Source organism: Lichenostomus cassidix, chromosome 1 (genome assembly GCF_008360975.1).
Source record: "Lichenostomus cassidix isolate B80296 chromosome 1, HeHo_3.0, whole genome shotgun sequence".
NCBI lineage: Eukaryota > Metazoa > Chordata > Aves > Passeriformes > Meliphagidae > Lichenostomus > Lichenostomus cassidix.
In genome coordinates, this window is record NC_139479.1 from 4167335 (window position 1) to 4238175 (window position 70841).

At 42.8% G+C, this 70841-nt stretch overlaps 2 protein-coding genes and 1 long non-coding RNA gene across 5 annotated transcripts in view; 2 read left to right on the forward strand and 1 right to left on the reverse strand.

The window, feature by feature from the left end:
- Nucleotides 1-297: 297 nt before the first annotated feature.
- Nucleotides 298-12768, reverse strand: LOC146444094 (uncharacterized). Its single transcript, XR_014846801.1, has 3 exons — nt 12628-12768; nt 5259-5446; nt 298-1028 (listed from the first exon to the last, which is right to left on the reverse strand). It is a non-coding gene; the product is annotated as an uncharacterized LOC146444094 (long non-coding RNA).
- A 107-nt stretch (nt 12769-12875) lies between these two features.
- Nucleotides 12876-50954, forward strand: UMODL1 (uromodulin like 1). Of its 2 annotated transcripts, XM_085041994.1 has the most exons (20): nt 12876-12944; nt 14615-14776; nt 15161-15267; nt 16494-16686; nt 17533-17673; nt 18445-18564; nt 19835-20089; nt 21549-21661; nt 24199-24418; nt 27755-27892; nt 28407-29057; nt 31557-31669; nt 36046-36259; nt 38610-39067; nt 39902-40044; nt 41157-41393; nt 42257-42416; nt 44756-44843; nt 47337-47544; nt 49023-50954. In XM_085041994.1, the coding sequence occupies exons 2-19, from the start codon at nt 14662-14664 to the stop codon at nt 47522-47524; spliced, it is 3654 nt and encodes a 1217-aa protein (XP_084898120.1). In that variant the 5' UTR covers nt 12876-12944; nt 14615-14661; the 3' UTR covers nt 47525-47544; nt 49023-50954. The 2 variants fall into 2 exon arrangements, with proteins under 2 accessions (XP_084898120.1, XP_084898208.1); XM_085042082.1 differs by lacking the exons at nt 12876-12944; nt 14615-14776; nt 15161-15267; nt 16494-16686; nt 17533-17673 and adding an exon at nt 17886-18047 and having other exon boundaries at nt 27755-27907.
- Nucleotides 50955-69085: 18131 nt separating this feature from the next.
- Nucleotides 69086-70841, forward strand: part of LOC146444096 (uncharacterized) — a 16600-nt gene continuing 14844 nt past the window's right edge. For both annotated transcript variants that reach the window (XM_085042556.1, XM_085042630.1), the window contains exon 1: nt 69086-69312. In XM_085042556.1, coding sequence (XP_084898682.1) covers nt 69264-69312 — 49 coding nt within the window. In that variant the 5' untranslated portion in view covers nt 69086-69263. The remainder of the gene's footprint in view (nt 69313-70841) is intronic.

The window sequence follows — 70841 nt, forward strand, 5'->3', positions numbered from 1 at the left end:
TGGCTTCCTTGCAGTGGCAAATTTGACCTGTATGACTCACTGGTGGCTGCACAAGAGCTCGGTGGCAGTGGCAGGGAATTCAAGTCTCTGGAATCACAGACAAGCACTTTAATTCTGAGCTGAACAGTTAGAGTTCCTGAAAAATTCTTTTCTCTGTAGGGAGTAGACATTAAGGTATCCATTATATGTATTCATTTTCAGAAGCAGGAATAAGTTTGTATCCTGATGGCAAGAATGATTTATTTTATTTTTTTATTTGGCTGCAAAAAAGTTATTTCTGGCTAAGTCAGCCTGTTCCTCTCTTCTAAGACCTATTGGTCTTGCTGATTGATTTAAGGCAGTTCTGACAGATCAGCTGCAGGCTCAAAGACAATTAAGTTCTGCAGTTTTTGTGAAGTTTAGGAATGTAGAAGAGGGAAGAAACCTTAGCACTGCTCCACTAAGGGAAAGACTGGCTTGAGCTCAACCCTTGCTAAATATCTGAAGTACCACAGCAGGAGCAGTTTTTAAGACTGCCCTGATGGTGAGATAAAATTCACTGGGAGTCACAGGCACCAGAAAATGCAGTCATGGGGCAAAAAGCAGATGGAAATCAGGTCTCATCTGAATTTCTTGTCACCTTCATTGGCTCCATGGTTTTGCCTTTGCCTTCTTGTCCTGGATCTGTTTATTTCCACAGTGAGATTTTCAGGACTGGTGGCACCTCCATCCATTCCCACAGTGTGCCGTGGCCAAAACCTGGACTTCCTCAGACTGACAGGCTGTAATCAGGCTGAAGCTGTAGGAGCCTGGGTGAAGTCTCGGAGTATTTACTGACAGCTGATTTTCAGAGGTTTTTGAGTGGCCAGAAGCTCAAGGGAGGTGCTTCTGCCTCTCTTCCCTGCTCTCATGAGACTCCACCTGGAATGCTGCATCCAGCTTTGGGATGTGAACCTTTCAGGATGCATCCCGAGGAGGCCATGAAGATGATCAGAAGGCTGGAACATCTCTGCTATGGAGACAGTCTGAGAGAGCTGGGGTTGTTCATCCTGGAGAAAACAAGGCTTCAGGGACACCTTAAAGCAGCCTTCCAGCAACTAAAGGGGGCTTATGAAACAGAGGGAGAGAGACTTTTTATATGGCTTAATAGTGAGAGGAAAAGGGGCAGTGTTTTTAAACTGAACTAGGGCAGGTTTAAATTGGATTTATGGAATAAATTCTTCCCTGTGAGGGTGGTGAGGCTCTGGCCCAGGGTGCCCAGAGAAGCTGTGGCTGCCCCTGGATCCCTGGCAGTGTCCAAGGCCAGGTTGGACATTGGGGCTTGGAGCAGCCTGGGACAGTGGAAGGTGTCCCTGCCATGGCAGGGGGTTGAAACTCAATGATCTTTAAGGTTCCTTCCAGCCCAAACCATTCTGTGATTCCATAATTCTAGGTTAAATGATTTAATAGTTCTCAAGCTTTAGATCCTGTCCATCTGCAGGAAGATGTGCTGGCTTCTGAAGCACAGAGCAGTTTTCATTATATTCCCAGTGATATATTCCTCAAATATATATTCCCAACGAACCCACAGTCCTGTTCCCCTCAGATCAGTCTGCCTTGAAATGTCATGACTATTTTCTGCATCTGAAATAATGATTGCTTTACAGACAAAATAATACAAAGCAAGAAAGAAATGTTCCAGCATGACCTTTCTGTGTCAAACCCCTTGCCTGAAGAAGATCAGGATCTTCTAAGTGATTAATTAAATCAGAAGTGAATCTGTCTAAAGCAATAAATGCCTAAAAAGTATGATGAGGAAGCCTGCTGTCAGCCACAATATTTCAATTACTGATAGTACAGTCTGGGAGAGTCAAATCCCATCTCTAAAAATCTGCTTCTTGATCCTGTAACATTATCCACAAATGGATTTTGATGTGGCTTTTATTGGCACATCCTTCTTTGTATAAATTGCAAACTTTAGATATACTTTTGTGTGGGATGGATCAAGTAATTTCTAAGTCCTAAAGATCTAGTTTTTGTCAGTGCCAGCCAAAAAATTCAACAAAGACATTTTTCCAGATAATTAAGATTGTTCAAAAATAAAAAGATAAATATTTCTATTTGAACATTGAATTTCACTGACTTAAGTTCCCTTTTTTATTATTATTTATTTATTAGTGGGGTTTTAAAGTCAAATGGCATCCTCTGTAGAGCCTACAGCTCCCTGTTGCCTCCCTGTGCTGGCAGGAGATGTAAGTGGTGCATCTGTGGATACAGCCTGGTGAGACATCCTTGTGCTAAGGTGCACATTCTTCTTAGAGCAGAAATGTTTCCAAATAATTTTTATTTGCCTTTTTTTTTTAAGCCTTCTCCCATACGCATTTTCCTATTTTTTTTCTGGGCAAGCATTAATTTTCCTTTGTTTTTCTTACTTTTAATTTTTATAATTAATCCCCTGATGAGCTTGATATTTGATTTTCCACGCCACAAGAACAGCTCACGAGGCTCCTACCTGAACAAACACAAATGAGAGGGGTCTGTGGTTCCAGATCCCTTTCATCCATATGAAATTGTCTACAACACTGTGATATGTGTTTAAGTGCTTCTCTGAACATATTGCCTCAGCTCCTGGAGCTGTACCTGTGATTTTCCACCCTTTAGTGTCAGCTCCTCATAAAATACCATCCCATGTTCACTCCTTGTCTTTGCATGAGCCAAGTGACATTGCACTGAAGTTATTGTCGTGTGTTGGAAAGCTGGAGGCACATCTATCTTGGGAATGTGCCTTTAGTATTTAGACAATGAAAAGAAAAGGATTTTGGTTTCTCAGACCTGCCTAAAAAGGTTCTTGATTGCCTGGGAATTGTTCTGCCTTAGGAGATGCTGGAGTTGCAGTGAAATGAGGAACACAATGAGAGCAACTGGTGAAAGAGTTTAAACTCAGGAATAAACATTGACACAGATATTTGCTTTTACTCTTAGTTTGCTTTGAAGGTGCAGAGTTAAAGACCTTCAAAGTACTGCCACCTGATGTGTGGATAGGAACTGAATTCAAGATGTTTATACCTGATATCTGAGGTGTGCAAATCTGACTCCAAAACGTTGAGTGTTGAAGGTGTGAGAGGGAATAAGTGCTCTGAAGGATAAACAGGGACTAAACCAACAGTTTTGGAGTGCATTTTTCTCAAAGTCAGGCTGAGGAGCCAAGCTGAACAGGCAGAAGAAGCAGATTCCCTGGAGAGAACATGAGAGAGAACCAGAAAAATTCCCAGTGGAGCCTCTTTGTTTCCCTTGCCAGCAGTTATCACCTCCTTGCAACAGGTAAAAAAACCCAGAGCACCTTTTTCCCTATTCCAAAAACCTCCATGCAAGGACAACCAAGCTCTACCACCCTGGAAACAAAGGGATAAGAAAGGTTTATCCAGGATGGGCCCTACAATGGCCAGGATCACTCTTTTTTCTGTTTCCATCCTCTGGGCAGCCACACGGCAGGGAAGGGGAGATGAAATTACAGGTGAGTGAAGCAAACCTGGCCAGAGGACAGCTTAATTTGGATGTGGGGTAGCTCTTTTTCTAAAAATAAAGCAGCCAAGGTGGCCACTCTGCAGAAAACTGGCAATGTCTCAATGACCATTTAAGAATCCTCTGTCGATAATTAAACAGAGAAAATCTAACTGAGCAAAAAATCCAACCTTTGTCCCCAACCTTTCATCCCCAGGCAAAATCCTTGTCATTTCCTTTGTGCCAGAAATGAACAAGTAGAATTTCTGCTCTGTCTTCAGCAATGTGCAAATTTTTATGAAACTTGTCTTTAAAATAAGCTTTAGGAGGAAATGATGTAGTAAGATGCCTGAGAAATTCCTAGATATGCATAAAATGAGGCTGTAGAAGACATGCTTAGCTTTCATCTGTGGTATGGGCTGTAATTTTGAAAACCCTAACACAGCTGTAACTGCTAAATGAACTCCTAATTTACTCTTCATTTCTGGTTTGATTTATTTGGATGAGAAAATGTCGTGATTGTTGGCTGCTCTTCGTTACGCCTTTTTTTTTTTTTTACTTAAGTGGTTTTGTGAGTCTCAGTTAAATAGAAATCATATTTCCTAGAACCTTGTAGACTTTTTTGTTATTCTATTAATTCACAGCTGAAAAGGGGTTCCTACAGATAGAGGCTACCAGAACCCCCATTTTAGTGCCTTTAAAATTAACTTTAAAATTTGGAATATGTAGAAAAATTGAGCGCATGATCGAATTTTTTTTAATGTTTTGATGCATTTGCATTTCAAAACCCAGCTTGAATTTGTCCTCCATGAACTGTTCCAGCAGATTATTTTTAAGGTTATGTCAAGACGAGAAAGGGGCTTTTTTTTTCGGTCTTGCTGCTCTCCAGTGCAAAAAGGTTTTGCAGATCTCAGCTCCCAGTAGCTCCTGTGCCGCTTGAGGGGTGAAGTTTCCAGAATTGCAGCTCTATCTGTGGCATTAAATTTTTTTGGTCATGCTCTTAGTTCTGACCAGGGTTTAACCTTGAGTCCTAAGGAGCTTCCTCCTATGCAGCATTTGCTCCCAGGCTTTCCTCTCCTTATTTTTTTCCATTAATAAAAGGTTTGCTTTAATTATTTCTGCTCTTGATTAACATTATTAAAAAAAAAACCAAAACAACAACAAAACAACAACAAAACGAACAAACCAAAAAAACAAAAAAAAACCCCAAAACCAAAAAACTTTTCCTGCTGAAAGCTGGTTGTTTCTGAGATAAAATCCTAAAATCCAGAAATGATAGGTGTAACATATCCACACTAATGCCTGCTGCTGTGCCATTGACTTCAGCTTTGACTCGCTGAAAACAACAGCCAGTGCATTTTAATTCCATCTGATTGTGCCATAATCCCATAGATGGGAGTAATGAGAACAGAAAGCCAATTTGCTAAAGAGCCCAAATTGATCCAAGCCACATTGCTCAGCAGCAAACTGCTGTCAGCAGAATAATTGAACTCTGTGAGTGTCAAAGCTTGTTTTGAGCGGTGTGGAAGTGATGGATGGTGCAAAGGTTGGTGGTGCTGCACCTTTCCCTGCCACCTTCAGTCTGCCTCTTCAGTGAGGGAATTTCTGTATACCACCATAGCCTTCTCTGCTTCTCTGCAGGCTTTGGCAGCCTCATGCTATACCTAGTATATGTATATATATATATATCTAGTATCAATGTTTAAGTATGAAATATGACTTCATATCTGCTCTGACAGCTGTAGCTTCCAATTATAAACTGTGTCTAATTCTACACCATCTTATTCTCAGTTTCATACCTGTATTTATGTTGCACATTGCTGTAGAGACTAAGCCAGCTCAGCTGACACTGGAATTTTTAGCTTTCCAGTGCTGTGTCCTCTCTGCAGCCTCAGCTCTGCATGGACAACACGAATCCTCAGGGCTCTCCTTACTCAGTTTTTCCCTTCCAGCCCCTGCTTTGCTCTTGCCGGGCTGTACATGAGCTCTGGAGAAATGGAGAGATCATAGGGATGAGGAACAAGGCTAAGCTCTTCCTTCTTACCTGCTCTACCCTCCTCTAATGTGATTTTATACTGTAACAGGCTGGTTCCTTAATACACAAGTTTCTGTTTCTCATTTTCATAGAATAAAATTTGTCTTGCTCCTCCCTCCTTGCCTGGTGCACAAAGATGTTTATGCACTTTCTCCAGGGAAAGGCTATAACAAAAATTATTTGGGTATTACTTCTGTTCCACTTTGGTTATTTGGTCATTCACATTACAAACTAATGAAAAAAAAAGAAGAAAAAAAGCTGAAACAAGATTTTTCCCCCCCACACACACCTACATGCCTAGAAGCATTTGCAGAGAAAGGCATTCTTGGAGCAGTCTTAACACATGGCAAGGGAATGCTTTCCAAAATGCAATGACAGCTGCCTGTTTATTGTCAGGCACTTGTGCCTCATGTGAGGTGTAAATTGATCAAATGCATTGAATAAAAAGCAGCCCTTGATCTCTGATTTCTTCTCCAGAACCCACATTTGTTTTCCTTTCCCCTTCTCCCGGAGGGTTATCCTAAAGTTAGCCAGAGGGAGAGGTCACCTTGATTCTCTGGCTCCCTTCACCTTCCATCCCCTCCTACACAGCCACAGCTGGTCCTGGTGAGGACTCCATCCCAGCCTTTGGAATCCTCTCCTGGCTCAGGCAGGGTGTGGGCTTGGGACAGGCTTTGGGACAGGCTTTGGGACAGGCTGGGTGTCCTCCTGTCCCTCCTGTCCCTCCTGACCACCTCCTTCAACTCCCACTTGAGGACAAAGAGCAGCCCTGGTGCCTTTCAGGGATGTGAAATCACCACCACTGTTCCAACCACTGTCCCCAGAGCTCAGGGATCAGACACAGAGTTGTCCTGCTGGCGGCTGGGTAGGAGGAAGAAGCAGGGAGTGGGGTTTCCAGCTATGCCCTCAGTCTCAATATTTTCCTGCTGACCTGCTCCTAGCAGCAGCACAGATTCCCTGGAGCCTGCTGGGAGTCTCTGCCTCTCACACACGCTCCCTGGAGCACAACTCAGCACCAAACTGCCTTTTGCTGCAGGAGGAAAGATGCAGGGAGATGAAGGAGGAAAGAGGAAGGCACAAATGAGTTAGGCAGAGCAGGGCTGGACTCCCAGAGGCTATATCTACCTACCACATCTATTCCATGTTTTCTTCTGGACACTCCCTGAACTCCAAATGGATTGTCCTGCTCAAATTGCATAAATGTCTTTTGTTTAGCTGGAAAGTTAACATGATAAAAGCACAGGATTCCTAAAAGCCTGACAATTCTTTTTTCCCCCCCTTTAATTGTTTTTATATGTTTCATCTTTTCAGTCAGGAGATAAGTTGTACAAATAAGATAAGCTGTAAATATTTTAATTGTATGCCTGTTGTGTATACTGGGTCAGCTTCAGTCTGTCTGTTGGCTGACCCTGGTGCCCTTAGAGCTCTCAGAAAAGAAAACAACCAGTCCTGCTATATTTGAATCTCTGCAGCTAATTCATATTTATCCTTATTAAAGTTTCTTCTGCTTTGGCTAGAGGATGATACAGGCATTTTAATTCTATCCGATCTGTTTCCCAAATGGGACACAGGGTGACTCAGCCCCTCTGGCTTCTATAACATCTCATTAGGAGCCAGCCTGATGTCTGTGACATGACTGTAGGTTGCTTACTGCTAATTCTTAAACTCCATCTGGTTTTGTTGCTGTTGTTGGTGCTTCTTTGTGTTGTTTTTGCTTTGGGTTTTTTTTTCCAGTTCCTGCTGAAGTGTTTCAGTTTTAAGTGAAGCACATATCAAGTTCGCTCCTCATCAGGCATGGTTTCAGAACTCTGCAAGCTGAGTCCCATCCCCAGACCTGTGTGAAATGATGTAGTTAATGACCTTATCACTGACTTTGTACTCAAGCCAATGAACCACTGCAGGTTTCAAAGGCCTGATCAAGGTCTGCTGCAAATGCAGAGAGGCAGCATAGGAGCTCCAGGAATACCTTTTGTGTCAGATACCTGGAAGTCCTTCCCAGTGATGTCTGAGCACCCAGTTTTAGCCTAGGGTGATGTCTGAAGGATGTCTTATTCCAGACATCCACTGTGACTCATCTGCCCATGAGTTCTTTGCCCTTTGTTCCCCTTATAGTCAGTGGAGAGTGATGAACTCTTTGGCAGCATGAGGCTGCAGTGAGCATTTAAAGGACTTGGATGATTCTGCCCTGGAAGTGCCTATTGTGCTCTACTGTTAATTTTATATTAACATATGTAAATTTCCTGAATATTTACTTGAGTTAAATTGCCCTTGTTCTGCCTCACACCTGAAGGCACCAAGAGCCCTTTGAATTTTCTGCCAATCTGCATCCTTTCATGACCAAAGTGATGCCTATGACAAGCAGTCACTACCAATTCTTTCTTGTGTCTGTTTTTGGAAGTAGAGTTCTTCCTAACACCAGCCTTCCTGGAAATCATTCATCCATGTTGGTTCTGTCACTGCTTTCTCATAACACTGTTTTTTACTGGATACTGCAGGGAACTTCTGCTCTGGGGTGACAAGTGAGTGCTGATCCCTTTCTTTCCTGTTTCTCTTCCACAGAAAAAGGCCTCTCTTTGCTGGGGTACCACCTGTGCAACTACACCCTGACCAAAAATGTGTTCAGAATGGTTGCCTACCAAAAGTCCTATGAGAAGAACACATCCTGTGGAGGATGGATCCCGTGGATGGTGTGTCCCCAGACACTCTACAGAACAGAGTATCACAGGGTTGAGGTCCCTGAAACCATCACTGTCACAGATTGCTGTGAAGGATATGAGCAAGTTGGACTCTACTGCTCTCTGGGTGAGTTTTAGTCAGATTGAGAGTGGAAATAAATGCTTCTTGGGGAAAAAGACTCACTTCAGCTGAGATGTGTAAAGGCTTAATTCAGTTCTGGGCCATAGGTTCCTATTCACTGAAATAAGTGAGTCTGCAAACATGTCCAGAGCTCTTTGTCCAACAGGGTAAGGAGCAGAAAAGCAGACTAAAGTTGCTGATTCTTGCTCTTTGCCATGCCTAGCCACAAATTCACTGAGCTTCCAGTGAAGCCTGAGGAAGGCACCTGTTTGTTATCCCTCCAAGGGCACACAACCTGTCCAGGTTCAGGCCAACATCCCTGTCCAGGAGCAATAATTCACATCCCTGTGCCTGCTGCAGTGTCTGCTCTGAGCCTGCCTGCACTTACACCAGGAGCTTTCTCCTCAAAAGTAATTCAGGATACACTTAGGATAACATCTCCTTTGATGTGGAGCTGGGTTTGTTCCCAGAATACAACCCCAATTTTGGTTCAAATTTAAAACAACCTGTGACCTCAGGACAACTTGGTACAAGATGCTTTCCAACCAAAATTACATTAAGACACATTTTCTTTGTGCTTCCTTGGTTACCTATGGTTACTATGTGGGAGGTCTGAAAAACTGGTGAACTCTATGGTGGATCTGATCTAACTTCTGAGTGTTAATAAGACTCTGCTCAGGAAGATTTAATCATCTTTGTCTCAAGATGGAAGCTTTTACCCCTTCCCACATCAGGGCTACTAGCTGTCAACAAGAAATTCCCAGTTTTATCAGAACTTGAGACAGAGATGGAGGGGATTCACTGGGGAAAAGGAACTGGTTTTGATAAAGTTACGTGTTTTTTGGATAAAGTTACATGTTTTTAAGGTGAACAGGCATCCTGAATTATCCAAACCAGAACTGAACTGTTCTGTCATCCAGAAAAGTTCTGCAGAACATAATTTTGTCTCCTATTTTCAGTATGACATTGCATTTTCTCTACTTCCACTTTTCAGTATGGACCTGGGCATTTACAGAATCACACACAGGAACAGCAGATTGAAAAGAAAGGTCCTTTTGCAGCTCTGGCTCTTGTTTTGGGTCATAAGACTTGAGTGACTCAGATCTGTGGGAATGTCCCCAAACCTGCTCCTGCACAGCTCATATAACATGGCATGAGGGGGGATGAGCCATATGTCCTGTCATGGGATCTGTCAAGAACAATGTGTTCATCCCACATTTAAGTTGCTTCAGAGCATTGGAGAAAGAACTTCCAAACTTTTTTTTCCCCTAGACGTTTTCTCCATAGTCACAGGTAGAATATTGTGTTTAGCAGGATTTTAACAGAAGGATGGGAACACAGAAATGGTTGATGTGTTTTGCTTGTTCTTAAAATGATTTGCTAGAGAAGAGAAATGAAAGCATAATTCTTAATTTACTGTATCCTGCCATTGTTTGGCTCCATGACTATTGTGGTGAATCAGCAAAGACACAATTTGAGCTGCAGGTTACTGTGTGCCCAAGCAGATTTGTCAGACTGGCAAAGAACCTGCTGCTGATCATCTGTATTTTCCAAGCATTGGTTCCATGCTGGGGAATATTTCCAGTACACCTAATTATTGTTGAAAAGTTACTTCAGTAAAGTCTTTTGGGTGTACAGACATGTGCAAACATGTGTGCCTGTATCAGATGGCAAGACTGAGAGGCAATCAGAGAAATTGGCTTTTTAATTCTGTTATGCAAGGAAAGAGCTGTGCCAGCTAGATGTGAAAGAGTCACCGTTGTTGTCACTGTTTGCACAAGAAATTCAAGTGTTTTTGAACCTCTGAAAATCAAGACTAACTCCTTGTGTGGAAAAAAATCATCCTGGTAATGCTTTAAATAATTTTTCCCCATATAATTCTACATCTTTTAAAAGCATCTCCTGGGATATTTTAGGCTGGAGAGCTGCTGATGATTCTGTTTCATCTAACATGAACAAATCTGTAAATCTCTTGCAGAATTTCCACCCTGCCCTTGCAATGTTGTTGATGGGCACTCAGGGCAAGTTTGTCCATGAAATACTGTGGTCACCCTGACACTTTTTCCTGTCAAAGTTAATTGGGGAATATTTTAAACCATTTAAGGATTTGTATGGCTTCTAGGTGATTTCCGTGTTTACATTATTCTGGTATCTTTGCTTTTCAGGGCATTAGTCATAAATTCTGTGAATGATAATGCACTGTCTAGACACAGTCTTAAATAAATGATGAGAAGAGAAACTGGAATTGCTGAAATTACTGCACAGCACACCGTTGAACTACTGTTATTTTTTTGTTGATGTTATCCATGCTGGCATGCTCTCCATCCTGCCAGGAGTGGAAAGGTCTCCATGACCTTTCACAGCAACCTGCTCTTGGCCTTCTCTTCCTAGAAGGAAACATTTACCCCTGCCTGGGATATGGCAGGCCCTGATTTTCTTATTTCTTTGTTGTTGGGAAAAAAATATCTAGGTCTTTGGTCAATTTACTCTGGTAGTTCTCACTAGTTGTGTGTCTGTCCATTGGGATGATGTTACAGATGCACAAAGAAATGAAACAAATGACTCTGACATTTTTAAATAACAGCTGGAAAGTTAAGTACCTAACAGTTAGGAAGTGCTGGAATTAATTCTGAAGGAAGAATTAAATAAAACCACGTTTGTTTTCTCTCTTTGTGCCTATGCATGCAGATTAGCGAACTCTTTTATTTACCTGATCCAGCTCAGCAGTGCCCCAAGGACCACATTTCCCTGTGCCCAGGGATGATGGAGACCCTGTAAGGAGCTCCCCAGAGTGTGCCATCCTGACCTCCACATTCAGTGCTCTGCTCAGCCTCTCACTGAATACAGAATTATTTATCACCTCTTAAGGTGAATCCTGGGGGATTCACAGGCAGCAATTTTTCTTCATGAAGCCTGTGGGAAGCAAGGGAGCTTCTTTGTCTTTCACAGATGGGTAACTGAGCTGCAGAGGAACTGAGATCAAACCATTCTGTGTTGCTTTCAGACACTGGGTTCAGTTTTAATTTTTTTTCTTAAATTTATTCTGATTTTCAGGGTACTTAGTGCTGCTTTTAACAACTTGTGTGGTTGGGGCAAAGCACTGCAGGTCAGGCTCGTGGACCTGTGAAACCCACAGCTCTGAAAGGTTGTTTCACCATACAAAAATTTCTCAGCATCTTGGTTCTTAGGTAGAGCTAAGATCCAACTCTCCAGGCTTGTTTCCAGCTGCTTGAATGGATGGTATGGTTACTTCTCCTGGTGCCTGGCTTGCTGCCCACTTTCCAGATGAAACCAGAGAGCTCCTTATCTGCCATCTAAGCCTGCCTGATCCCCAGCTAGGGAGGGAAAGAGTGCATCAGCACACAATGGAGGCTCATTGTTAATCACACATATACAAAAAGACCTTGAAATAAGAAGGCCCAGACAACATTAATTGTGAAGTTTCCTGAGAGCATTTGATTTGCAATGTTTAAGGTCATGCTTTAATCAGAGTGTGCTTTGTGTGCACAAGTTCCTCAGGTTTTCAGGAAAACAACTGCAAAGTAAAAATGCTCATTTTAGGTGCCCAAGCAGGGCTGGGACCTTGCAGAGCTGGCATGCAGATGTTCCCATGCTGAGTGTAACCAGAGCAGCAGGAACTGGGCCACAGCTGTCTCTGAAACCTGGGGGACAGTGGTGTCACATGTGGGCAGCATTGCAGCATCAGCCTGGGGTGGAAAGGTGCCAGAATGTCCTTTGGGACTTCACCCAGAAGCAGGTGGCACTGGCTGCCCTGCAGTTTGGGTCCCCTGTGTGTCCCCAGCAGCTGCAGAAATGGGATTGTCATCATCCCTGCCTGTTCCTGTGGTGTCTGCTGATGGGCATCTTGTCTGGGAATTGCCTTGTCCCTTTCTGAGCCCACTGAAGCTGTTTGCTTCCACACCCCCTGACCTAACAATTTACAGAAGTTCCCTCCTGTTTGAGTAAAGAAGTGAATTCTTTCCCCCATTTTATTATTGTGGGCTCTGGTGAAACCCAGCTCTGCTTTCACCTTGCCCTTTGCCTTTGGGATTTTGTAAACCTTGATCACATCCCCCTCAGCCTTCGCCTCTCCAAGGCAAAAGTCCCACTCAGGAAGGGTGTTAAATATTTGTCAGGTGCTGGACCAGCACAAATCCCAATTAACCCCTGGAGAGGCACTCAGGATAGAAAATGTCCCTCTGAGCAGGTAAAGCCTACCAATGCTCAAAGACCCCAAACCCAGGGTTGTATGATGAAAACTGCCAGCCTGCCTTTGGAACAGACTTTGCCAGGAGCTTTTTGTATAATTCCATAGATTTGTCTCCACCTTCTGATACCTGAGGCAAATGCAGGGTGCTGATCCCTGGCTCCACCACACCCTCTGGATGAAACCAGGCTGTCCAGATGGAAGGAGAGAGAGGAAGGGGGTTATGGCTGAGCTAATGGTGTCCCTCAGCATCAGTCTCCTGGGAGATCCCCCATCCTGCAGTCACAGCAGCCCCAGCAGCTCTCCAGTGGGCAGGCTGGCAAGTGACCTTTGGTTGCTAAGCTGCAGTTCTGCTTCCATACGTTTATGTAAATAACGGAGGAGAAGAGCCTGTGCTTCATCCAAATGACTGAGGAGCTGGCTGGCTTGCTCCCCAGTGCTTGCTTGGTAGGTGACTGTCCCCAGCATGATTGAAGTGGGGAGCATAAATTAAATTTCCAAAGTGCATCTGGTACAATTAGGCAGAAATGTGAAGTGAATCCATCTCCGTTTCCGCTGATCCGAAAGCGATGACCTTTTGATTTCAGATAAATGCCTGCTGTGGCACCTGGCCAGGATTCAATAGTGTTTTCTGAGATGCCATGTGACTTATTAAACTATTTATACTGCAGTAAAACACACCAAAAAAAAAAAAAAAAAAGGTAGGAAAAAAAGCTTCTTTGAACCTCAAACCTGCTTGAACTGCACCTGGATGTCAGAGCTGAAGGAATTTACACGCCTGGGTCTAGCTTGCCAAGATCCACTTGGTTTGAACAGTGAGGAGCACTGGTGAACAGGGAATTTTCTAACCCAGGGAAATCCCTTGGTGCTCCTGTTTGTGCAGGATCCACAGTGAGAGGCTGCTCAGCTCCCTGCACAGGAGGCTGGGAAGGAGCAATTCCATGGGAATGTGTGAGACTCAGCTAAGGGCAGCCAAACTGGATCACACCTTAATGTGGCTTTAGAGATCAGGAGGAATATTTCCAGGAGAAGGACCTGTTTGAGGGAATGACCTGTAGTGCCAGCCCCAGAGAGGAATATGCAAGTGGCAGCAAGTTACATAGATTTAGTTTAAATCTTGATTAATCAAGATAATTTCCCTCATCAAGAAGGTTACTTTGCTGAGGCTGTTCAATATTCCCTTCTGCTTTTCAGAAACCTCATGTTTAATCTCATCCAGAGCTGTGGGATAACAGAAATTGTAAACCCACAGAACTGGCTGCTCATGATAGATTTATAGTTTGCTGTGAACCTTTCACTTGCTATGGGCTTTATTACGTCAAACGTAGTTTTCCTGCACCACAAGTGTTTCTGTTGCAACAGTCAGGTTCATTTTTCTCCTGGCTGACTTGAATTGCTCAGTAAAGGATCAAAAACCTGTAGGTGCAAAACAAATGGAAAAGAGAACTCTTTCAGGCTGATTAGAAAGACCAGAGCTGAGCATTACTTGGAGCTGTGTTTCAGAGTGTGGGTGAAAGTAGTGTTTGTAGGGCTTGGAAATATTTTCTCTTTTCCTCTGTAGAGGAGATTTTGTGCTGGCACTGACCCAGGACAGTCTGCCCTAAGCCTCCTGCCTTAGCTGCCCTCTCTGCTGGGCTACCAACCTCCTGGAGTGGCCAGCTGGAACAGAATTACTGCAACTAAGGTTACATTTGTGCCACAACATGTCAAATGGAAAGCTCTCAATTTCTGTCTTAGACAGAACCTGTTTCCTTTGATCGTTATAAATTATTTGGATTAGTCACAGCTGACATCAGGTATAGTTGCTGTTTTGCAGTGCTTCAGTGTCTCCACATCTAAAAACTTATCTATCCACCCATCCATCCATAATTATTAATGGAAAGTTATAAATTCGAAATTTCTGTAACAGAAACATCATGGACAAGAGAAAAATCTGAGAATATTTACACCCTTGAGATGAAATAATGATATTTTAGGCTGCTGTTTTCTTCCCATTAAAACTTCAGAACAGACACGCTTCGAAAAGGAGGAGGAGGTGTTTGGTATAAATTAAATATCACCATTTTATGGAAGCAACTTTCAGTATTTTTGTTCTCAGAAATGTTTTTGTTACTTAGCACTCAATAGATCCAGTGTATTTGCTTCAAGACCTGGTACTTGTCCAATGAAGGATATGGAAACATCTGATTATCCTTGCACGTTCGATGCTGAATGTCCAGGGCTGAAAAAATGCTGCAGCTCATCCAAAGGAGCAGGCTGTGTGGATCCCATGCCAGAGGGTATGTTACTGATAAATCCAACACTGCTTCTAATAGAAATATGCCTCATTTTCCCTTCTGAGGGTGGGAGTGGGCAGGAAAACTGTTACCATAGCTCTTCCTAAAACAAACACGGGGATCTGCCTTGGGTGAATTCCAGGATATTCAGCTTCAGTGCTCACTCTGAGTGCTGTGTGGGTGCTGTGGGTCCAGCAAACCTTCCTTGGCTCCTTCTCCTTGGCTGGCTCCTCTGCCTGTGCCATATGGCAAACGAGGCCAGAGCTGGTGGCTGCTCACGGGTCCTTCACGTTTGCCAAGCTCAATCCTGCTTTGTTTCCTCCCTAAAGCTCTGTCCCCTTCTGTAGCACCAGACCTCAGATGACTTGGCTGTTTTATTTCGTGCAGGGAGGATGTTCTGGTACAACGTGACAGTGCTTGTGAAAATGGATTTTAATGAATTAATCCGGGTGGATTCCCACCTGCTGAATCATTCCCGCCTTTTGCACTCCATGGTATGTAAAACCACAAATTCCTGCCTGATTGTGCCCGTGGTTCTGTTGCTCAGGGGCCACACCTTGCTCCCCCTTTGTCCTGCCAGATTGATTTTTTTTTGGCCCTAATGTATTTCTAATTACTAAATGTCAGCTGCATCCTTAAGCAATTCAAGTAACATTGATTTAGCAGCTTCTTTAGCAAATTTTTCAGGTCTCTTCCAAGGGCAATTTAAAGACATGCTGAAATAAAGGGGATTTTCCTGCCTAAGTGGTGCTTGCTCCAGCTCTGCCTCAGCTCAGTTTTGGGCCTGTGACAGACTAGGACCAGACTTTAAGACCTTCAAAGCATGGTCTTTTCTGATTAGGAATTTTAAGTTAAACCTTTCCAGAGACAAACCTATCTGCCATAATCTGCTGGCACTGATGGGCAGGAGAATAGAAATGATAGCAGCAGCAAGGGTGTAATTCTTCCTCCTATCTGATTTCCCCTTCTCATACCCTAAAAAAGCAAGAAACCCTGGCGTTGTCACTGTGTGGTAGGGAGTAGAGGGCAAAGATCCACCAAGGCTTTTATATCTTGGTCTAAAACAAGCTGTGTGAATGTCAAACACTCAAGAAATGGGGAGTTGAGGTGAAGCTGTGCAATAATCTGCTACTCAGTGGAGTGTCTTGCTGTCTGTTCCCCTGACTCAATGCTCAGCCCACCAGCAGGTCCCTTTGCTCATTTCTAACTCTCAGTTGGGATGGCTTGGTTTGTCTGGAGTCTCTCTGTGTCTCTTAATCTCATCCCATCCCATCCCATCCCATCCCATCCCATCCCATCCCATCCCATCCCATCCCATCAGTCTTTTCCCTTTTTTTTTAGATTCCCTTTGCCAGCAGCCCATTTAGCTGTTCATAGTAAGTGTTGGACAGCTTTATTGCAGGTTAATTGTAGTGTAATGTGTTGTAGTCCATTGAGATTTTGCAAAGCAGGATTTTTCCCACCTCTTCATGGGTTACATCCTTCTGCCAAAGCATTTTGAGATCAGCTCCACACCCCTGTTCAGCTTGGCATTACTGGAACATAAATCTGTTGTGAAATGTGGAAATAAGAACTCACCTTGCATAAATACAGGCCAAAATATTGCCTTGCTGTGGTTTCTGAATTCCTTCCTGTGGTCAGATTATGATAATAATCATTGCATAATTCACATGCTGGGAAAGGACCAAGGTGCTCCAGTGTTTGCTGCCCTGTTTTCCAGATTTCTGGTGCACTGCAGCCCCTGAATGCCTCTGTGCATCACATCCAGAGTAACCGTGGGGAAATCTACAGTGGGACAGTGTCCTCCCAGGTTCTCCTTGGAATGCACCATCCAGCTCCTCTGGCAGAGGTTTCCTCTTCCCTGAAGGCCATGGTGAAGCGCCTGTGTGAAGTGATTGATGCTGAAGTGCAAGGTCATTGATTATAATCCTGTCACATTTTAGGGGCTTTCATCCCTCTCCACTTGGGATCTCGTTTATATGACCATTAATTTGCTTTCAAAGATAGCACAGAGGATCTTACAAACTTTGCAAACACGGCCCTGACCTTTTTGTTATAGGATGGAGAGTTAATGGTTATTTTGGAGTGAATAGTTTGGAAGGGAGTGCTCCTGAATTCTCAATTAAACTTACTTTCTCCCAGTCACATAGTTTTCAGATGAAAAAGCAAATGTGTCCATATTTGTAACACAATCATTGGCTGTATTAAACAGGCTCTTAAGAAAAGTGTTTTCTTGGGAAGCAGATACACTCTGTTGCCATGTTACTTCCAGTAGTTTGCACGAAACACATCAGATTTATAGGCTGTTAATTACTATAGCAGATTACTACACATTTTTAAAAGGTTACATAAAGATTTCAATATGTTAATTTTAAATGATGTCAATTTACTCATTGCTCTGTAGTCATCTGAGCATTTTCACTCCTGAAGTGCATCCATAAACACCATTTTCAATGCTCCTTATTCTGTGTTTACTCAGTCCAGCTTTCAGTGAAGTCACTGGGCAGTTCTCCTTCCTCCTGTGATGATATCTCAGGTTTGGATGACATCCCAGGGGTGTGAGGAGGAGCTGACCCTAACTGTCCTCTAATTCCAAAGAATTGGGGTAAAAACTGATATAGTGATAACATCCAGAATTGCTTTGACATTGTTACTGCAGATTTACACTGAATTTATCACAGCCAGAGCCTGGTCTACACACATTGCAGACAAATCTTGCTGCTGTTATCAATATGTGTGCAAGGTGTTGTTCTTCCTAGATGTCAATGAGTGCTCCTATGCTGGATTCAATGCTTGCCCTGAGAAAAGCAGCTGTGTAAACCTGGAGGGTTATTACAGCTGCCACCCTCAGCATGAGCACAGCAGGGTCATCCCTCACCAGCTGAGCCCAGGAAAGGAAGGTAAGAAATGTGGGTCTCACCTTGGGAAATAGTGAGGATGTTCCTGCAAGATGCTCTTTACGGGAGTCACCTGCTGGGATTTCTGGAGCACAAGTGCCTCTTTTCCTCCTGCTGGGAGACAATGCCACAAAAACCAGCTGTTACCTATTTCTGATTGACATGCAGAGTATTTATTTCACAGTCCCTTGCTGTTTCCTCTGTTTCACCCTCAGCTGTCCTCACTCACCTGCCAAAACCTCTAACTTCAGACCCTGACTGCTTCTCAGAGCAATTCACTTGTTGTCAATGCACCTCCCCAGCCTCCTGAGAAACTATGAATGGCATTATTTCTACAATTTTCTTTTTCCTATTTTGACTGAAGCCCAGACTCAGAGGTTGTATGATCCCACCCTGAGCTGCTGCACTGTCACTGAGCCCTCGACTGCAAGCAGCTGGAGTTTGGCACTGGGTGAAATAATTCCTTGTGGTACCAGTTCAGCAAAATATACTTACAGCCCACAGACATCAATGGGCCTGCTAATAGGCTTTAAGCTAATGAGATGAATAACTGCTTGCAGATCCAATGCATTAGTCAGAAAACAATTTTACAATCCCTTAATCTCAAAAATTAAGATAACGTATTACTTTATGGTTTTGTGATACGGTAATACTTTTATTTTCTATTTATATCATTTCTATTGCTGCTCTTCATGTGGAAAACGTGGATGGTATTATTTTGGATTTGCTTTGTTAGAAATACTCTAACTCTTTGATAATATGATTTTTCCCTAGGCATTGCAGCATCTGCTCCAAGTTCAGCAGTAAATGCTGTTAACACTGGCAGTAGCTCTCCATCTATAAAGAACTCAGGTCTCTTGTCCATAACTCACCAATCTACAGATGCTGGGTGCTGTAAGTAACCTTGGATTTTAATGGATATTGTCTTTATTTGTGATGGGAACAAACCTCAGTGGATTTGTGTGTATATGGGTGATCCAGCCCTTTCAGGCATGTGTTATCACAATCGTTTTAACAACACCCTGTTCTTCTTGTGGGAGGAAATAACTTTAAGTGTTTCTTTGAGAGTTCAGAGAGACAGGCTGGATATTTGATCTTCATCCACAACTTCTGCTCCAAGCTGAAGCCAGAGGAATTAAACTGAGGCCTCTCTAGTGCAGCAGGGTGTGGCTTTGGGGGTGTTTGGCAGCCACCTGGCTCAGAGTCCTGGAAACAACTGTATTGTATTGAAGTAGTTTATGAAAACAACCTTTTTTTCCTAGTCTAACCATTAGCATGAAAGAATCGAAGCTGTGGCAGCAGCACTCCATGGTCTCTGGGTTAGCATGGTGTCATGCTCATCTCACCTGACCCCAGCTCTCTCCAGCAGAGGTGTCTAGTCTGGACTCTCTCTCTCAAGCCAGACAGACTGGCTCTGCTGCAGGGCAACTCATCCTAGCCAATTCAGACACCTCCTCCTACCAGGAGAGGAATCATCTCTGAAGGGCTCTGTCTTTTCCCATTGATGTGATGATGATTGCACTGGATTAGAGTGGAATAACAGGTGAAATGCTGCACACCACTCAGCCCCCAGCCTCTGTTAGCTGGGGTTTGTGGGGGTTTTCCAGGATAAATCCAGGCAAGCTTTGCCTAAACAAGTGCATTTTGATGATTAAAGTGACAGGAGGCAAAGCAGGTGTCAACATGTGTAGAGTACACAGAGTCACTGCTCCAAACTTATTCCTGTTGCTTGCACCTGTAGCTGCTTATTTGTGTCACTGGAAATTTGGAGGAGATTAGGTTGTCCAGAAGAACTGTGGCTGCCTCATCCCTGGAAGTGTTTAAGGTCAGGCTGGATGAGGGTCTGAGCAGCCTGGTCTAGTGGAAGGTATCCCTGCCCATGGCAGAGGGTGGAACTGGATGATCTTTAAGTTCCTTTCCAATCCAAACCATTCCAGGATTCTATGATTCAATGGAAATGCATTTACTAGAAGGAAATAAAAAAATTAAGCACTGAGTCAGTCATGAGGACACCTGGTAAGAGGGGAAGATTCTGTCCTGACATAAAGAAGACCTTACTTTACTGATTGTCAAAATGCTTATTTATAGTGGATTTAGAATAGCCCAATGCTTTAAAAGTGAAATGTTGCTTTTTCTGTGCTGACTCTTCCTGGGACTGCAACAGATCCCTCTGCAGTTACAAACCATCGAATCCTCAGTGTTACCAGCAACAGCTTTGAAATGTCCTGGCTTGTCACTTCCCCTCTGAACCACACTTTCCAAGTCCGGGTGTTCAAGGGCAATGAGATTGTGCAAAACCTGAAGACTGAGGAAATGGAAATGGATGTGTCTCACCTGGAAGCAGGTGTGATGTATTCAGTAGAGCTCAGCTATGAAACTTGTGGAAAAACCATTATCTCCCGTCAAAATGTTAAAACAGGTAAAGAGACACTTAAAAAAAAAAAATATATAATATAATCTCTCCCTCTCTCTCTCCTCCTTTTTACCCCCTTCATCCCCACTCACTTGAAGCTGAGCAATCATCCTTTGCTCCTCACTGAACATCATTTCCCACCTATTTCAGCACTTTTTATCTCATCCACTCCAGCATTTATCCAACCCAGAATATCAGGCAGCAGAACTTTGGCTTTAGTTGATAAAGCAGTGCTGGAACTGATTAGGCTATAAAAGGTATCAGGCTAAGCTATAATTAATTTTTTAAAATTTATTTCTTTGGTGTCCAGCACTGTTTTCTGCTGCCACCCATCTCCCAGCAAGCCTGATTTTTCCCTGGTTGATGGCTGTGGTCAATGGGAAATCCAGGCAACTGGTTTGTCAAGGGTTCAGCTGAGCTAACAAGAGTGCCCAGAGGAAGGGCAGATTCTGCTGAATAGAGGATTAAAGGGAATGACAAGGGCTGAGTAAGACAGCTGCAGACTACCAGCCCAGTTCTGTTCAATTAACTAGTGATGGTAGCTTCCTGAGGCCCTAGTGTGTTGATCAAAATAATTTTGCTTTCCTTGAGTCTTAAATTATTTCCTAAGCCTCCATGCAAATAAAGAAATAAATCTCTCCCCATTTTTTTTTTTAAGGGCAGGCAGTGAACCATTTATTACTGACCACAGTGAGAATGCTGCTGTTCATGTTTATCCCTGAGAGCCTTCCCTTTGATCAGATGAGGGATGACTCCACTTTGGGTCAGAAGGAAATTACTCCCTTTGTGGAGGGAAAGTAGGAGGTCTAGCAGTTATGAAAACAGAGGGCTGAACTTCAGAGTGGGAAGTTGGAGCCCTTGAGAAAAAGAAAAGTTTTCCAAGGATCAGTCCAAGGAGTAACAGCCTCAGAGTGTTTATACAGGACAGAGCAGTTAGGGATTCCTTGGCTCTTGGTTTTGGCTCCTGTGCTTTGTACAGAATCTTTGTCCAGAATCTGTCAGGGCTCACCACACAGACAAGGGCCATGCACTGCTTTTTGTTGTATTTTCAGTTCCAGGATGTATTTACTGTCCACGCTACCAAGATCAGGAAAATAAATAAAAACATTTTAACTGGTGGGCCAAAGATGAGCCCAGTGGCAATTCAACCCTGGGTGTATCTTCAGGGAGTTATGGCCCAGGTATTGTATACCTACAGATAAAGGTATGTGCACATCTAGTTCTCATGCAGTTGCAATTAGGCACCTAAATATCTCCTTAGACCTGGTATAAGTGCATCTTCTCAATGTATCAGAAGCCTGTAGCAGCCTATTTGCTTAATCATCTTGATTTAATACCAAACTCCCTCAATCTTGTCTTCCCTTCTCCTTCCATCATCTGAGATTTTGGTCCAGGTAAATCAGTTTTGACTGAATCCTTTCCTCTCCTGCTTTGTCAGAGTGTGTTTCTATGTTGTGTCCTACAGAGGCCAAGATATTTGATGTTACAATGAGGATTCTCAACTACAACTTCACTGATGATTTCCACAATTCCAGCAGCTCAGCATATGAGGAATTTTCAAAGCTGTTGCTTACAGAGGTAAAATGAAAATATCTCTGGTTATACATATATATTTACATTTAAAATTTATTTAATCTAACAGAAGATTTTATGCCTGGCTGAAATATCCCTCGAAAAATCATCACACTGTTTCCTGTGACCTTTCTTTATAATGAAAACAAAATTCAACTGACTAGACAGATCCAGCCCTTGGCCTTGTTAGCAATGGAGTCAGTGAGAATTTTCCCCTACAGAAGAGTGAAGGAATTATGAATGCAGGCATGCAACAGGGGCTCCTTTGCTTGGATCTTTAATTTGGCAATAAACTCACAGTAAATTAACTTGAGGCTTTTTAATGGATTATTGAAATGGCAATCCTGGCATTCATTTCAGCACACTCTTCTCAATAAATGTCTGACTGCTGTCAAAGCTCTTTCTTCTTTTAGGAAAAGTGGCTTGATTAGGCTTTTGTCTCCAGCCCCATTCATTTCCTGCACACATGTAGCCACTGCCCACAGTCAGGTGTAATCAGCCAGAGAAAAACCTTGAGTCATGAAGTCTGCTGCCAGCTCTCAGCTTCCCAAAAAAGGGGGAAATTTCAGATGAAGCAATCTCCTATGGTCTTGCTGCACAGAACAGGGCCCATACAGAGGAATTGGGATCTCCATCCAAAATGAGACTTTCCCAAAATAAAGGGTGACTTTTATAAACGTGTGAATTTAAATGCAGGAGAAAACCCCAAAACAATAACAGAGCTTTATGTTCAAGGGAAGCAGAGAAGAGGCATTTGCTCCTGAGAAATTGCAAGCTGAACCTCCTGCCGTGGTTTTATTTCCCACAGTTGCAAATTGCTCCCTTTTGTTGTGTAGGAGGATTTTGGTGAGTGAATCCTCTCTGAGGTTAATTCAGACCTGATTGGCTTCATTGGGTTGGGAAGGAGAAGGAGCATTGCCCATCTGTGTTTCTGCTGCCTCCTTGGGTGTTTGGGAGCACAACATCCCCTCTCACATCCTCTCTCCTCATTTCCTTGCCTCCCTACCCTGGTGCCATTTTGGACCAGTGAAACAGCTTGCTTGTAGGAATTTTTTTGAGCAAGCTCTGACTGAATGGGAACAAAGCTGTGCTGATTTATGGCTCTGCAATCCGTGCTCAAAGGCATGCCTTGAGGTGTGTGCAGGAACAAAAGGCTCAGGCAAGGAGCTGCATTCTGGAGATGTAAGGCAAAACTGGCAGCTCCTGCACAGCTCAGATATTGACAGCAGTGCACCAGTTTTAATGTTCAGAGTGATGCCATTTGTTCAGCTGAAGTGGCTGCTCACTGGTTTGGTAATTAACCATGATGTAATTGTGATACTGCCTTGAAGCTGGGCTGTCTCAAACACTTTTTTGGAAGTTATCCACCCTCATTTTTCTTTCTCTTGTATTGAGATTTTTTTGTTAATGGAATCGGCTGCAGGTTGAACAGGTGAGTTTGAAATGCTCCCTGGGAACTAAATCCATGCCCACACTTGCAAATGAAACAAAATGCATGTGTGACATACAGAGATAAAATCAAGGCTCTGCTGCATGCACTTACCATGCCAGTTCAGCTCTGCTACAGGCAAACAGGGCCTGGGAGAATTTGGCTCCCTTGAGCCAGAATGGAATTTGGTTTGTAAGACCAGTGGTCAGCTGGACATAGTTTTCAAGGGTATCAGAGAAACACCTAATCACAGAATGGTTTGGGTTGGAAGCGCCCTTGAAGATCATCTTGATCCAAACCCCAGCCATGGCAGGGACACCTTCCACTGTCCCAGGCTGCTCCAAGCCCCAATGTCCAACCTGGCCTTGGACACTTCCAGGGATCCAGGGGCAGCCACAGCTTCTCTGGGCACCCTGTGCCAGGGCCTTACCACCCTCATAATAAAGAAGTTTTTCCTAATATCTCGTCTAAACCTACCCTCTGTCAGTTTGAAGCCATTCCCCTTGTCCTGTCACTCTAGACCCTTGTGAATAGTCTTGCCCCATCTTTCTTGTCAGTTCCCTTCAGGCCCTGCAAGGCCACAATGAGGTCACCCCAAAGCTTCTCCTCTCCAGGCTGAACAATCCCAGCTCTGCCAGCCTTTCCTCCCAGCAGAGCTGCTCCATCCCTCTGCTCATCCTGCTGCCTCCTCTGCACTCTCTCCAGCAGCTCCAGCTCCATGCTGTGCTGAGCCCCAGGGCTGGAGCAGCTCTGCAGGTGAGCTCTCACCTGAGTGGGGCACAAGGGCAGAATCCCCCCATTCCTGCTGCCCAACTGCTCTGGATGCAGCCCAGCACACAGAAGAGTTTCTGGATCCCAGCACACATGGCTGGGGCATGTCCAGCCTCTCATCCACCAGCACCCCCAAGTCCTTCTTGGCAGGAGAGTTACATTGCTTTGTGCCTCAAAATTCTCTGAAAAGTAAGATTTCTGAAACACTTTGGAACTTTTCTTTTCACAGCATTTTCTATGTTGTGATTATGAAAACCTTAAAAAAATACTGTCATAGTTCAGTTTTAAGAGGAGGTTTTCCTGTTGGCTTCCAAATTGTTGATGCTTCTCTCCCTTTGCTCAGCTTGAAAATTCATTTCCACCCAACATTTCTGCCCTATACAAATCTGGGAAACTGAAAGTGCAGATTGAATCCCTGGCAGCAGGCAGCATCATTGTGAGGCTCAGAATCACCGTGCAGAATCCTGAGTTTCCAGTGGATGCCTCCACCTTTGCCCCAGTGCTTTCTTCCCTTCACAATGGCTCTGTGCTTGTGGTGGATCAGCAAAACACTGCAGTAAGAGGTAATTTCTGTTACTATTTTTGAAAAGAAGAAAGCAGGATTTGTGTTTTGGTCACATGCAGTATGACCAATATTCTTCACAAAATAGAGAAATGAAGGGTGTGGTTTGTTGAAAAGAAAACCATGGTGTGAGAATTTTTCCAGGGGTTTTATCCATAAGCCCAGAAGGGTCAGACAGAGGAGCACTGGCTGTCCCCAGGTATCTGCAAGCACTTCTTCCCTCCCCTGTGTTTAACCTGAGTGGAATCTTGGTTTCCCTATCCATTTTCCTCCCTCCTCTCTGTCCCCAGTTGGAAGTTTGCCATATCTTTCTCATGCTGAATGGCAGATAGGATTACTGTGGAATATTTGTAGCCTTTAGATACACATGCCCTCTAGACAGTTTTGTGCTTCAAGACTGGGGGGCTGTATTGGGGCCAGGGTTCAGAAAAGAAATCTAACATCTTCACTCTAGAAACTCAGCCAGAGAAATTCCCAAATGTCCTTACTGTGAATAGGACTGAAGAAACACACATGGAATTTATGTTAAACCAGGCCTTTGTTTGATCTTCAGTAATCTTCAGTAATCACCATTTTTATCTTCAAAGGACTGAGTTTTGTCCTTGGGTCTCCCAGCTGGCAGAGACAGCAGAGTTCAGAAAGTTGCCAAAGCCAACAGAATGGGTTATTCTTCTCTCTCACTGTACTGAGCCCTTAAAAGCTTATTTACAGTGAGCAGGAAAAACTCCCTTTGGAGTTGTAGAGCATATGGAGGTTAAGGAGAACAGGACAGAAAAAAATTAGAAGACATAAATTGCACTCAAAGCCTACAAATATCACAGTGGCAGCAGACACTGAATTGCCAGATGCTGATGTATGCCAAAATACTCTATAAATGATATTGATCCTGGGACTGAAAGGCTGAGGAGGAAGAAGGCAATAGCTCTGGGCTGTCACTTCAGCTGCAGAAAACCAGGTGGCTTCCAGTAGCACCACTCTCATCCAGAAGCACAGCCAACACCTACACTCCTCCTTAGGGGCTGAGAAAAGGGGTTTATTTCTCAGCTCTACTCAAAGAAGAGTTTCTTCAACATGAGTTTCCTAAGTAGAAAATAAGGAGTGAAACACATGAAGGAAGGATTTATATAATGGGGTGTTTTGCTTCCTGACCCCAGAATGCCCCAAGACATGACTTTTGGCAATAAGCCCACACAGATCCTGTCCCCTGGATCCTCCCTGGAGCCTGGCTGCCACCAGGCTTTGTGCTTGGTTTAGTGACAGTCAATTCAACTGTGAAAAGCAGGGATGAGGAGTCAGAAGGGACAGCACAGCTGAAAGGAGTGGAGCAGATCTCTTTGAAGATTCATAAATTGTGAAGTTTATTGCCATGATGAATAGAGACAATAAAATCTGCTTTGTGGGGCATGGTAAGAAAAGAGAAAGGGATGTGTGCTGAGTCAGGCCCAAGATCCTTCTAGCACAATGTCACGTCCTCAGTACCAGCCAGGAGCCAATTCCTGGAGAAGGCATTGCCTCCCACTAACAATCCCTCAGCCAACAACTGTTTTCAGGTCCAGCACCCCCTGAATCCAGAGTGATTCCTCTGGGTTTCTCCTCCATGAAATCTCCATAAAATCAGACAAATCTTTAGCATCTGCAACATCATTTGGCAAGGAATTTTACAGGTTTTTTACCATTTGCATGTACCCCTTACAGGCATAATAGGTAATCAGAGTGAACACAAAGGTGGCTTTTAATAATTTTTGGGCTAGGGCTGTTGGCTGAGGGGTGTTTGAAGGGAAGTGCCAAATGTGAAGGTGTCAAGAATGCAGAAAGGGAGCCCAGAGCACACCTCAGCTGAGCTGTGGTGGTTAGAGAGGATAGAAGTGATTGTGTGTGTGGATGTGATGCACCAGTCAGTACTGGTGTTTTGACCCAAATCATGATTGAATGTGGCTGTCAGAGGTGAAGGAGTTTGCTTAAAAAGCCGTGCTAAGTGAGGAGAAAGGAAACCTCAGTGACAATGGAGCCAGTGCATGTAAGTGATTTGGCAATTAGCATCTCTCAGATGGTGTTTGAAGCCATTAAGAGTCACAATTACTTCATATCACAGTAAGGAATAACCGGATTTTTCTCTGGCGTTCAGTCAGTCCTGCACACTTCTGCATTCCCTCTAAGTGGCTTAGGCTGGAATGTAATAGGCAGCTGCTGGCCATAGGCACATGAAATTGTCTGATGGAGAATCTTATGGGCACACCAATTACCTAATGAGAAAAGAGTAAAAAGAATTGAAATATTCGCTGTAAGGAAGGAAAAGCAAGCAGAAAGATGAGTGCATGTGTGTGGATGCACAGGGAATGGGGCATTCCTTTGTTCCAGAGAAATAACCACAGTCATTCATCTCTGCACATTTGCAGAGATTTTCTAGCCCCTGATCAGAATAATTTGTCCCAAGACACAGTTTTTAGCCTAGTTTGCTGCTCTCCCTCTCTCAGGGCCCTAAGGTGCTGAAGGTGAGTGCATGATGGAGTCTCACAGGCAGGGCTCACCTGGGATTCACTGGCATTATTCCTGGCCAAAGCACTAGCTCAGCCTTTGCAGATTTGCTGGAAGAGGGAATCAATAGCAATACAAGACTCCAGGTATAAATGCCTCAAAAGAGAAGAGACTCAGCAATAAAACAGGTCTATAACTGCGTGAAAGAAGCATCTCTAACTGATTCAGAGCAGCTGAAATCAGACATAAGGAACACCCTGAGAGCATCTTCATGCATTGATGAATCAGGATGTCTTTTCTGACACTACCAGAAAGAGGGTCACAGTTTTACAGCATTACTTTTGAGAAGAAAAATTGTATAAAAAGAGATTTAGCCCTTAGCTCTTCCCCTGTTAAGAACAGAAGAGTGCTTCCCTTGGGAGTTACTAGCATTTGCTTTTTATTTGAAGTAGAAGATTATTTGGATTAAGTCTCTATTTAATGTTCTATCTACTGGTAGCTAGTGGTAACAGATCTATTAATTACCTGATATATCTGGAGGTGCTGCACACAGAACTTGGTATAGTGAGTGCTTTTGATATAATTGTAGTACCAACCTACAGCATTTTTTCACTTCAAATGTGTTTACTTCTAAAAATAGTTATTTTAAAAGTCTTCACTCAGAGAAAATACATTTCAGAGTACAAGAACAAGAGAATAACAAAACAGTTAGTGTTCTGCATCACCCAGAGCTTAGCTGACAGGTAAATGATGAAAAAGGAAGATCACTGTAATAAATTAAAAAATTACTTAATGATTATTTCTAGCTTAATGCAGCCAGAAGGGAGACTCTCTGATCCCTGTTCTTGTTTTGGTCCCACAGACTGGGATGAATGTGCTTCCCAAGCTGAGAATGACTGCTCTGTGTTTGCAGAGTGCATCAATTTGATGGGCTCCTACACGTGCAGATGCAAGACAGCCATGGATACCAATCCATCCCGACCTGGAAGAAACTGTGAGGGTGAGAAAAAGGCTGGTGTGTAGCTTTTCTTTGCCATGAAACACTGGAATAAGTTGTGGGTTTTTACCTCTGCTTTTATGGCATCTGTTCATATAATTGCACCTTTGCAGTCTGTGGCTGAAGGAGTATGTATGATCTGTCTCTAAACCTTTTATATATATATATATATATGTATATATTCAGATGAAATCTCTCTGAGATTCTCCTTGATAAGCCTGATAAGTACAAGGAGTATTTTTTTTCCTCTTTTGCTGTGTCTGTGGCTGATTTCCTCCCACAGAGTTGATCCCTGGCCTTGCCAACCAGAACAGGAGACCCAGGAATCAAATCTGCTTCTTTGTGTAGGCACAAACCAGACTCAATCCCATAAAAATCCCACATTCTGTCCATGAACATCCAAGGCCTGTTTCTGGGAGGCTGTTGTGGGTTTTTGGGTGGTCTTGGCACCATTTTCAGGCCAGGTCTCCCCATCCAGTTTGAGGTCCCATTTCAAGGTGTGTTTACTGTGTTGCAGGTGAAACTGTGGACTCTCTCACTGAAACCATGGCTCCTGAAAAAAGAAACAGCACAGGCTTTGCTCTTGAAGAAGGAAAGCCTGCAGGACCTGCTTCCCCTGGCACCACTGAGACAGTGGTGGCTGCAGGCTCTGGGCTGAGCACTGCCACACTCCTCCCTGCTGCGCTGCTCCTGAGGGACAAAGCAGCATCCCACAGTCCCACCAGTGCTCCTCCAGACCCTTGGGAAGAAGATCTGGCACCACAGATGGGTTTCAGCAGGGGAAACAGTCCTACAGCCCCAGGGATCACACCCAGCAGGGCACTGGCTGTGGGCACAGAAGCCACAAGTCCATCACAGCAAACCTCTGTGGCCAAGGCTTCTCTCCCAAACATGCCTATGGGCACAGCCAGGCAAGAGCAAGTGGGTTCCATTTGGCTGTTCCCAAATCAAACAGCCTCTGCCACCACCAGCACTCTGACAGCTGCTGCTGTGCCCCAAGCCAGCCCTGGCACAGCTCTGCTGGCCACAGGGGAGGCTGACATTCCCACCCTCAGCACCACTGATGGAGAGATGGGGAGAGAGAACAGCTCCTGGTCTGAGGAACACTCTGGAGCCTTGGGGTCACCAGTTCTGCCAGGCAGCTCTGCAGCCCCCAGCCCTGACCTCAGTGAGTACACATCCTGTGGGATCTGCAAAGACTCGTACAGAGTTGGGAAAACGGCATCTAAAACTATTCTTTCAATGTCAAAATTGTTTTCTTGGTGTCTGCAGTTTTTTCTGTATCACTAATATTTTCTGCAGGAATTGGCACTTTCTCTTTTCTAAATCAGCCTGTGAAAATGATTCCTCTTCCTGGCAATTTAGCAGTTGCTTTTATTGATGTTACATTTCTTCATCTCAAAGAGGAGGAAGCACATAAAAGAGTGCACTGAGAGTGGCTCATGGCAAAGTTTGCTGCTCGTCCTTCTGCCACACATCTTGGTTTCTCCTGCAGCCTCTGGCACCAGGACACTGCAGCAGCAGCTGCCTGTAGAGTTAACTTAGGGAGCCAGGGAGGAAAAGGATCTGCCTTCCCATTCCTCCCAGCAGAGGATGATTAGTCAGAGTCCTCCACAAATCCCCTGAGAGGCAGGAGCTGCCTGGAAACCTGGGAGATGCTGTTTCAAGAGCTGTAATTGAGAGCAACGAGGCTGGCAAAGGTTTAATCTGTTTGGGTTTGGGCAGATGTGTTGCAGCTAATTAGGGGATTTTTCTGTTGATTGGGGCTGAATCATATTTCAAAGTTACAGTCAGATTTGGTTTTAAAATAACAGTTTTGTTTGGGATAGGAATGCTGCTGTCTCTGCCCATCACTAAATGTATTTTTTTTCTGTAGTGTGTTACTGTTCTGTTTGGCTAGTTCAGTTTTGCTTCTGCTTGTCTTTGTTCTGCTTCTCATGCCCTCCATATCTCTCTGATCCCAAGCCACACTTCCCTCTGCTCATTTCTCTCCCCTTCCCCTCTGGTCTCCTGTTCCTGGTGGTCTCCACTCATCCAGCCCCACTTTTGGTTCTCCCTCATTCTTTTCTCCCTGGAAAATGCCTTTTTTCAGCCATGTAAGGCCAGTTCTGCTGCTTCTCCAGCTTCTCTTGTACCCCCAGCCCTGCTCACCTGGTGTCCCCTCCTGCCACCCAGCCCTGCCTTGGGCAGCTGTGCCAATTCCCTGTTCTCCTCCTCCTAAAAAATGTGTTTGGTTTTTTAAAATGAAAACAAAGAGGTACTTACTTGGATTTTCTTTTTTTTTCCCCTTCTTCTTCTTTTTTAAAGTATAAAATTAGCAAATTTTAACTGACAAAAACCACCATAAATGTTGTTCTCTTCCAGCTGGAAAACAAACTGAAGAATTCTACACAAAAGAAAAGTTCAGTTCATAAAAAACTTGTTTTATATTCCTGATAAAACAAATATTTAGCTAAGTGCTTTTGTTGGGAAAGAAACTTGTGAAGGGATTATGCCTAAGGAATAAGAGCAAGAGCTATCAGAGTGGCTTCTCAGTAGCCTGGGGCAGCAAATTCAGAGGGCAAGAGCTCATGTTTGGTGAAGTTTCATATGTAGCTCCTCCTTGTGGCGTCATCTCTGACCTGGAGCCTCAGCCAGCTCTTCATAGTGTGGTCTTTTAAGTATCAGGGGTTTTTTTATTATTGTTTGAGAATTGTTCAGAACATTTTCCCTTCTCAGCTGAGTAAGCTGAGTGTGTTTTATCCCCCAAAATACCTGTGTTTACATGACAGGACAAGCCATGGCAAAAAGCAAGCCCAAATCCTTTGATCTGACTGGTGATTGTGAGGATTCCTTCAGGATCAGAATTATGCTGAGATAAATGAACCCTCCTCCATTGTCTTCCTTCAAACAGGCATTTCTCCCCTCCCCTGCAAAGCTTTACCTGATTACTATTTCTTTTTCTCAGTTTCTGCCCCAGTTTAAACGATTATTTTCCCAATGTGAAGGCAATTTGGTGGCAATGGGCACAGCATTGGGTGATTGCAGTCATCACTAAATGGATGCCAGAGGCTCAAAACCATGGCTTGGGAAGTCCTTTCTCTGATCTCTGATCACTTCAGTGTCTGTAGCAACAATGCCAAACCCAGAGCCATTGGGAAACACAGAGATATCAGGAAATAAATGAAAATGTTGGAGTCTGCCTTAATGTCATTCAGCAGATGTGGATTCAGGGGGAAATGTACACCCTGTTGGGGTTCATCTTATCCCACCACAGATGTCCAAAGTGTGGATGTCTGAGCTCAGGCAGCTGCCCAGCTTTCCCCCAAGGCTGCAGGGAGGACTTGGAGCAGCAGTGGTTTCCCTCTAGAGGGTCTGGTGGGACATCCAGCTGAGCCTGGGAGAGCAATTCCAGTGCCCAACTAGAGCAACATTTCAGACATCCCCGAGCAGAGCTGGCAGATGTAAGACCTCCAGGAGGTCAGTGCCCGTCTTGAGAGTCATCTGGGGCTCAGGCAGGGCAGACCAAGATGTTGAATGACTTGTCTTTAGATTTCTGGGGTTTTGGCTACATTTCAGAGAGTTGGTTGATGCATGTGACCAGCAATGTTGGACACTGTCACACACCTGTCCATGGACTATAGTCTGCAAAGCACATATATGAGTTGTCTTTTTTCTTACTTTGCAGCCTTCCAGAAGCTTAGTGGCACAGTTCGGATAACAAACGTGGAATACTCTGCAGGCTTTGGCAATACAAGCAGTGGGGAGTATCAAACCTTTGCTCAGCTCTTTGTTGATGAAGTAAGTGGTGAAGAAGGACATGACCTGTTATCTGCCTCAATAAAACCACGTGTATGGTCTTTTTCTCCTGTGTAACTCATGGGTGTCCCTTGACACACCTGTAAGGTCTGGGTTCCCCTGACTGGCTGAGGCTGCAGGATGAGTGTGCAGCTGTGTTTTAGAGGGAGATCAGGCTTTTGGGATTCCCTGGTGCTTCCATGTCCTGTGCTTCTCATACCTGGCTATACTGAATTATTGATTTTCTCCAGGGGTGTGGTGGAAAGTTAATGGAACTCACAAAGTGCTCTGGTGCCCTTGCCCTGAACAGCACTATACCAATTAACTGTATGGTTGTTATTAGCCTTTGTAGTAGTACCTCAAGGCTGACAGTTCTTGTAATCATCCTGGATTTTGTAGCCTCATATCTGGAAAGGGAGTGGTTTCTTGAAAAGTCACCTCTGCCCTCACTTCTAATTAGAGTTCAGGATATCAAAGCATGATGTGATATCTGCTGTGCCTTTAACCCTCTCTGGACTCTCAGGCATTGCCTTTGACATTATCCAATTTTGTGGTGAATTTATCAGAAGTTTATTCCTTTTGGTGCTCACTCAGACACACCCATGCCTGGAAAACTGCTGGTTATGTTTATTGCCTTCCTTATCTCCCCTTCACTGTCTGTGTTTTCAGAGGCTTTGATAACTGTGGTGATAAATCCATCAGTGGTAATTTTATGGATTTTCAAATCCTTCAGGGGCTTCCCCAGATCTACTTGGGACAGAATCACTGGAATACAGCTGCCACAGGGGCACAGGCCAGCCTGGGGTCACAGAAAACTGCAGGCAGGGAAGAGGGTGATCCATTTATCCTTCTTGGACATCAAATCTGTTTCCCACTGGCCATGACTGGTTTGCACCTCACTGGGTGTGTTAGCAGAGCACAGCTTTCCTGGAGCTGCTTTGGCCCCAAGCTGTCATATCAGAAAAGCTGTGACAAAACGAGAGTGACGTGGTTAGCAAAGTGAAAATGGAGCAATTCTCCAGTGACCTCACTCTCATTCAGCTCCACGCTCTGCCCGAGGCTATTTCAGAATAGCACAGTATTGAAATGGACTGAAATTAATGTCTTTTCTTCATTCAGTCAGATAGCTCAGTCCAGAAAATCCCAGGTACAAATGTATTTGGGAAAAAAAAAATTCTAAAATGATTGCATAAAGGAACAAAATGAAGTTTTGTGTCAGTTTTATGTGGGTCTCAAGTTTTCTGGAAGAAAATGATTGCTTGTGATTATAAGGAACTAATTCCTCTTCCCAGCATTCAGGGTTTGTGGATCAGCTGGAGAGATGTGTTAGTGTTGATTCCTTCCACCTCTGAGCCACTCTAAATGGGGTATAATTGAATAGCTGCTGTAAATAATATTACAAATGTTGCATTCCTAGATGCCAAAGAAAATTTAGGAGACCAGAAAGATCTGCATATTTTCTTTTCCGGTTATGAGCACCAGAAATGGATCTTTTAAAGTAAATGAAGAAAGTTTTATGAGCTTTAAAAGCACTCTCAGGTTCCAGTTAAATACAGTTTGCCAGAGATTTTCTTTAAAGCTCTTTGGAGTCACCATCTACAATTCAGGGGATTTATAAATCCTAATGTGTATAATGTTCTTTAGCCCCAGCACTTAAGTGCCATGTGGTTAAATTGGCAGCACTGCAAATGGAAATATCATCCTTTAAATAATGTGTAGATGAGAAGGAGGTAAAAACTTGATGTGACAACTTGCACTGTCATTGTCCAGGCCAGTTCCACCATCCCCCTTGCAATGCACCTAAAACCAACATAACTAAAGATAAGAGAGAATTTAAGTCTTGGGGTTTGTTCAGCTTGTGTTTTACAACAGCCAAGGACAATATCAGGGCAGGTAGGGCTTGTCCTCAAGAAAATGAATCAGGAAAGCAAAAGGTTTGAATTCAAAATACATTCACCGAGGTGCAATAAATTCCAAAGTGCAAAGCTTGTATTGAATTTGGGTGTTTTAAACTTAGCTGAGTGATGGAAGTTGAAAAATTAATTAATGTTAATGCTCTGTAAAGGTGACCCCCCTCATTTGGAAGGCACATAGCCTTTCTTTGTGTAGCTGAATGCACTTAAAATGATTGCAGATAAAGCTGTCTGAATGTGGAATGAGTGTTGGTACAGGGATTAAGGAAGTTTCACTATTCCAGTGCAATTTCACCCCTTTTGTTAATTTGATTTTATCCACATCCTCATCTGGAAGCTGCTGGTGCTGGTAGCTGGGCAGATGTGTGCTCTGGTGCCTCCTCCCTGAAGGTGCAGCCAAAGCACAGACAATGGGGAGGATTTTTTAATCTCTGAGTGAAAAAAACAGGTTTCATGCAGTATTCTGTTCAAACTAATGTACCTTTTACTCACTTATTTTCAGTTTCCAGACTGTCAGTGCATTACCTGCTCAGGTTTCCTTTGTGTGCTACAGAAATTGGAGATACAATGACAGACCTGAGGATAATTTGTCTTGTAAGAGTCCCCCATACTCAAGGGTGTTATATATTGAATATTTCCTTCCAAAAAGTTCATTTTTCAGACTCTTTTTTTCCCAGCCCTGCTTCATCAAGCATCATTTTGATAACCCAGGGTGTGGTACCTGTTGGGAAATGCTGAAGCCTTTGAGATAAAGGGTTTTGTAGTGTCACCTAGTGGCTAAATACAAATACTGTGAATGTGCCCTGACACTTTTCAAGCTCTGAGTCCTGCTTTGGGAGGAAAAGTAGGGATAAGGACAGAAACAAAACAAACAAAACCTGTAGCCAGGTGGGGATTTGGCTCTGGTCACAGGGGACAAGTGATGGGACAAGAGGAAATGGCCTCAAGCTGTGCCAGAGGAGGTTCAGGTTGGACATCAGGAGGAATTTCTTCACTGAAAGAGTTGTCAGGCATCAGAAGGGGTTGCTCAGGGAGGTTTGGAGTCCCCATCCCTGGAGGTGTCCATGGAAGGACTGGATGTGGCACTCAGAGCTCTGGGCTGGGTGACAAGGTAGACATTGAGCACAGGTTGGATTTGATCATCTCAGAGGTCTTTTCCAGCCTAAATGATTCTGTGAAAAAGAACTGATAAAATAAAATTTTCAGGATACATAGGGAAAGAGGATGAAATCAGGGTGGGCTAAGAGGATGTCACAGGTGTCTGTGTTTAATGTTGAGAAGTTCAGACAAAAGCTATGAAAGCTGAAAACTTAGGTCTGACCTCCAACTTTTCACCACCTGCTTGTGAAACAGCAGAGAGATTAGGAGCCCAAGAGGCCCTGTCCTGGTGACATGGGAGATTTTGGGTCTGAAAAGGACAAACTATGGTCTGCCTAGGCTTTAAGTTAGCTGTTTTCATCACCCCAGCTCTGCCTGGCTGCTCCATGGAGCACTCCAAGGTTTGCAGACACATGGGAGACGTTTCCAGGGACACCCAGGGGATCTGCTCTGTGCCACGTTACCTTGGCACCCAGCTCGAGAAACACATCAGCTCTGGTGACTCAGGAAAGGGCTGCAGGGCTGGATGACAGAGCATGGGGAAGCCAGGGCTGGGTAGTGCACAGCAGCCAGGGCACAAGGGTGTGCAAAAGCTGTGAAAATCCAGCACTACATGCACCAGCTCTGGGCGTGGGTGCAAGATAAACAAGGCTGCTTCCCCTGATGTTTCCCAGCGCTTGCCTCTTCCCTGGGCTCTTCCTGGTGGGAATCACTGCTGGCATCCCTGAGCAGCACACTCTGAAATAAACTGTGCCTTCACCTCGTGGCTGAAATCCAGCCCTGCTGCTCCAGGTATTTGCTGCAGAAATCATGCAGAGGAAGAAGCAGTTGGAGGTGTAGTCCCCACTTGTCCCCTTAGTACCTGGTCTGGGCATTTAAAAAGAGGTGTTTTTTGCTTGGCTCTGGTGAGAAATCAGCTGTAAAGCAAGGCTGGAAGATCCTCTGCTCTAAGCTGTAACACTCCTGGGCTGAGGCAGCCCTCTGAGGTGATGTGGAGTGTCAGGAACATCTTCACTTCCACCAGGAATTCCTTGTCTTGGATTGCTCCTCTCCCCAGAGGCATTTTGAGAGGCAGAGCATGGGAGCTTCCCTGCAGTCTCCTCCCTCTCTTTCTGCTACCAGAGGCAAGATCCCATGCCAAATGACAGATGAGATACCTTAATCACTTGGCTTGTTTAATATTCATGGGTAAAGATGCACCACATCCTTCAGCTGCTGTGGAATGAAAATGTTATAAAGCAAAAGGTCAATTCTCTGCTGCTTCCCTCCAGAGCAGAAAGTGCAACACTCATTTCTGGGCAGTGTAAATAGCCTGAAATGTAATTGCTCCATCTGCCCATCTCCACATACATTTTGTTTTTATTCCAGGTACGTAAATCTCTGCCCCTGGAGATGCTTCAGCAGATGGATGCTGGTCTGGTCAAAGTGCTGATAAGGGGTGTTACCAACGGGAGCACAGTGGTGAGTTTCAATCTGCTGGTTGCACAAGGTGTGGATGTGCACCATGTCATCAGCACTTTTCATGAGGCCTTGGAACACAATTCCTACTTCACCAGCAACAGCAGCAGCCTCTCCAAATTTGGTAAGGAGAGCTTGTGGTAAAGGTTAATGTTAATCTGTGTCTTTAGAGGTGAAAGTGTCTGTAAAATGGATGAAAAGTCTTTCTCTCTCCTTATATTGCTCCTGCTTATCCATCCAGTAAGTTTTTCAGAGAATAGCCATAAATGGCATAGGAAGTGAGGTACTGCTGATCTAAAAGGACAAAACCAACTGGTCTTTTTGTCTATATCTAGTCAGTTTTACAGAGAAAAGGAGAAGGAGATGTTGGAAAGAGAGGTCATGAATTGAGGGGTTTATAAGCTACCAGTGGAAAAGGGTCCCTGAACAGAACCATCACTAGCACTCTTTAAAATAATTTTAAAACACATTACCCTCTGTTTTGCACTGCTAACTTTTCCATGAGATAGAAATCCCAAGAAGCACATGAACATGTGAATTCTTCTGCACTGGGAGTAGTAGTTTTCCTCACACACCTGTCTGTCTGGAGCTCAGGTGAAAACCCACGCTTTGCCAAGTCCAGTATGATGGCTGATTGTACAACTTCTTTTCCTTTATATGTAATTAAGTAAGTAACAAGAAATAGTAGTCTCCTAAGAGCTGCTGAATTCAGTTTCTCATCACCTATGAAAAAAAAATCAAATACACTATCCCTGACACAATCCGTTTGTCCAAAGAATGTTGTTATGAGCTTGTTGTTATAATGTCCATTAGAATCTCATGCAAAATTTCTTCAGAAATGTTCCTATACTCTGCTCTATCCATTTTTTTTGCACCTTACACTCACAGCTGTAGATCTGGAAAGTTACATATCCTGGTAATTAGTAGAATCACAACTGCCTTGTGGTAGTGCTTTGTAGAGCACCTACCTCCCTCAAACCTGGTTTAAAACAAATAATTTCTTGCAGGGACAGGTCCCCATAGAGCAGCTGGTTGGTGCTGCTTTCTGAGCCCTATCTGTGGTTATATGGCCTTATTTGCTCTGGTTTTAGACTTTGGGAAGAGAAAGAGAAATAAAAGCATGTTTTTCCTCTCAAAAGTGAAAATTTTATGTATGTAAAAATTAAGAAAGCAATGAGACTTCAACTTGGACCAGTCACCTGCTTCACTCATGCTGGGCATTTACTCAGCATCTCCTCAGGACTGTGAAATGGGGGAAAAACTGAGGCCCCCAGGGTTGGAACCATCCCCTTGGGCTGTTGAGCACTTTAGCAGTGAGAATGTACTATATTCATATTTAATGCTGTGTTTGTCAGGTTGTTTTAACAGTTCTGTTTCTCATATTTCCCACAAAAATGAGATAGGATTGTCGAGACTGTGAGTTATTCTCACTAGCAGGAGCAGAGGGGACAGAGGAGATAACAGAGGAGATAACAGAGGAGATAACAGAGTGCTTGGTAGGCAGCTTGACCTCTGTATGGCAGCAGGGAGGAAATGCTGGTGTTACAAACTACCTTTTTGTGTGAGCTGATTCATCTGGCTGCTCTCTTTCCTCAGGCCATTTGTTAGCTGATGCATGATAGGTCTTTAAGCTCCTAAATTCTCTTAGGCTTCTTCAGCCTTTTTATTTGGTTTTGTAACCACAGTAATAATGAACATTTTTTACTGAAGTCACAGTGATCTGTCAATTGATACTAACCTTTGTTCAGTTTCGTTTAAGGAAGATATTAATGTGATAATCAGCTTTTGGGAAATCCAGCTCTGAAAGAGCTCAAGGTGTTTTTTTTTTTTTTCTTCCTCTATTGCACAAATCAGTGACTTTTTCATTCAGGGCATTTCTGGAAGCTGGGCAGCTCCAGAAGGATTTATATCTGGGTACAGATTTTTAATATTGCTTGGGAAGGAGATGGTATTTGTATGTCCAATACACTAAAATTATTTAAGAGAAGTTCTGTGTGATGAGATACATCCTTTGTGCTTCACTGCAAATGGAGTTTTTTATCTTGATTCTCTCAGTAGTAACTGGTCAAAAGTGAAGCTGGGTTTTTTTATCAAACTCTGCTCCTCTTTTCACCCCAGCCAGAGCTGTGCAGTCTCCTACAGTACCACACAAAAATATAAAAGCCCTTGTTGAGCAGCTGATCTTCCAAAAGCACTGGTCTTCCAAAAGCTCTGTGTACATGTGTTACACACTGATTATTGCAGCTGCCAGGAAATAAAGCACTTCAGCTTTACTGATGGACACTTCATGTGTCTCTTGGGCTCCTTTTAAAAAAAAGCCCCAGCTTTGGCAGTAAGTAGAGCAGCTAAAAGAACAAAAGAAGATAGTTTCCTTCCAGTAACTGTGGGTTTCCTCCTAAGAGTTTACTTTTGCCTTATGAGACAAATCTGAACTTGTAAATTACAACACTACTTCTATTTTTGGCACTCTTCAGCATTTCCCTTCAGCCAGGAGGCAGCAGTGATGGATAAGACACCTGTGCACAGCACAGTTCCACCTGTGACATCTTTGCAAACTTCAACTCATGTTTCTTCCCCTGCTTCACTGGACTCCTCTCCTGCTGAGCACAAAGCTCTGGAGGACACCACATTCTCCAGCTGGGTACTCCATTCTCTCACCATGGATCCCATGGCAACTCCTGATGTTCCTCCTCAAGCATCTCCAGCCCCCCTTGCCAAACCAGCCCAGGAGGTTTCCATTAAAGATGCAGTGAGTGTGGTCTGTGAAATCGAGAGGATCGTCCTTGCCATCCAGAAGAGTTTCTTGCAGCAGGAGTCTATCCCAGAGAGTTCCCTGTTCCTGGGGGAGCCTGGCTGCAATGTGAGCACCACCAACAGCACCCACGTTGTGCTGCAGGCGGGCTGGAGAGACTGTGGCACCCAAGTTGAGACCGTAAGTCCTCTGAGACAGGGAGTGCCAACAAGCTCTGCTGCACTTTTTTTCTCTGGCAGGTGTGAATGGAGGGGCAGTGGCAGACCCTTAGGTAGTTATACAGTCTATTATTTGCTGAAATTCTTTTGGGGAAAAAAAATCCCCTTCCAGGGATGGAAAGTTATCACTCAGTATGCGATGAGGGACAAGCATGAAAGAGAAAGGGAATCTTCACGATCAGGCAGCAAAATTCAAGGGCCTCTCCAAACTGAGAGTCACTTCCCATGCCTCTTCTGGGTTCCCTTTGCAGCTGCCTTTGCTTAAAAGCAATTTCATGATCTGATTTTGACAAATACTTCAATTGCTACCAATAACTGAGGACAAAGAGTGATAGCTCTCTTTGGATCCCAAACCAGCAGCTATGCTCAGACCATGCCAAAGTACAGAAACTCCATTCTGGAGCAGTGGTCGTTGCTAAGGAATGATCATTTCCCCATCCCTGGAAGTGTCCAAGGCCAGGCTGGATGGGTGTCTGAGCAGCCTGGGATAGTGAAAGATGTCCTTACCCGTGGCAGGGGCTTCGGAATGAGATGATTTTTAGATTCCTTCCAACCCAAAACTTTATGTGATTCTGTGATTCTGTGATTCTATGATATGATGAGAAGGAAAAGGAGGAAGACTGGTGGATTTTCACTGTCTCCCTGTACAGCAACAAAGATACTAGAAGTTTAATCTGTTTGATTTTTGCTGTCAGGAGAATGGGGAATACCCAAGCACCTGAAGCTGGAAAGTTCTGCTACATCCCCCGAAACACTGATGTTCACAAGCTGTGCTTTTCTTCTTTCTGTGTTGCAGAACATGACTAACACTGTAGTGAAAACCATCCTTCGGAGTGATGTTTCTGCTCAGGGAATAATCCATCACTTGAACCTTGCCAGTCCCATTCACTGTGTGTTTCAAAATGATGTCTTGGCTTCCTCTGGCTACACTGCAGAAGGGTGAGCAACAGCTCTCTCTGCTTTGAAATGCTGCTGTGTGGCTGAGTGCTGCTGCACTGGAAGAGCTCCCAGGGACTGTAGCTGTACCCAGTGCTTGGAGCAGTTTGCCATCCTGGGATTCCTGTGCTCAGGAAATCCCTGCTAGGTGCTTCTCTCCTACTCCAACTAATGTGCCAGTAGATCCAACAAGCTTGGCCTTCACCTGGCTAAACCACAGTTAAAAATAAAGCTTTTGGGGCCACTGGTTCAGGAGTCAGAATTCCTGACTCCTCTTTGCCTTCCTGGGCAATCCAACGTAGCAATAAGAGCATTTTCCTGCTTTTGGAACGTATCAGTCATGTGTCTTTCCACTTGATGTGGGTCTGCAGGCTGCTATGTGGGTTCTGAGAATGGCAGTTTTTAATCCCCCTCAAATCCTGGTTTGGTCAACTTGTAAAACCAGAAAATACATCATGCAAATACTTGTTTTGCTGTGGAAGGCCCCAGCTTCAAGTAAGAGGGAATCAGATCCAGCAAATCAAGGCCATGCTCACAGAAAATGTGACAACACAAGCTTTACTCTCACAGGGAGTGTCCTCCCTTCATACATCCCTCCTCCCTCTTGCCTGTCATCATGCTTGAGCTATTGGCACCAAATCTAGTTTCTGTTTCCTAGCCCTGTCCAGACATTGTATTTTCCTTTCTATTCCCCAGCAAAGTCTTTGTCTGGCTGCTTCTTTCTGAGCTCTATAATTTTCTCATGACTTTCCCTTTCTGTTCAGATTTCTCATTTTTTTGGCTCTTCCCTTCTGCACTAAGGTTTTACTGTCCTTCTTTTGAACTTTCAGAGAACTCATAGAATTGTTCCCCTTCTGCTCCATTCAACTATTTCTCTCTGCCCTATTTGAATTGCTGAGACATCCCACCCTTTGGATTTTCCCACTTGTTTTTCCATGCTCCCTACCTTCCCAGCTGAAAATTTGATGCATTTTCACCTTTTGAACAGTGTCCTGAAATACTGGACAGATAACCCTTTGCTATTTAAATGTGTGGAGAAACAGGCACTGATCTATGACTTACAGAAACTTACAGTCAAATTTGTGGTCTTTAAAGGAGGCTCATTGATTTTTCAGACTTTACACCATCTTTGAGGATTTGCACGGATCTGGACACTTCAGAACAGAAATGCAGCTGTTTATTGGAAACTCCCCAATCCCCCAAAATTTCAGCGTCTCTGCCAGTGAGGATGTGCTGATCGCAGTGGGGATGCAGAGGGCAGACAGCAAGCTCAAGGTGGTTCTCACTGACTGCTGGGCCACTCCAACCAACAACTCAGTGGATCCCTTGTCCTTTGTTTTTATCAGCAACAGGTACAGCAATGCCATCTGCAAATACCATGTGCCTTGGGTCTTACAGTGCTACTGACTAATGATGTGTTATATTTTAAATGCCTTTTACATGTGTTCTCATCATTCATATGCACTGACCCTTTCCATTTGGCCTGGTTACACCTTCTTGGAATCAGAAAGGTAGGTATGAAAAGGGATTTCAAAGGGCCATGTGGTAGTTGTTGGAGTTTGGCTGTCTTCCCTACAGTTTTGTCAGGGAATTGTGCTTTTGACCTGAAGAAATCACTTGAAGGTGATTTTGGCAGTCAGTAGTGAAAGAGCATTTGAAAAGTGGGTGCTTTGTCTCTTTCTCTGTGGTTCAGAGATTCCTCTGTGATTTCAGCTTTACCAAGAGCTTATGTGCCTCTTCTCAACAAAGAAATAGGTTATTTGATTCCTCACACAGGATACTAAAGCAACCTCTGGTGAAAGAGGAGATTTGTTCCTCTCTGGATCCCTGATCTCACCCTGATGCCATATTCCTTGGGCTCACCTGCCACCTTAAAACACAGGATAATCCTTTTGTTCAGGAAAAAAACCTATTTCTTCTAATGTGATGTTCTTTCAATTTGTCTTTGCTGAAGCCAAGTTTAATTCCTTCATTGTTACTCTTTTCCTTCTCCAACTCTCCATCCAGTTCTCACTCCTCCTGTCCTACTCAGTTACTGTGAGAATAAAGCACCAAACAGTCCCTTATCACCACTGTACTGCCAGAGCTGCTTCATGAAGGGTCTGGCTGTGACTCCTTAAAAAAGGAAAGCCTTAGAACCCAAGTTCTGTGCTACAATCACAACCTGACTTCTCTAGCCTCAGCTGCTCTGTGTGGTTTTTTTCTCTCTTTTCAGCTGTCCCATCCCAAATACATTCACCACGCTGCTGGAAAATGGGAATTCAAGCAAAGCACAGTTTAAGATGAAAATCTTTTCCTTTGTCAACAATTCTGTGGTTTACTTACACTGCAGAATTCGTATTTGCATGGAGACACCAGGAAGCACCTGCAGGACTGTAAGTGTTTTCCTCTGATACACTATTTCCCCTCACCACCGAAAATACATTTTTCTCAGTGCCATATGGAGTCCTGCAATGGAATGGAGGGAGTAGTATTTCCAAACAGGGTTTGAAATGTCTCTTGAGGTTTCCTTTGTTCTCTGCTGAGAGCAGAGAGGAGTGGGGAAGGAATAGAACCACAGAGTTGGGGAACTTGAGAACACCATGCATAGGGATGGCTAAAAAGCAGTTAACACCATGCATAGGGATGGCTAAAAAGCAATTAAATTAGGCTGTTTAGAAAAGTAGCAGCTCAGATGGACGTGTCACAAAAAAGAAGCACCTGGAGTGGCAGTGTCAGCAGAATGTCTGAGTAAATTTATCCATTTTCCTTTACAGATTTGCTTCTTCAACTGAGAGTTTAGGTGCCAGGAAAGGAAGCTCAATGGCATTAAGTTTCCAGGGCTGTGACTCTATTATAGAGTTTATTATGGCTTTTTAAAGCAATAAACCAAGCCATGCTCTGATAAGAACTGCAGTTTTTAATTGACTGTGCTACAAAGCATTGCTTTGTTTCTTTTCACTTCTCAGTAAATGATACACAGCTTTATCTAAAAATGCGTTGCTACCATAGAAGTAAGAAAAAATATGTTTTACTGTTTTTTTTTTTCTTACTAGCAGACAGTTGGGAATTCTCCTCTTCCTCTGCCAACCTTCCTGGCTCTTTTTCTATCAAGGATGTTTTCATTAGCAATTTGGTGCTCCCCCATCGTTTAACACTTTCCTCTAGCTCTAAATAACACAGTTTAAACCGATTAGAAAGCAAATGATCTCTTCCTAAAAGATTAAAAACAGGCTACCAGAAGATACTTGTTTCCTTTCTCAAAGGTTAAGAGAAAGGTTAAGAGGTTCTCTTTTCCTCCAGGTTAAAAAAAAAAAAAAAAGAAAAGAAAAAGTAGGGACAGGAAATGTGACTGACAATGGTAAGGTGGCTCTGGTTTTTGCAGTTGAGTATGAATATGTATATATTCATGCATAGATCAAGGAAGAGCAAGAAAAAGGGAAATTTGTAAATAATGTAAGATGGCTGGGAAAGTGCCCTGATCCTCTGTTACTTTGGGGAATATTGACTTGCTTCAGGGCAGGTTTAGTTCAGTTCTTTACCCACAAAATTGATACTTACACCTTGTATTCTTCCTTCTTTCTCTGTCTATTTATTCCTTGTTTTCTCTGGAAGGGACTAAGGCGCTCTAAAGTCTAGAGTTGAAAAAAGAATGGACAAGGCTGAGAAGCAAAGTAGTAAGAAAGATGACTTTGAATGGGAAGAGGAATGATGTGCCACCACCACATAGAAGTCTGGTGGAGCACAGCTGCTCCATGGCCATGTGGAACCAAAAAAATCATTGCCATCAGGGAGCAACTGCATAACTGGGTTCTCTAATGGATCCACCCACCTGGGAAAGCTGTTAGAGGGCAGGCCAAAGCCATAAATAACTACATGGGTATTTTTATGGGGGCTGACCCAGCTGAAGGCATTGTAGAAGCTTTTCATACTGCCAGGCTGGTAACACTGGTGAGACATTCTTGTGTGAACAAACTGCTAAGAAATCACCCTGCTCATTTTGCTGATCATGGTATGATGCTGCAGTTTCTCTGATTTTTTTTTTTTTTTCTGTGCACTTCCAGGAGAGCCACAATATCTTTTGAACAACCCTACTAGCTTTTGGTTCCCATCAGAGACCTTTAGGGTGCAACTTAAAAAGGTGGCAAACAAAAAAGGAAGTGTGCAGAAAATGCATGGGCAAGTGCTGCTCACACAGAACAAAAAAACCCCAAAAAACCAAAAAAATCCCCAAAATTTCAAGAACAGGGCTTTCAGATTTGTACTTCCCAGGTTAGTGGTTCACATGTCCCTGAAGTTGTGTGTAGCTTCAAAATGACACACAGCTCAGCAGGCTCTGAAAGCTGCTGCTGCTTTTGCTGGTGCTGGTTGCAGTGTCTGCTGTGCCTGCCATGGGCAGCAGGAACATCCCAACAGAAATGCTTGCAAAATGCTGGCATTAGTGATCAATTTATTCTCCCATAAGGTTTCTCTAAAACAAACAGAAGGTTGATGAAAAGATTGTGTGAAATGTCTGTTCGCAGCAGTGAGCTCCAGTGTGACTAATTACAGATTTTATACTGATTTTTCCCTGATGCCATTTCTGTTGGACTTCCTTTTAGTGCTAATTTCAGCATTGAATTAAGAAACAAAAGCCCAGTGGTGAGAGTAGCACCAGGCTTTCACAGGCTCATCAGAAGGCTTTGTATTTCTAATTATTAAACCCCATGACTTGTTGGAGTTTGAATTGTTGCAGAGATGCCATGCAAGGGCTCTGTTCCTGAAAACTGGAGAAACCATCGCCCTGCACAGAACATCCTGGGGACCTCTGCGTCAATCAGCTGGTGAGTTGTGAACAAATGCTTACAAAAAGGGGGCACAGCAGAGCTATCATGCCAAAGTTATTTTTTTACCAGCAAAGGAACCTGAAGGCCTGTGCTCTACGAGGTTTTTGTGCCCCTCTGGATTCCTTAGGAGCAGGAATTCCTGCTGGAGCCACGTGGCAGCGTGGAGCAGGGACTGTCAGGTTGTCAAGGGAATGTAGAAAGGAAGATAAAGTGCTTTTGTGTAGCTGTTTGCCCAGGGTAGCAAGTGCAACAACCACAAAACCAAACAATTAGTTCAATTGTGAAGTGTGGAAACAGCGTCGATCTTTGAGATTGCAATCAGTTTTCCAAGTGTTTACACTGTTGTTAGGCTGCAATTATTTTGGGCTCTGAAATCCCAAGTCAGAGGACGTAAGAGATTTTATTGTTGTGTTTCCTTTGGCTCCCTGGTGCTGATTTCATTACCACAGAGAGGGGAAGTGGCAGAGCACAGCTGATGCCCAGAAATTTTGGTTAATTTGGTGCAGCACAGGGAAATAGAGAGCAAACACCAGCACCATGGGCAAGCAAGGTCCGATTTGTTATGCACCTGCCTTGTCTGCATTTAACCTGAGTGATGCTTTCAAGGGCAGCTGTGCTCTCTCATGTTTTCAGTCATTTGGCCCCCATCAGCTTTGCATTTATGACTTGTTAACATAAAACACTCATTGAGAGTATTTTGGCTCACCAATATCAGATTTTGAACTCGTGGCTACCGTGAATAGAGAGTTCATAATGTTCTTTTGGACCTGGGAACTGACTGACTTGGAAGGTTCTATTTTTCTTCCATTACACAGTCTGTTCAAATAGGCCTGCAGTGCTCATTTCCAAATTAGTTCTTTTTTTAAAGAAAACCCTGTAGCAATTAATGCAGCTTTCTTTGTAGCTCTTACAACAAGTAGCTCCCACTCCCATTTCTGCTGTAGATCCTGATGCATTTCTAATTTTGAAAAATGGCCATTTCCCCAAAGGAGCTCAGGTGAGGGGAGCTTTATTTGGATTATGCCAAATTGATTTCTAGGCAAAGGTGGCACTTATGGATGGTGTCTCTTATTTCCAGTTTGAATACTCACACCACATTTTAAGTGATTTACTTCCATGTGTTGAAGGAGACAGCACGAATGGTGATGTCAGGTAAATCAGGTGTAACTGCTGCAGTGAAACATGAAAAACCTTCACCTGCTCTGCCAACACTTGGCCACATGTTATGGCAAAGGTCACAGCCATATGTTTGCCTGCTCTGTCTGTGTTTGGCTACAGGCTGCCATTCCCACTGTGCAGGTTCTACTTTATTCCTTTGTTTTGTGCTGAAATCCAGAAACAAAACTAAATATATTTCACAGCACTGCTTTGGCCTGTCTTGGAATGCTGCCCTGGGTGTTATGTAGCTCAGACACTCCTCTTACAGACCTCTGTGGCTGCCAGCAGTGCCTTTTGGCCAAAAATCTTGTCTCTAATTGCAGCCATGTGTGCAGTGGCATTTGTCCTCTGTGTACCTCAGGTACCACACTAGTGCCTGGCAAAACAAGTGCTGTCCTGCAAATGTAAGCAAATAAATGTGTTTTTGTAGGTGCATCAAGGCTTTGCAAGAAGGAATTATAAGACCTTGTACAAACATGAAGAGGGGTGTGATGTTAAAGGGAGGAGGGTTTCTGCTTGCAGATTTGGACAAATATGTGGAAGTGGCTAAAAGGAAACCAGAAGAACACATTCTGTCTGTGGTCTGTGGTGCCTTGGGAGGCAGCTGGCAATGTGGGACTTGACTCTAGCCCTCACAGGGGCATTTGGTGCTCATTCTTTCCTTCCCTCAGAGTCTGGCTGCTATTTCAGCAGAGCACAGCTCTCCTGCAGGTTCTGGGCTCTGCCTACCACACTTGTCTGCAAAGTCTACACAACCCTGGGCTGCTCAGGTGGCTCAAAATGACTGTTCAGCTTTGAGCCTGTGGTGACCAAGCCAGTGTGACTCCACTGACCACCCCAGCCAGATCTCTGCTGGCTCAGCTGGGAGCTTACAGACCCAGAATCCTTCCCCAAATACTCTGATTAAAGAAGACTTATGTTTGTCATAAAAGCAAATTGAGTCATTTTTATGATCCTAGATGAATGGAGGCAGGATTAACAGAGGAGAATGCTTCACCTCTAAGGTCCTTCTGAAAGTAAGGCAGCATTTCAAAAATCACCAGTGCTAATTCTTTAATTCCTATTTTGGCTGAAAATCATGCTCATATCTGCAAGTACTGTACACTTGTGTGTAAAAAGAGAACATGGGCTGTCTTCACACCCATTCCATGAGAATCACGCTCCCCACAAGGCTGATACACTCCTGAGGCACAGCTCTGAACTGGCATGTTGGCTAATTTGTAAGCAAGGCTTATTTCTTTCCCCAGTAAAAGATTCAGGAATTTCAAAGCTTTTTTTCTTTCATCTCTTGATTTTTTTCTTATTTTAATTTTTTTTTTTTTTTTTTTTTAGCATTTGATAAGAAGAGAGAGGAGGAGGCTGGGATGGGAATTGGATACATCATCCTCACTGCCCTTGCTGTGTTTGGGTCTGTGCTGGGAGTTGTGACCCTTCTCATTTTCCAGTACCAGCAAAAGACAGGAAGATACAACTTCAGGATCAAATCTGACAACTTCAGTTACCAAGTGTTCTATGATTAGTGATTCCCAGGTTATCTCATGTAAGTACTGAATTATGATCAGTTCCATTTTTCAGCTGTTTATCTCTTCCTGAAATGGTGAAATACTTGTAGATAATCATCTTTTATTTGGAAATATTTGAACCTGCTGTCCTTTTTGCTTTGGGTAAAGACCATATGAGCAAGAAATAAATTCCTGCTGTTCTTCCATGTTTTCAAATGCTGCAAACTACAAGAGGAGGAAGACAGCACTGTGTGCTTCATCTTCCTTCATGCCTTTGGTCTCAGTCAGAGTAAATGACACATTCCTTTAGAAAACACCAATAAACATTTCCACAAAAAACGTATAATTTTTGGGTTTGGACCAGTGATTAGTGTAATAAAAGAGAGAAACTTTACCACCCTCTTTATTAATTTTCTTCACAAGTTATCCCTTTCTGGAAAAGCTTGGGTTTAATTATTAATTTTTTGGGGGTTTTGTTGAGAAAGTAGTGGGGTATTTATAAACATAAAGAGCTTGAAATATTGATGATGCATAAGCAGTGCTTACATGTACCTGAAAAGACAGAGAGTCTGAAAAGACAGCTCTGAGGAGACTTAACCACTACCACATGGTCTGCTTCTGCAACTTGGGATTTTAACACTTTTCCAGGATACCATAGGATCCAGCACTTTTCCTGTAAAATTAGTGTGTTCTAGCAGCTCCTTTGCATGCTTGTCTCTTTAAGGGGAGGAGAGAGAGGTGAGAAAGCTGGCAGGCTGGAAAAGAACAGCTCACACAACTTCACAGCTCAAGGATGTTTGCTGTGGATCGGATTCTGTTCCTGGAAACGGCTTTATTTGCCATTATTGCAGGAGTTAGTCAGGAACCCTTCCCTGCTGCAGACCTCCCACAGGACAATGTCATGGCCACAGGAAATGCACTGGGCTCATCACGATGGCATTTGCAGATAATTCAGTTTGATTCACTGAGCACAGTAATGGTTAATGTACACCACAGGGAAAGGGCAGGGAGAACTGTCCAAGCTTGTAACTCTTGAATAGTCACATTTAGCTCTATTTTCGTCTTTCATCCCACAGACCACCCCTTTATCCATCTCTGGGCAGCTCCTGGGAGATGGCTGCCTGTGAGGGTGATGCTCTGGTGGCTTCCCAAGGGTTGGATCTGTCAGGAGTCCCAAGGAAAGGTACCCAGGACTCCTTGCTACAACTCCAGCAGCTGTAGTTCCATCAGGGATCCAAATCTCACCGTGGAGCCACAGCCCAGCAGAAAGGGCATATCGAGATTCATTAAATTAAAACTTACACATGGAATCTCTGAGTCTCTCCACAGAGGGAAGAATGGCTTCTCTTGTATCCATCATTCTGCTCTCCTGAGTGGTCACATTTGCAGTATCTGATGGCAGTGGGAATTCTGGAGTTGTGCAAAGGGCTTGTAGCATAAAGGACATTGTTAGGCTCATAACATTTATACATGTCTCAATCCTGATTATTTGATTTTCTTTTTTCTTTTTTCCTAGTGCAGTCCAGTCCCATCACATGGAGAACTGAAACTTGTCTTCACCCAACATTTGGCTTTCCTTGCACTATATGATGGTGGTCATTATGGGTTGCAACACTGACTCTTCCAAATTAATGTCATATATAAAAGGTTTCTGTACCCCCTTTCCCCCTCCACCCCTTTTTTTTTCTTGGCAGTCTGGTTCTTCTGGTTCTTCCCTGCTGTCCTAGGAAGTCTGTGTGACAACAGTCCCAGGCTGAAGTGAATTTTAGCAGTTTTCACGTGGATAAAATAGAAGGGAAAAAAAAAATCAAAGACCTCTGGTTCTCTCTTCAAGTTGAATTCCTCACTGTGACACATCACTATGTGTCCATCTTAGCATCACTTGTGCCATTAATAGTGACAAGCTGATAAGTCCACAAATATTCAAGGAAGTAAATTAGCAAATCCTCAGAAAAATCTCTTTTTCAGTTTGTAATTCGCTGTTTACTTAGGGTGAGGTTGAAACTTCCAGCTGCAACAGCGTTGAAGACCTAATTGTGCAATGCCTTAAGTATGCAGAGCTGGGGAACAAGCATTGGATTTGCCACCAAGCAAGGAAAAGCCACTGTGGATCTGGGGCTTAACCTACTGAGAGTGGTCTTCAGCACAAGTTTGGAGATTTGATTCATTCTGTAATCGACAAGAACTCAGTGGAAAAAAAAGAAAAGAGAAAAGAAACGATTTTTGGTGCTGGCAGCCCATGTTTTTCCAGATAAATCAATTGGTACCTGTGTATTCTGCTTAATTAGACCCTAATGATTGTGCTGTCAAGCCACACTGTGCTGCCCACTTCAGTGAGAGCTCTTCAATTGCAACTGAAGAGTTATAGAATTGACCTGGATTTTGCCTGGCTGCAAAGCCATCAGTGCAGCAGCAAAGGCTCAGTTTACACACTCCATTGGGTACAACAGCAGTGTGCTCAGCTGCATAAACTGGAGCAAAAATCTCTTCCATGCAGTCAGCATCTCCTGCAGGGTTCTTTCCTGGGCTGCTCTTCTCTGCTGCCCCAAACCTCCACTTCAGTGAGATTTGGAAAATGAAAGGTGAAGTCACTTGTCCCACTACCCTTGGCTCTGTTTGCTGCAGTCACTCCTCCTGCAGTGACAATCTGCTGTGCCTGGGTCACATCAGTAATTCACTCAGTAATTTATAAACAAACTAATTCCTCCTTGAGCTCAATGGATATTATAAATAACTCTTACTGGACATTGGTTCTTAGACTGAAGTAATGAATACTCTTAGCCATAGCACTTAAGTGCTGATTTTTGGTACAGAATAGCATAGGAAAGTTGCTTTTCCATCCCCTAGTCCAATTTCTGTCAGGTAATGAGATTACTGGGTAAAAGACTTCCACATATTGCAGAAGGTTGTACTGATTGATTTTACAGGTTTTACATACACCTTTTAAATACATCAATAAATTTCAGAGTAATCATTTACATTCTGCTTTAGATTCAATTGACTCTAAAAGGAATAAAACACTTCAAATTGCCTTTTCCTTGCTGAAATACGAGCTACCAGATCCTGATCTAAAAAAAAAACCAAGAGAAAAATTCATTTAGTTGTAAGTGGTGAAACTGTAAATTATCTTTGCAATCTTAGTCTGGTGAACATAAAACCATAGAATGGTTTGGGTTGGAAGGGACTTTAAAAATCATCTAGCTCCAAGTCCCAGCCTTGAGCAGGAACACCCTCCACTATCCCAGGTTGTTCAGAGCCCCATCCAGGCTGGCCTTGAACATTTCCAGGGGTGGGAAGTCCACAACGTCTCTAGGCATCAAAATAACCACTAGTTTTTATTATGTTGGAGTCTCTTAACTTTTGCTCAGTTTGCTCTCAAAAGGTCATGTGTTTGCCTTCTGCTCAGAGTGTCAGGATAAGCTATTTTACTTCAAATATTTTTCTAGTTTTTAGTTGTGGCTAGCACAGGCTTTTCCCATGAGAATTCTTTTTGTGTTTTATAAATAAAGTTTGGATGTTATTGGAACAGTGTCCCAAGACTTGGACGGTGCAGTCCTGGCCAATCAGGCCTGGGGGAAGGCTTCTGACTGACCAATCTGGGTGACTTTTGAGAACTCTATATATGTGATGAAATCAAAACAATAAAGGTTTTTTCCTTCTTGCCACTGAGAACTGACTTCTTTACTCTGCTAGCTGCTCAACAGCGACATTTAGTACTTAAAATACTGAATTTTTTTGAGGTAACAGGAGTAGAGATCTGCCTACAGATTCCAGTGGAGCCATGCAGTTCACAAAACCTGGGCCTTAGGATAAATGCAAACCAGTAGCTCATATTTGATACCTTGTGTGCTCAGCAGAAACTGCTATTTGTGACTGAGTCTGTTTATAGGAACTTTGGTATCTTAATAAAAGCTTATTGTAACTTATTGTTGACTTCTGTACTATTATGTTTCCTCTGAAATTTACTCACAGGTATTAAGATGTGCAGTTGTGGCAGCCTCTGAACTGTTCAGTATCAGTATGATGTTCAAACATCACTGAAAACATGACACAGGACCTTATCCAAACACCAATGGACTGCAGTTACCAACAACTATATACATGTACTACCTAAGGGTCTCTTTCTTCACCTTTATAAATGGTAAACACAATTTTAGTTTCGTGCTTTGCAGCAACGACAACCACAAGATCATTCAATATTCCCAATCCAATTTATTACAATGCATTGCAACTATGTGGTGATTCAATCTGAAACTACTGCCACACCAACCTCCCCAGGTGTTCAATTTGCACAGTTCTGACAGCTGCTCCAAAAGAAGAATTCAGAGCTCTTGTGCTTTAAGAAATAGGTTCTCAAAGAGTGGCCAGCTCTGTACAGCTCCTTAATCCACGAGGGAGGTTGCCCAGTGGGTCCCATCCACTGATTCCTTAAACAACTGAAAGTTTGCTCTTCTAGAATTCAGTGTTATGACTTTGCCAGGCCCATATACCTCAGGCTTGTGAAACCCACCAGCAGCCCAAGCTGCTGCCAATATTGACTTCTCTAACATTCAAACCCATAAATATGAGTAGACAAAAAAACTTCACCACATTTAGTTCATCTACAGTGGTAATCAAGAGGTCTAGTAATGCTTCCTCTCTTTTTGCACTCTCACCTGGATTAAGAAATTAACCTCGTTGCACTCCAAGAGCCTCATGGATTGCTTTCAGATTGCTCTGCTGCTTTCCCAGCAGATGTCAGGGTGATGGAAGTCTCCCAGCAGGATCAGTGCCTGCAAGTATGAACACTGAGCAAGGAGAAATCTTCCAGAGGAACAGCACTAACCATGTCCCCTTTCCAATTTGGCATTGCCCGTATTTTTTTCTTCCAGCGAAGCACTGGCTCTACATAATCATTTAAAACAATGGATGAAAAATATGTAGAAATGGAGATTTAGTTTTGACCTCTCACACTGTTTCCTAAGAACCACTTTAGGCCAGTGGTGTGCATGTCTAATGCTCCTATTGTTCGCTGAGAACACAGCACTGCTCACACCTGATGCAAAACACTCAGCACTATTCCTTTCCCCCATATTATAATGTTGCCAAATTCTGGTCCCAGCGGGGTTGGGGAAAAGCTGAGCTAATTGGAAAATTTCCTTGTCCAATGGAATATAACCAAGCCAGCTTTTTGATGCCTGTTTGGAAAGTTTTCTTGCAGGCTGCGGAAGGAAACAAGTTAAAGGAACTGAAAAAGTTTGGCTGCAAGTGATCTAAAAGCATGATGTTGGCTATGATTTTGTCAAAAGCCTAGAGCAGAGAGCCTCCTAATGGCTTCCCTGATCCACAGGCAGAAAATTCCCTTCCCTGCTTCCCTTTCTTTCCTTTCCCCAAACACTAATTTTTCCTCTGACATCTACAGAGAGTTTCAGAGACTTACAAAAATTTACACACTAAAAACAATCATAGCATGAATGTAAAAGAAGAATTGAGAAAAAAACAGAATATGTGGAGATGGCAAGGAAAAGAGCAGAGCAGTGAAGTTCAAATTCTGTGTGAAAGTGTCACAAATAAATCACTGCTGCAGTGATTGTGATGGATCCCAAAATGTCCACTCACAATATTCTCTTTAAATCAGCTGGTGCTCAATCCTATCTGTGATGAAGGTTAAAAGAATTGGGATGGTCAAGGTAAATGTGTGTCTCTGCCCAGAAACTGCGTTTCTTCAAATAATAACAGTAAGGAAAGAAAAAATATTAGTTTTATCAAACTACTTTTGCGTGTGTTTGGCTGTGTGTTAGAGAACATTAAGCACATTTAGGAATACTACAATTTTACAGTGCAGAGAGCTCAATTTGATCCCACTCTTTTCCCTTTTCCTCTCCCTGTCCTTACAGAGGAAATACTAGTAGAAGTGGTTTTTTCCTAGGCAATTCTCTCACATATAAAAATATTTGATACCTTCTGGAAAATAACAAGGATTTGTAGGCACAGCTGAAGTAATAAACCTTTATTTAAGCAGTGATTTTCTCCTTTTCCTGCTTTACTGTGGAAGTAACCAAATTCAAAAGGAAAGTGGCATTTCTCTTCCATGATATTTCTGTTTAAGCCCATAAAGTACACAGTGTTTTGGCAGTTGCTTTTTTTTGACTTGTTTGATGTCTGGTTTTGCCACAGATAACTCTGAGGAGGATCAGAACCCAAGGACAATGAGAAGAGAAAATAGGCTTCAGTTAGTTTATTGCTGATGCAGTGAACATTTGGTAAATTGCTGCATGGGGGTTTCACTCTTTCCTCACCTGGATCGAGTCTTTGGGAAAATCCAAGAAAAAAAATGATATAAGCATTGAGGACAGTTTGGGAACTCCAGGTATGGTGGCTTTATGGAGTTAGTTTCACTGGTATTTGGATCAGACTTTTTTCAGTAGGATATGGGGAGCTGCATTCCCAGCAGGCTGAACCAAATCCATCCCAAAAATCCTTGCTCCCTCCACGACTGTGAAGGTGACTCTGGTTTCCCACAAGACACTGCCTTTCTGACAGAGACATTGGGGTAGAATTTTCATTTAGGTATAATTATCCCAGCAAACAAGATCACTAAATCCTTGGGAATGTGCTGGCAGCTAATAACACTATTGACAGTGTGGATTCCTCATGGTTTATGCTCAGTAATACTGAAACTCTGCAAATCCACTCAGGAAATGCCTGGCTTTGCCTCTCAGAGTGTCTGGAGCTTTGATATGAAATGCTGGCCACAAACAATGCTCTCATTTATTAGCTGCCTTTGGCATCTGGCAATTTGAAAAGATGAAGGGAAGGGATTCATGATGATATTTTGAACAAATACAGCTATTATTGGTACATGGAGACAGAAGGGTCTTGTGTTTGTTCTAGTGCCAACCTTGAGAGGCTAATTACTGAGTGTTACATATGAACAGCATTCTCAGGCTTATTCCTGCTCATTCAATTGTGCTTTGTATCATACCTGAGCAGTGAGTAAAGTTGTCCACCAATTTACTCAGAAAAAAAGGGAAAATAGAGAGGGACTGGAATTTGGAACATCATGTTTACTGAATCCAAGTTTAATTTTTACAGAGCAGCTCTGGGGCCACACCTCTGTCTGTGTCTGTAAGGAATACGTCAGGAGTTACAGCTGAACAAGATGCCATTGGCTCCTGGGCATGTTTTTATTGTCCCAGAAAGATTTTCAGCCAATAAATTGTTCGAGACTGCATTTTGTAGCCCATATAAAAATCAGCTGACTCAGTCTCAGGAGATGGTAGATATTGCTGCAAGTTTCTTGAGTCTCTTGCCATTTATTTGTCTACCTGTTAGCATTTATTTGACTACCTGTACTCCTCCTTTTCCTGTGTTTGGCTGCAGCTGTGACATCAAATTCATGAACAGGAGAAAGGCAGCTCTGTTTTCTGAATGATCTATGAGAAGAATGACCTTGTAAAATTTGGGTTCTTCCCTGAAATGACATCCAGCTTTCATCTGATTTCTAAGAAAGCCAAAGTCTGTACTCCAGTATGTCCAAGCTGTGTCCTTGTCCTATATCTTGGATGTCCTGTATCCTGCACTTCTCTAATGAGACAGCAATCGGAAAGATAATGTATTTCTTATGTTCTTATAGACCTCTTCTGGTACTCCCTATACACACCACTGGAGGCTGCTGCATGGTCTCCCTGAGAAAATACATGTTTAGAAACTTACAGGTTTGTTATTTCTAGCTTTTCCCCCAAAATTTTATTTCTTAAATGGAGACTGGTATTTTCATGGAATGAAGCCATACACACCAGAGAAAGGAATAGCTGGGATGGTCTGTGCTGTTGATTTACTGCCTTCCTTTCCTGTAACCACAAATGGAAGTGTCTTCCCATCCATATGAGCAGCTGAGGACAAGATGTGACAGTGACACACATTTGCCTCACAGCAGCCTTCATTCAGGCCTGTGCAGGCATCTGCTCAGCTTCCTTAAGGAAATTCAAAATTAAGAGATGCAGCTTGAAGTTAATGGGATGGTACCTGGGCATTTTGAAAGAGGGATGCTGAGTGAGAATACAACCTCCCTCAGTGCAAGTTGCTGATATTTGAGGTAAGTCGTCACAGCAGCTTCTCACTGGAATTCCTGCTGTGTTTGGCAGATGATGGATGAAGCAGGAGATACAATAAAGGATGAAACGAGGCCTTAAATTGTTTTGGTGATTGTACAGCTTTCGTTTGTTTAGGAGCAGGTAATAGTGAATGTCAGCTGAACAAATTGTATGTGATCCAAAGACACTTGCTAGGAGTTTGTTTTCTTCCCCAGTCTCCATAAAGATACAAACATATCTCTCTCTATTTTCTCACATCCTTAGGGAGTCAGATGAACCCTGCTAACCCAAATCTGACAGAAACCCTTAGCCACGCTCTGCACAGTGAGTGACACAGATTTACTCACTTGCAAGTGTCTAGTTACACACAGAATCTGCAATTACAGCTGCTGGAGCAAATGAGTGTCTCATGGTGTCTTGCAAGCCAACCTTACATTATTAATATGTCCAAGTAAAATCTCATGGGAAGTGTTAATGCATTTTCCCTGCAAATGCAGCCTTGACTAATTCACTCAGAACACCAGGTGAGTTCATGTTCTGTACCTGTTTCCCTGAACTCTTTGCTGGGAACACAGTGGTGCCTTTGGCCTCTGCTTTGCTGGGAGAGGACCTGCACTCACCAGAAGCAGCTCCTCAGGGCTGTACAGTTGTAAACAGCCATTTTGAATAGATACAGAGAGGGATTTGAGCTGGCAGAGACCAGGAATCTGGCAGCTGACAAAACACCTTCCTCTGAGGTCACAGCTGGTAAAACACACCTTCCTGCTGGAGATGCCCTTGTTGAGGATCAGCCATCCTTGGCTGACCCCTGGTCTGGCAGCGAGTGGCTCCTCCTGCTGAAGGGAGAGGACAATGCTTCCTCGATCTTTTCACACAGAGGTTGTTTTCCCTCCTACCAGCAGGGATTGGGTTTGGGTTTTATTTCCTTAGTCCTGCCATTGCTTTGCCACGTGCTGGTGCCAGTGGCAGGGGAGCACCCAAGGCAGGCAGAGGATGCTGTGAGGTGGTGAGGCACTAGCACAGGGTGCCCAGAGAGCCTTCCTGGATCCCTGGAAGTGTCCAAGGCCACGCTGGATGTGGCTCTGAGCAATCTGGGATAGTGGAAGGTGTCCCTGCTCATGGCAGGGGCTTGGAACTGCATGATCCGTAAGGTCCCTTCCAACCCAACCCATTGAATTAATCTATGATTCTAAAACAAATCTCCCATGTTTAATTCTCACATTGTGTAACACTGCAAAGTCAATTGCCTCCTTTTCCTTCACAGATTTCATAATCACAAAGCCAGGGGGAGGCAGCTGTGCTGCACATGCCAAGGTGAGCCAGCACTGAGCCACATGTGGACAAAGTGCTTTTGTCTCATTACTGCCTTGTCACATGAGTTGGCACTGATGGATTTTCCTTCCCAGCAGAAGGTGGAAGCTGTTCAGCACCTGAAACGAAACTGTTGTTTCATTCTCAGTGCAGCATTTCATTCTGCAATAAGAACCCTTGAACAATCTGGCACATTATTATCTACCAAGCAGAAGACATATAAATAACTCTTCAAAGTATTTTGAAACTGTGTCCTGAGAATACCACAGGATCCCACATTCTTTACAGGCAAACAAGAAATGGTTGTGGATTTTGGTAGTTTGGTTTATTTTTCCCTGTTGTGATCATATTTAATATTTCAAATGCAAACTTCTTAAAGTATTATAATTTCTGGCATATTTTAAAGCTCAATGACTTGCCATGTCTTGGCAGGGTGCATTTATTACGGCACATTATAAGTCATATTCTTTTGTAACACAGATATATGTAAATTCTCACAGATATATGTAAATTATCAATGTGGTTTCAGCTGGCAAAGAGATTTACAAAGAGAGTCATACACAAAAGATCCATGTGTGACAGAGAGATCACATACAAAACATGTAAAGAGCATTTTTCCCTAGGTGCTTGACCTGTAAGTACCTCTGAAGTCTGTGCAGGTGGTTCTGACCACAGGACAGAAATTTTTACTCATTCTTCACACCTTTCTCAATGTCTCCCTTTAAAGCAGCAACAGATACAATAATTCAGTTGTTCACAGTTTGTTGCTACTCGCTGTGTACTTTTTTCTGATAAATACACATTGCCTGTGAATTTCTCTTTCCTGTGTCCTGTGGCAAATGACACATTCCCATAGAGATCAAAGGCCATATCACTTCTTTACAGAAATGGATACTCGGTGATTTCTAAGCTTCTTCATGTGGAAATGGCTTCTGTGCACAGATCCTGTTCTGTGGCTTGAATCACTCAACTGAGTAAATAGAGAGACTTTATACAGGAGCATGGAGTGACAGGACAAGGGGGAATGGCTTCAAAAGGAAAGAGAGTAGGTTCAGACTGGGTATTAGAAAGAAATTCTTCCCTGTGAGGTGGTGAGGCACTGGCACAGGTTCTCTAGAGAAGCTGTGGCTGCCCCTGGATCCCTGGAAGTGTCCAAGACCAGGTTGGACAGGGTTTGGAGCACCCTGGGATAGTGGAAGGTGTTCCTGCCCATGACAGGGGGATTTGAACAAGGTGATCTTTAAGGTCCCTTCCACCCCAAACTATTCTATGATTTTGTGAAATAATCCATCTCCTACTGCAGCCAATGGCATGATTTAAAAATTCATGGTCAGATGGGTTAAACTCAAAGAGGAAGTGCAGCCTTCTCCAGCACACAGGATGACCTCTGGTAGAGGTGAAGGTCCAAAGTTTGGAGAGGAGGGCACTGCAAGTCTTCCTTCCTTGCTTCCTTCCTTCCTTCCTTCCTTCCTTCCTTCCTTCCTTCCTTCCTTCCTTCCTTCCTTCCTTCCTCTGCTGTGCACTTGAATCTCCTCTCAGGAATATCGCTGAATATTCTGTCAGGAGATATTCCAGCCCATCTGCCCATGGCCTCTCTGGAAGGCATCTCATGGCCTAAAAAGGGTTTGAGACCTGATGCATGTGGGCAATATTTGAACTCTTCCAGCTCCTGCATTCACAGACGTGGATGAGCTTGCATTTTGTATGTTCCCATGTTTATATGCAATGAGGAATTTATTTGTAACTGATCCATAGAGATGATGTAATGACTCTTTCTGTAGTTCCTGTTCTCTGCTGATAACCATCTCATAAAGCTGTTGACTCTCTACTCACATTGCTGCAGGGAATTTCCCCAGGCTAGGCGCACAAATCAAAGACAGGCATAATTGAGGGGTGTTATTATTTCTGTCCTTCCCCTCCTCATTTTTTCCCAGTTTTGACCAGCTAAAGGTAAGCAGGACCTGTATTAAAACTGTGTTATAGGTGTGCCTTTTGGAGGTATCTTGCTGTGTGATTGCATCACTACTGAAACCTGCTTTTCAATTTCTGCTCACTCAAATCTCTCCCTTCTCCTGTTTCCCTGTTTCTTTTGGGGTAGACAGACTCCTCTTCCTCTTCAGCCAACAATAGTTTGGCTGAAATTCAAAAAGCTAGAGTACTAAGCTTCTGGCAAGGCTGGAGTGTAGCAGGTAAATTCACTACACCAGCCAGATGAACCCACCCAAGGAATCAAGAAACCAGAATTTGGGTAGTAAATCTCAACAAAATCAGAACTCTCTTTGGTTTTATTATTTTATCCACAGGAAGAAGTGAAGATATTGCTTACTTGGAGAAAGGAGGAGAAGCTTTGGGATGTTAAAGCAGATTGGAGAGCCAACCACAAGGAGTCAAATCTCAGGCTTCATGGGATAAGAGTGGATCCTTTCTGGAATCCTGCAAGAATATCTTTGGATTAATCACTTAGCAGAGAGAAGACCAGCCTAGGATAGAAAATATGTTTTTCCAGTCAGATAATGAACCTCTAGCTGCTCCTCCCTCCTCCCCCTCTATTTCTGTATTGGCAGCAATAACAATAACTCCTAATTTCAAGTGGCATGAGTTTGGGAAAGTGCTGCTTTTCAGTGCTATTATGCAGGAAACAAGCAAACCCACAAGCCTGTCTGTACATCTGACAGCTAATAAGACTCTTTTCCAGCCTGGCCTCATAGAGACTTGCTTACCTGCTTTTGTCCTGCTTTTGTCCTGCTTTTGTCTTGCTTTTGTCCTGCTTTTGTCCTGCTTTTGTCCTGCATACCAAGGGATCTGCCACTCCTGGGAGCTGATCTGCTTACCTGTCCCCAGGTGACCCAACCACAACATCCTGCATGTGCAGCAGTGAGGAGAGAGGTTTCCCAGAGCCACATTTGGGACAGGGAAAAGATGCTTTTAAGTGTACAGTATGAACCACACAAATTGCTTATAATGTGACTAGAGCAAAGACAAATTTTAGCACATCACCTGAACATGTCAGAGGGACATATTTTGTCCCTAGTTGGGATCTATCTTCTTGTGTTTGGTAGAGCTGGGCTGTGATTGAGAAATGTTTTTTCCCAAACCTCCTCTGAGGTAGTGTAATCCTTGTCCTCTCCTCATCCCTCACATTTCCCTTATTCCAGTGCAGTCAGCCACAACATGCCAGCACAGTAATGGACAATGGGAAAAGCCCTCAACAATCCTGCTCTCAAGCTGTGCCATGAGGCACTCACACCCAGGAACAAGGAGAAAAGAATGTGCTGAAGAAAAAGCAAACACAGATCTGCAGTGATAAGATCAGAAATGGCACCAGCATTTTTTGTTCTCCTCAAATGAACGCAGGTTCTGACCTTCATAGGTTAATTTTAGAGACTTGACATCATCTTTCAGGTAGTGTTGCTTGTTTGGGCAGCACCTGTAGTGAAAATTGGAGTCAGGTTTATGAAAATACTTCCACTCAGCCAACAAATCCCGCAGTTAATAAGAAATCAATAGAGAAATATACTTGAAGAGTACTTGAATTATTGAATTTCTTTAAATATCCGTGGTGTGCACTTTTCTTTTACACTATGGATCTTTCCCCATAAATTTTTTTCACCTCCTGTTTGAGTCACGAAGCAGAGGTTGGAAGGCAGTTTTCAGCTGACTATTAGCTCTGCAAGGTGATGTGTGCATTCAGGATTGCCCAATAAAGGAGGGGCTCCTTCCTGGGCTTGTCTCCCCATTCCCTATCACCTCACCCACCAGGGTCATTTCCCCCATCCCTGCTATGTAGCAGAGCTGAACAAAAAGTTATTGATTTAGAGAATCACAGGATGGTTTGGGTTGGGTTGGAAGCTCATCCAGTTCCAACCCTCTGCCATGGGCAGGGACATCTTCCTCTATCCCAGGCTGCTCTAAACCACATCCAGCCTGGCCTTGAACACTGCCAGGGATGGAGCAGCCACAGCTTCTCTGGGCAACCTGTGCCATGGCCTCACCACCTTCACAGGGAAGAATTTATTTTAAATATCTAATCTGAACCAACTCTCTTTCAATTTTAAGCCATTCCCCCTTGTCCTGTCACCACTTGCCCTCATAAATAGTCTGTCTCCATCTTTGTTTTAGGCTCCATTGTCAGCAGCTTCTCGCCAGACTAATCCAGAATCTGTAGCCAGATTTCACTTCTTGAGGCTGAGCTCACAGCTACTTTTGTGGCTTCACCAATGACTGGAAGACAAGGCAGGTAGAAATGCTAAAGAAGTGGTTTTAATGATTTGTGTCACAGCAGAGCAGGGGGGCAGATTGGCTGGGGAGTGACTGTGCTTGGTGCTGACACTCTGTGGGACATGACTGTGTCTTTCCTAAGGAGATCACAGAGCAATCATGACAGTGGGAGAAACAAGCAGGATGCAAAATACCCAGCCACTGATCTGAGAAATATTTATGGGGTTTTTTATGCTGTGCAGGAGCATGTCCTCCATGCAGTAATATATGTCACATCACAGAAAAGGGAATTACTTACCACCAGCTAGAGGCCTTTGTGGTTTATATTTCACATGTGCATACATTTATATGTTTTCTCTATGCTGTACCTGTAAAAAGATATATGTCACGGAGACCTCAGCACTGAGGGTTTTTCATTTCAGTGACTCCTGGACCCACCTCCCCTCATGTTCCACACAAAGGGGCATTTCCACCCTTCACACCCATTGCATTTTGCTCATTGGTTTTCATTCACCTTCAGAAACCTGTTGATCAGAGAGACAGATGGTGGAGAATGAGTAATATATATGTATATGCTCAATGTATTTCAAAGTACTCTAGTAAGCAGTAGGTAACCATTTCTTCCTTTCTTGAGGAAATACATTTACTATCCTAAAGCTCCTCTATTTCTGTCCACCTACAGCTCTCCACAACTTACATTCCTATCATAAAAGTAAATAAATAGGATACATATCCTCGCATTGTTTAATCACTCACATTTTTTTGCGTTTTAAGCTTTCTTCAGGGAAATAGGAAGTTTTCCAAGTGCTTGCAATTTCCACACACCAATTCTTCAGCTCTTGTGGTACCAACTGATCTGAGGCACTAGTTCATGTGAAAGCTTTCCCTGGCAGATGTGGGCAGATTTTCAGTCTCTAAGGAGTGGTATCTGTGGTCTTCAGGAAATCTTTGTGGAAGTACTTGAGCCAGATATCTAACCACTAAATTATGCTGTTAATAAAACCAGGGAAATCCATCTTAGAGAAACCCTTGGGGCAGATGAATTGTGAAATGTAGCCAAATCACGTTGCCAGAATGTTCAGAAAATCTCAAATGGCAGCTGCTGTAGAGACACAAACTTCAAGGTTGTTTCATAATCCTTAGGCATTGAAATCAAATGACTGCCAATGTCAGCATGGGTTTGGAAGACTCGGAGTTTGCTCTGCTAATTGTGGATATTTTTAATTATTCTTATATTGTTTTATTTGCCAGTGATTGTAGATCCTGTTGTTATCCTGTGTACTCCACACTTGAGATACAGAATCTCAGAATATCCTAAGGTGAAAGGGACCCACAGGGATCATTGATCCAACCCCTGTCCCTGCACAGACACCCCAACAGTCCCACCCTGTGCCTGGGAATGCTGTCCAAACTCCTGAAGCTGCCCCAGTTTGCACTTTCTCAGGCTTATTTCCTTTGCAGGGCTCATACAGGAATTTGAAGATTTGTTTTGTGGTGTTTCATTTAAAGAACTGATGCCTTAGAGAAGGATCATTAGCTTAATTCACTCACAATAAGATCCCTTTGTTTCTGGGTGTATTCTTGCTAGATAAATGTGCCAGCTTATTGCATTTTATTTTGAAAGCTACAGACAGATCAGGCTGGTGGAGGAGAAAGTCTCCAAAGTCAGACTCTAGGCTAGAAAATTATTGAATTAATATCCCTCTGGAGAGCAAACCAGACCAAATTAAAGTGAGGAAAGAAAAGAGCATTCTGAGGAGCTGAGACAGAAAAAAATAACAGCAGAGGACAAGTCTTAGTCATTGATCTCCCGCTGGAGCTCTCAGAGGGAGACAGTGACAGAGAAACAGAGCCTTCCATTATATTCAGTGCTGAAATGAAGCAAAACAAGAATGTGGGTCCCATCCTCCTCTCATCAATGCTGGCAGGCCCCAGAAGAATAATCTGCATTCCAGCTAAGCCCCTGCTGTTTTCATGTCTGACTTGCAAAATGTTTTCTCACAAATAATGCTGGAATAGGCATGGAGAGCTGAGCCCACCTGGCACTTGGATTAACCTAGAAAGAAGCTTGGTGTCTTTGAGCTGCCCCAGAGTAACATGACAGGCAAATCCAAAGTCATCTTGAGCTAAAACATCTTTCACAATCTTATGGGATGGTTGCAAACAAAGCTGTTTAAACTCTCTGTATGCTATTCACACATGTCACAGAATTCTTGTTGCCACACCTGTGTCGTGTTGGGACATTTTTTGTGAGGCTTTGAAGCACAAAAAGGGATTGTGCTGCCGTGCCAGGTATATTGAGCACTCATTACAGGTAACTAATTTTTTTTTTCACAGTACACAAAGGTTGGGACTGTTTTTCATTGGGATAAAAAGCCAGTTAGAAGCATTTGATAACCCACAAATTAGATAATCCACACAATGAGATCAGTCACTAATTGTAGTAATTGGCACTGACTTTCTGTTGTGGTGCTGAAGATAGGCAGAGAGTGGGAGAGTCACACTGTGTATTTTGAGAGATGTAAATTCCTGTATCTCCTTATCCAGGCTGGATGGGGCTCTGAGAAACCTGGTGGAGTGGAAGGTTCCCAGCTCATGGCAGAGGGATTGGAACTGGATGATCTTTAAGATCCCTTCCAATCCAAGTAATTTCCTGATTCTATGTTGTGCACACCTCCAGGGTAATGCGTGTTATAATGCATGCAAGCTTTCACACCCACTGCTACTTTTATTAATGCTGAGCCCAAATAATTTTCAAAATTTTGTGAGTCACTTCTGTGGACTAAGGTTGGGAAGGGGAAAAAGCGCTTTATAAAATAAAATATAAAATATCTTAAAAACATCCTGAAACACCTGTAGCAAAGAGGTGATTATTGAATGAATCCTTTGTTCCAATATCTGCAGATGAAATAAAATAATTGACCACAAGGGTTGATATAGAGCATCAGAGTTGTGGTTATTGAGGTTATACTGTTACTGTTGGCAAGAATCCCTGGCTCAGTGCTCTTGAATTCTATCCTGGAACCCACAGCTAATTTCTTTATTTTTGTCTGTGGTTTATGATTAACATGGCTATTTGTTCTCTGCCAATGGGGTATTTTAATGTGTTCCTGCAGCAGATGTTGTGTCAGTGATGCTGCATCGTGGAGAACTGGAATTTCTTCTCTGGAGTAATTTTCTCTTCATTTTCCTGTCCAGACTTATGGCAACTACACAGCTTTGATAGAGTAAACTAATGCAAATGAGCAGTACAGAAGAAAGTAAAGAAAGGTGGCTAATGAAGTCAGAGAAACAGCATGGTGTCATTAGTATTGATCAAGATTTCCAGGGCTTTTCTAATTCTGGTTCTAGAGGCACCTTGGCTGCTCTTACCTGAGCTAGGTCTCTGTGCAGTGCTGCTGGGTGAGGCAGCAACATCCTCTGATGCTCAAAGGCAGAACACACCTCCCCTCTTCCAAACTCCTTTCCTGCACAGAAAGACTCTCCCTATTTTTGCTACCCATATTTCCAGAGCATTTTGACAAATCCATGAGATGCCTGCTTGGAAGCCTCAGGGATTCCAAGCTGGATTGGGATCTGTGGGCATTGATTGTTTCAGCTCTATCTCTGATTCTTTATTTGTACACTATTGTTCTGGCATTTTGTCCTTGATTCCTCTTCCCTTTGCTCTTTTCAGAATAACCCAAAGCAAGTCTGGGAAGGAAAATATGAGTTTCATTGAATCAGAGCTGGTTAGAGCTCACTCATCACCTCTGTGGCTCAGCACCATGCCTCATTAATTGTCCACAAAGGGAACTATGCTTTGCCAACTGTAAACAGCAATGGTATCTAGAAAACCCATGTTGCCAGCCTGGAGCTCCTTGTTTGCTGACACATGTTTATTTAAAATTTTAAGCTCCTGTAGAAGCACAGGTCTTCAGCATTTCCAGTTCTTTCTGTCCAAAATTTTCAATCATTATAATGCATCCACAAGTATCTCAACATGAACATCAAATTCCCTAAATCTAGGAGGCAAATAGAGGAACCTTTTGCCTTTGTTTGTTTCCTTTTTATTTCTCTATTTATTTTTTTCCCCAAGACAAAATAATGACTTTTCTTAGCCTGGTTTGGCTGAGCTTTGAATCTTGATTTAAGAAGGTCTTCAGTGTAGATGATGTGGAAGAAGGGAGAAGTTCCACTGCTGGAACTTCTGTGCTGTTTAGGTCTCTGGCCAAGCCAATTTATACTCCTTGAATACTCAGTGCTAACACCATCTGGTTTCCTTACATCTGAATAAATTTTAATACTCCTCAGGGATTGTTTCATTTCCTCTGAAACATTTTAAACCCTCATGACCTGTAAGTTTTGAGTGCACGTTTAAAGCCAAACACTGTGTTTGGGAGTTTTGGGACTTATCATATCTGTGCTGCTTGAAATCACTCCAAATTAGAAATGCACTAATCAGCTGAAAATAGGAGAATTTTTGAAAAAAAAGCCCCACATTCTCTCTGGCACTGAAATTACAAAAAGTGGCTCTTCTGGAAGCAGCTTTGGACAAAGGAGAATCCCGTGATTTATGATTAATGAGAGAGCAAACATAAAATAAAAATCTAAGAGACAGTCCTGAGTTAATATATAATAGGCTGACAAAGAAACAAACCCAGAGATTTCCGCTGATTAATTGTGCATTGCTCAGGTGGGCTGAGCTCTCTGAAATCAGGATCACACACCAAGGAATTGAAAAGAAAATTCAGTGGTTGGGCACTTCTTGCACAAGTGTAGCTGTAAATAATGCAGAATGCCAGCTGGAAATGTCCCTGACCCACAGGTAGTATTAAAATTATAACCACAACAATATTAATAATAATGATGGCAATAAAGAAAATGACAACAGCAATAATAATCTTGAGTGATTGTAGAAGGCAGGAGGGTTTGAATGTCTGAAATCCATGTTGTGACCACACTTTGTGACAGTGCAGGTACATCCTGCTCCTGACTGAGGCTGTTTCATTCCCCAGCATTTCCTTAAGGGGTCAGGTTGGTTACAAAACCCCTTTTGTGTTATTCTATGATGATGAAACACATTTGGATTTTTACCAACAACATTTATGTGAACTTACAGACATTCTTACACACATGGGAAGTACAGTTCCTACCTAAAACCTTCTTTTTCTTTCACTCCCAACACCCACAGAGCAATGCACATCCTCACTGACAGTAGTGACACATTTTTGGAAATTCCTGGATATGTAAATTTGATATTACAGCATGATAAAAGAAGTTAAAACCAGTATTATCTTCTTCCCCCAAACTTTGATTTCCACTAGAAATTCCATCTCTGACTTATAAAAGGACAAGTGAGAGTCTGGAAGTGTTTGGGGATGGCTGGCAGGAGGGAAAATCAGAAAACTGAAATTAGAAAAATTAGAAAAAAAATTAAAAATGTATTACAGAAATTAAAAAAAATAGAAAACTGAAAACCCTCAGAATGAATATTTTTCATCTGTCACTAGCATTTCTCCTCAACATTTGCTGCTTCTGATTCAAGTTGGCTGAGGGGCTTAGAAGCCCACAAGATTTTTTTTCCTCCACAATATATTCTTTGATTTAATAAAAGATAATGCCCTCTGTATCTCAGTTTTAAATTGAATAAAAGATAATGCCTGCTGTATCTCTTTTAGCTTTATCTCTTTTTTTTGTTGTTATTGTTTGTTTTGAGAAGTTAAACCCTTGGTAAACACTGGCTTTTAACAATGTATTCATAAACAGGTGGAAATTAGTATCTAAAGAGAGGATTTTTTTCAAAGTCCTGAGTCTTTGATCATCCCACAGGAATGTCAAGGTTTTTGAAGCAAACTAAATGTCATTTCAATCTTCTCATTTCCTCATGTGTCTCCACCTTCTAACTCTAGGTGAAACTTGAGTTTTCTTATTGTCTTTCAAAAATAAACATAAGAAGCAGATGATCATTTAAATCTTGAGTTTATAGGTTGGTGAGGTGAATCACAAGGCACTTAAAATATTTGAGAAGGGTCACCAGTTTCCTACTGGGAAATCTCCTACCTTGAAGGCATGTGGCAAAACTTGTTCTGTGTTTACCAGAAAGCAATTTTTACTGTAAAGTATATGACAAGCTGACTTCAAAATTAGGTTGGCTTTGTGGCATTGTCAAGGTGAAAGAAGAGAAACTGTGAAACTGAGGCTGCCTAACAGAGGAAGTTTATCTGAACCTCAGCTCTGGTGACAACCAGATTGCTTCTAATGAAACAATCAGCCCCTCTGCTGGATCTATTTCCCTGGGAAAAAAAATTAAAAAAGAAAAAGAAAAGAAAAAAAGAAAAAGAGAAGTTTGGGTCTTTTTAATGCTGTATGTAATTTGCTGTATGTTAGTAAGAACGGGCTTATGCTGCTAAATCTGAACTTGATTTGTTCTGGTGCTTCATAAGATACTTCTCCTTTCATACAAGCTCACTAAAAACCAGTGGTGCTTCCAAGATAGCTAAAAATTAGACTTCTAGACTTGGCAGCCAATTTTCTATGGCTGTAATTTCACACAAAATCCTGGATAAGAAAGATGGGGAGTGGCATATCCCAGCCTGTCAGGGTGGGAACAGAGAGCTCTAATTTGCAAGAGCATCAAAGGTTTACTTGCTGATGAGTAGGACCTGCAGAGGCCAGGGAAGGGGGTTAGGGTCAAACACTCCCCTAGTTTGGGGAATTACACCACCATGGTTCCCAGCTGAGTATGAATTAGAGACTGTTTTTGGTCTTATGATATTCCAAAAGAAAAAAATCTGTAGATATTGGCCTCCTAAGCAGAAGGAAAATGTGATTTCCAATTTTTTATGCAAGAGGAAATAGCTTGTATTTATTCTTTCAGAATTTCAGTTAGAGCTGTAAACAAGTGATTGCTGAAAAAAGATCTGACTGAGTCAGGAGTTGCTACATCAAACAAGGCACAAGGCTGAAATTGCTGCCTCACACCAGAGAACAATACCCTGAAGTTCATTTCAAGGAATATTTTTTTTATCTTACTTCCCTGTCAGAGTAAAACCAAAATGAAACCAATTTTAGGAAACAGCTGCTGGAGCAAAATCTGGAATTTATGTAGTTATAGATGTGCCAGGTCTTGCAGATCTATAAAAAACTGGGAAAAAATCAGCTAAATAATGATTCTTCTTTCTTCAGACTTGACTCTGCTCCACTCCACACCATCCCACCCTACTGCAGACAACATTCCTCTCACATAGTGTGAGTGGAAAAAAAATCTCACGGAAAATGATTTAATGAAGACTTTTACCAGTATTAACCTCAGGCAGGGCAGGGTATTAAAAATATGACAAAATATAAATGTTGAAGTCATTGATGAGCCCCAGGCACACAGAGGCAAGTTTGACATCACTGAATTAAAGTTGTGACCCAAATTTGGCCACCAGCAGGGACTGTCCATGGAAGCTGCCTGTAGTTAGGAGGAGTTTAGCTGCTAAAGAAAATGGAGATGAATTCAGCTAAGAACGACAGGTCTGATCATCCAGCATTTTCCACCTGCTTCAAGCAGGTGAAGTCATGGAGATTTACAACCACTCCAGCCTCTTTACAGTATTGGAGAACCAATGACTCACATCTGTTCAGTGCATTTCTAGCAATTTGCTATTCTAATACAATAAAAATACAAGTTAGAAGGTAATACTTAGAAATTTGCTCCTAAATATTTAAAAATACAGGAAAATATTGAGAGGAAAAAGGTGGATCTACTGATAAGGGTGAGACTTTTGGACCAAGGCTCCTCAGTTCTGTGTCTTAGTCACGCATTGCTCAAGACCCAAAGTTGTTAAAATATTTCCCTTATTGAATACCCTGAAAAAAGAGGCATTCAGGTGTGATGCACTGCTCACCAATTTCTTCCTGCCTTTGACTCACCTTTGGCTCACACTCACACCTCACTCCACTAAAGAAAAGCAAGCATTCTCCAACGGAAAACGTTGGGGTTTATTCCAGAGCAGGTCAGGTGTGAGATTTTCATTACTTTGGCTGCGATCCCAATGTGCGCGAGCGAGGGACTCGCAGAGGCTCAGACGTAACAGCCTCGCCCCTGTGTAAATGACCAAAGTGTTCCCTTCAAAATGTCACTCTCACGCACGGGACGAGCACTGTGGAGGAGGTGAACACTCAGCATGGGCACTCGGAATTACCTCTGGCATTTCATCCTCTCTGTTGCTCTCTGTAAGTAAAAATCTGTTTGTTTACCATCGTTATATATGTAGAGGATGTCCATGAGAAATATTTGAAATGAGAATCAGGGCATGGGGGGGCTTCTAAAAATGAATATAAAATCCTATAACATGCAATATTTACAGGGTTGTGGGGTTTTTCTTCTTCATTTAGCTTGAATGCATAGCATTTCAGCAGGTATTTTAGTAGGGATATAAAGCTGTAGGTAGGTAAAAGAATTAGTGCAAAGTATTTAGAAAACTCATCTAAAAGAAGAAACATGCGGTGTCTGACTAGATTTTACGACCTCTTTTACCCCTAAATTTAGTTATGAATGATCTATTTTGCCAATTTTTCTACTCTGAAAGACTCTTTAGGAAAAGACATATAAAAAACCCATGGGATAGGTTGTATTAATTGTGCTATGTCCTCACTGCACTGCGAGAGGTTTTGAAACATCATCTAGAAATTCAAAGGGCTGCATTATTTTATTCTTAATGTCTGGTTTCATGTTATTCAGTGCAGATGAACACAAGTTTCTTGACTGGTCAATACCTGCTGTTATCAGTCTGAGGGACACAAGCACAGGGTCTTACAATTCAAATTGTATTTGGATGAGAAAAGGTATCAGTCTGTAGGAGGAATTTTGCAAAATATGTATTGTTGCATTACAAGTTTTTATGTAGATTCCAAATGATATGAAAATACCACCTTCCTTTCCAGGTGAGTAGAGTGAAAAGTAGTTGATTAATGTGATAGAGCTACTCCAGTACAGTCTAAGAATCCTTTAAGTTTCATACAGCCAAACCCAAAGATCCAGGATAATAACTGAGTGTTGCTAAGGAATAAAATTGACCTAAGACAGAAGAATATGTCTGTGGTTTTTTGGCATGAACAAAGTCACTCCTGAAAATCAAAGCTGAATTACCTGATCAAGTAAATTAGATAAGCCCAAATTAGCCTGATTATTTAATCAGAACAGAAAAAGGATTTGATTTTTACTTTTAAAGAAACTTTGGGAGTTTCTTTATGTTGTCACCTTCACACTTGTGAACTACAGGAGTTACAATTTATTTGTAGTTAGAAATAGAGGTAGACACAGGAAGGCAATTTATTTTTGTCCATGATTATTATGATTTAGGACATCGACAGAAAGATATGCCCAGAAAAAGTGTTCTGTCCTGTCAGACAGCCAGTAATTAGGATAGGAATAAATGCCTTGCAAAATAAAGAAATTGAAGCAATAGAATATACACAAACAGGTAAGGAGAAAATTATACTGAAAAATGTGTTCCATTAATTTTTAATTTTCCTGTTAATTCTCTAGGAATTTTAGTTTAGAGAGATCATAGGATCATAGAATCATTTAGAATGGAAAAGCCCTTTAAGATCATTGAGTCCAACCTTAAACTCAACACTGCTGACTCCACCCTAAAGCCTGTCCTAACTGTAAATGAAATAATATTTAAAGGAAGAAAAGAACACAACAAATTGAAAAAATATGTTGACTAGAAATAGAAAGGTAATATAAATCTCTACAT

Bases quoted from the DNA above. Each gene is read 5' to 3' on its own strand.
- UMODL1 (XM_085041994.1), top strand. From the start codon at position 14,662: ATGAAGGATATGGAAACATCTGATTATCCTTGCACGTTCGATGCTGAA. The intron at 17,674-18,444 runs GTAAGAAATGTG...ATTTTTCCCTAG, and splicing joins GCTGAGCCCAGGAAAGGAAG to GCATTGCAGCATCTGCTCCA. The intron at 18,565-19,834 runs GTAAGTAACCTT...GGACTGCAACAG, and splicing joins ATCTACAGATGCTGGGTGCT to ATCCCTCTGCAGTTACAAAC.